At 56.0% G+C, this 58,228-nt stretch overlaps 2 protein-coding genes and 1 long non-coding RNA gene across 5 annotated transcripts; all 3 read left to right on the top strand.

Annotated features, from left to right (window-relative positions):
• Positions 1 to 4,169: 4,169 nt before the first annotated feature.
• LOC103306910 (leukocyte immunoglobulin-like receptor subfamily B member 3) lies at positions 4,170 to 28,438 on the top strand. The gene is made up of 11 exons (XM_065570963.1): positions 4,170 to 4,362; positions 5,118 to 5,402; positions 6,408 to 6,476; positions 7,142 to 7,264; positions 7,953 to 7,980; positions 8,501 to 8,550; positions 9,196 to 9,233; positions 12,805 to 12,930; positions 13,287 to 25,026; positions 25,646 to 26,684; positions 27,743 to 28,438. Exons 1-9 carry the CDS (start codon positions 4,170 to 4,172, stop codon positions 13,434 to 13,436), a joined length of 1,062 nt encoding a protein of 353 aa, XP_065427035.1. The 3' UTR covers positions 13,437 to 25,026; positions 25,646 to 26,684; positions 27,743 to 28,438.
• A 1,565-nt stretch (positions 28,439 to 30,003) lies between these two features.
• On the top strand, positions 30,004 to 33,948 carry LOC122173398 (uncharacterized). Of its 2 annotated transcripts, none has more exons than XR_006173873.2 (3): positions 30,004 to 30,484; positions 30,669 to 30,704; positions 32,426 to 33,948. It is a non-coding gene; the product is annotated as an uncharacterized LOC122173398 (long non-coding RNA). The 2 variants fall into 2 exon arrangements; XR_010593525.1 differs by having other exon boundaries at positions 31,965 to 33,948.
• Positions 33,949 to 35,375: 1,427 nt separating this feature from the next.
• On the top strand, positions 35,376 to 52,678 carry LOC101946999 (leukocyte immunoglobulin-like receptor subfamily B member 3). Of its 2 annotated transcripts, XM_065571715.1 has the most exons (6): positions 35,376 to 35,725; positions 35,876 to 35,911; positions 43,528 to 43,818; positions 50,291 to 50,419; positions 50,814 to 50,851; positions 51,146 to 52,678. In XM_065571715.1, exons 1-6 carry the CDS (start codon positions 35,695 to 35,697, stop codon positions 51,239 to 51,241), a joined length of 621 nt encoding a protein of 206 aa, XP_065427787.1. In that variant the 5' UTR covers positions 35,376 to 35,694; the 3' UTR covers positions 51,242 to 52,678. The 2 variants fall into 2 exon arrangements, with proteins under 2 accessions (XP_065427787.1, XP_065427786.1); XM_065571714.1 differs by lacking the exons at positions 50,291 to 50,419; positions 50,814 to 50,851; positions 51,146 to 52,678 and adding an exon at positions 46,105 to 47,061.
• Positions 52,679 to 58,228: the final 5,550 nt, after the last annotated feature.

Genomic DNA, 58,228 nt, shown 5'->3' with positions numbered 1-58,228 from the left:
TCAGTCTCCTGCCCCACACCTCCCTGTGGCCCACATTCCCTGCCCCATAATGACCCCCCCATGCCTCAGCATCCCCTCCCTTCTTCCTCGTCTCCACCCCTCTAGATACTCCTGCCCCCCCCACATTCCCAGCCCCCTAGTGTCCTTTCCTGACCCCCTTCTCTGCTCCCCACACTTTGCCATGTAGCCCCCCCACCCTCAATGGGTCTGAGGTGAGAGGGGGGCAGGATTGTTTCCTGCTCAAACCCCTGATGAGCTGGGTGGGGGCAGGGAGAGGGGGCGGGGGCAGGTTCATCCTGAAACATACACGGGGGGACCCCAAATCCCCCCTCCTCTGTCACTGTCCTGCCTGAGGCTCCCCTCCGCTTCTGCCCTCTCAGTCTCAGCCCCCTTCTCTCCCCCCACATTCTTCTTCCCTCCCTCAGCCCCACATGCTGCCTGGTCTTTAATAGCCCACACATCCTCTCAGCCTCCCTGACGGGGAACAGGCCGGGCGGAAGATGGGGGCTTTGCGGGAGATGGGCTGATGGGGGGGTGAGCATGGGGGGGGCTGGCCGGGGGGCTCTTTCCCATGTAGCTGCCCCCACACAGCAAAGTGGGGAGCGAGGATTGCTGAGATGGGGCAGTTGTGTGAGGGGATAGGGGATGGGGGCAGAAAGGGGGAGGGGACGTGGGGCATGCTGGGACACAACATTGGGTGAAGGGACGGGATGCGGGACAGAACTGGGGGAATGGGAACCTGAATGGGGGGAGGGGGGACGTGAGGGAACTCAGGCTCGGGGGACAGAATGGGGGAGGGGATACCGGCCAGGGGGCAGAACTGGGAGCTGAGGGGCCCAATGTGTGAACATCGGGGGTGGGGGGTGAAGAGCAAACGAGCTGGAGAGCCAGAGCTGGGGCATCTGCCGCGGGGGGGTTGTCTTGAGCTCTGTCCCCATGTTCTTGTCGTCCCCACCCGCCACCCTGAGTGTCCCTTTCGCAGCATCCTGGGGTCGGAGAGGGAAGCTCGGCTCAGCCGTCGGCCCCTGTGAGCTCTGCCCCGGGCCCTGAGCTGCGCAGACCCATGGCCCCGGGGATGGGCTGGGGAAGGGACACGGGGCCTTTCACCTCTAGGGGGCTGGCTCTGATCTGTGTCCTTTTCTCTAAGCACCAGACCCCACCTCCAACCAGTCCCCCACCCCCCAATCACTAGACCCCACTCCCCTCCCAGTGCCGGGGTATATTACAAGGTAGCTGCCGGGGCATCAGGTTTATGCCGAGTTTCACTAAATGTGTTAGTCTCTAAAGTGCCACAAGGACTCCTCATTGTTGTTTTTTGGTACCAGAAACAGGAAGCGAGCGCCGGCTCTGGGCAGACTTCCCCTTTTCACAGATTTACCGGTTCCTCCTTTAACAACTCAGGGTCTAAATTTACCCCTACGTCCACCCCTTCACAGGTGCCGGAAACCACAACCCTTCCCAGCCCCCCACCTTTCTGTCCTGTCTCTGTGCAACATAACTCGGCTAAGACCCACATCTGCAGCGACACTACCTGAGAAGGAGGTTGGCCAGGCCCCTCCACCCTCATGCTCCAGGACGGATATTGGCCCCAGCCGGGTCAGGAAGGAATCTTTTCCCCACTCCATGGGGGGCAGTGTGTGTGTGTGGGGGGGAGCCCTCCTCTGCTCTGAGCTGGTGCTCCAGGGAGGCTAGACCGGCCTGTTGGAAGAGGTCAGGGCAGCTGGGTCATCTCTTGACACCTCCTGAGATTCCCCCTTTCCCAGCTGGTCCCCGAACTTGGCAGCTCCCATGTGGGGCTGGGCACCTGCACGAGAGGATGTTGTTTGCTGAGCATTGCAGGGAGCTGGCTTTGCTCTGACCATGGTAGATTTGGGCTGGAGATTGCAGAGAAACCATCTGATGGGAAGAAAGGGGCCGAGTGCATCACGGGCTTCCTGAGGCTGCAGCCCCCGACGCACTCGGGCCTCAGACTCGGTGGAGCTCGGTGGGTGTTGGTGGCAGCCCTGAGGGGCCCCCCACTGCCCTGTCATGACGTCTGCTCTCATTGTCCTCTTCCTCGGTGAGTAATGGAGACAGCCAGGCTGTGGGTCCGTGGCGGGGGAATCTCAGACCAGAGTGTGTGTCCATGGGGGGGTGGGGATCTGAGACCAGGGCATCTGTCCATGGGAGATGGATCTGAGACCGGGGCATGTGCCATGGGGGGATCTGAGACCAGGGTGTAGGATCCAGATGCTCTGGGATCTGATCACTAATGAGCCGTCTCCTCTCCAGACTGCTGGCTGGCCGGGCACAGCGGGGCGTGGGGAGGTGAGTATCAGTCTGTGGGGAGGATGGTAACATCAAGGATGGTGGAGGGGATGCATCGGGTGGGGGAAAGAGGAACTGAGCCCTGAACCTTCCCCAAAACTGAACCCAAACTCTGCCTGTGAGCTCAGACCTGGCCCCGTTCTTCTGTGCCACTGCCCCAAGCAATGGAGTAACTAGGAGCTGAATCTGGCTCCCAGGGTCTGACGAAGCAGATGGGAACCGTCCCCTGGTTCAATGTCCTGCCCCCCACAGGCTGTGAGGATCGGGGTGGGGGGTGGTGGCAGGTGGATTTATTTCAGCTCATACAAATGCTAACAGGTCCCATCCATGGGCTCTAGATCCCCTCAGGGAACCGAAACATTCATGGTCAATGCAGCCATGGGGGAGAACCCGCCAGATCCACCCCTGCCCCCAGATCTTCCCCCAGACCCAGATCCACCCTCCATCACCCTCCCCTGCACTCACAGCCCCCGTTCCCAAGGCCTGGGGAAACGTGGGTCTTCTGTGACTCCTGCGGGTCACAGATTCTACTTCCCAACCCCAGGGCGGGGGACAGAGCTGCAGGGGGCCCACCGGTCAGGCTCCATGGCTGGCCTCAGGCGGGGCGGGGGGGCAGGTGATCTCTCATGCAGCCGGGTCCTGAGCCACGTCTGGGTGAACCCCCTGCCCCCAAGCCCCATGGGCAGGCAGTGCCTACCCTGGCAGGGGACAGACTCCTAGAGAGGCCGAATGACGGATGGACTGAATTGGGGGAGCAGTGGTCAGCTGCAGCCGGTTCGCACCAGTTCGCGGGAAGCCCTTTTAGAACCGGTTGTCCCGTGCTTTTAAATGTAACAACCGGTAAAGCTCCGGCAGCTCTCCGCCCCGCCCCCGGCCCCGGACCCAGCTCACCTTTGCCTCCTCCCCTGAATGCTCCACCCCCTTCTCCTCCCCCTCCCCTGTCTCCTGCGAATCAGCTGTTAGCGCGGGAAGCCTGGGAGGGCGGAGAAGCAAGCAACCACTTCGCACAGGTGAGCTGGGGTGGAGGGGCACGAGGAGGGTTTCAGGGAGGCGCGGCCCAGCCGAGTGGCTCCAGCTCCGGCTCTGGTTCCGGCTCCGGCCCCAGCCCCGGCCCCCCGGATCTGGCCTAGGGGCCGACCTGCTCCGGCCGGGCCCCGCGGCTCCGGCCCAGCAGCTGACCTACTCCAGCCCGGCCCCGGCCCAGCGGCCGACCTGCTCCAGCTAGGCAGGTCTGGCCCCGGCCCCAGTCCCGGCCGAGCGGTGCGGCTGTAGTGCCGCCAGCCACCTCCTTGCAGGGAGCAGGAAGGGGGTGTTGGATAGAGGGCAGGGGAGTTCGGGGTGGTGGGGGGGTGGATAGGGGTCGGGGCGGTCAGAGGGCAGGGAACAGAGGGATTGAATGGGGGCAAGGGTCCTGGGGGGCAGTCAGGAAGGAGCAGGGGTTGGATGGGGCAGTGTGAGGCAGTTAGGGGCAAGGGTTCCAGGGGCAGTCAGGGGACAGAGAGAAGGTGGTTGGATGGGGCAGGGGTTCCGGGGGGCCATCAGGAATGAGAGGAGGGGTTGCATGGGGCGGTGGGGGGCAGTCAGAGACAGGGAAGGGGGGGTGGATGGGGCAGGTGTCCCGGGGGGCAGGGGCGGACCACGACTACCTCGTGAGGTGAGGAGGAAGGAACCGGTGGTTAAGATTTTGCCAGCTCATCACTGGGGGGGGAGGGAGGCAGGGGGCTGTGTCTCCCCTGTTTAACTCCTGTCTCTTGTTGAAAGCAGGGCGAGAATTTCTCAAACCCACCATCTCGGTGAGCCCCAGCAGGGTGGTGGCGCTCGGGGGAAACGTCACCATCCGCTGTGCGGGTCGGTACCCGGGCATGGAGTTCTTTCTGCGTAAAGCTGGACACCCGAACCTGCAGGTGCGGACGGTGCCTGATGGGACCGTGGCTGAATTTCCCATCGCCAGTGTCAGCCGGGAAGATGGAGGGAGCTACACCTGCGACTATCGCTCCATAACAGATCAGAGTCGCTCATCGCATCCCAGCGACCCCGTCGAGATCATTGTAGGAGGTGAGGGAGGGGCCCGGCTCAGTGCCCGGCTCCCAGCCCCACACCCAGCCAGATCCCCATGGGGTCTCTGCACCGATGGGATGCTCAGAGCCAGGCTGGGCAGTGGGGACTGGGCCCAGCAGAGGGGACGCCCGGCTGGGGAGTGGGGACGGAGTCACTGGAGGGTTCCCCAGCCAGGGGAGAGCAGCAGCCACAGGAGATTTGGGGCTGAGGGAGGGGGGATCCCTGCCCCCAGGGGGAGCTGCAGAGCAGGGGGGGCCTTTCCCAGACAACACATCAGTTACGGGGTGATGGGCGGAGCTGAAGGTTATAAACCTCAGTGTATAGTAGAGACTTGCACAGTCCCCTGCAAGTCAGTGGTGGTGCTGTGCACAGAACCCAGGAGTCCTGGCCCCCATCCTCCCTGCTCTCCCCACTAGCCCCCACTCCCCTCTCAGAGCCAGGGACAGAACCCAGGAGTCCTGGCTCCCAGCCCTCCCAGCATGGAAGCCAGGGACTGACTGGACCCTAGAGACTGGACTGCCCTGTCACCCGCTAGGGAGCAGAGCTCTGGGCCCCCAGGGGCTGGGGTTGCTCCGTGTTTCATGCTGTTAGCCCAGGGCTCAGAGGAAACTCTGGGCCCTGTGGAAAGGCATCCATGAGCCCATCCCCAGGGCTGCCAGGTCTGACCCATCACTGAGGCCGCGTGGTGAGGATGGGCCCCAGGACTGAGTGACGGGGCCTGCGTCTCACGGCCTGTCTGCTTCCCACTGCAGAGCGCAGCTACCCCAAACCCAGCATCTACCTGAGACCCGGCGGGGGGGTCTCCCTAGGGGGAGCTGTGACCGTCTGGTGTCGGGGGCAGCACCGGGGCGTGCGGTTCGTGCTGAATAAAGAAGGACGCCATTTCCCATCTGTGGATTCGGACGGGTTTGAGGTTGTGTTTCCCATCAGCAACGTGAGCCGGGAGGACGGGGGGAGCTACAGCTGTTCCTATCACAGCGGATCGGAGCCATTCGCCGTGTCATACCCTAGCAACCCCGTGAAGGTGTTGGTGAGAGGTGAGGGGCCTGGCTCGGCATCCCCATTCCCAGCCCAACCCCCAGCCAGACCCTCATGGGGGCTCGGTGCCAATGGGACGCTCAGAGCCAGGCTCTGCCCTGAGTCCTGACCCAGCAGAGGGGACGCCCGGTTGGGGAATGGGGACGGAATCAGTGGGGGGTTCCCCAGCCAGGGGGGAGCAGCAGCCCCTGGAGACTTGGGGCTGGGAGGTGACTTTAACGCTGCCCCTTGTGCGTAGGAACCATGAGTCGCTATTTAATCCCGTGATCCCCTCCCCTCTGTTCGCCAGGCCCTGCCCCAGGCAGTGCCCCAGCTGGAGATGAATGAGGCAGGGGCTGCAGGAGAAGTGGTGGCTTGGTGGACACGGCGCTGGGCTGGGACCCAGGAGATCTGGTGCGGCCACAGATTCTGTGCGGTGGGAGCACGTCGCGGTTTTCAAAGTGTCCTTCCTTGCGGGGGGGCCTCAATCTTGGGGGATCTCAGGCCGAGCGCCCACAAATCGAGACGCCCCGAGTTAGTGGAGAACTCTGCAAACGCTGGCCTCAATAGCGCTGGAGCCCTTGTGTTGGGGGAGCATGTAGGGGCCACGTCATGATCAGGGCCCCGTTGTGCCAGGCGCTGCATTAACACAGAGTGAAGAGAGTCCCTGCCCCAGGGAGCTCACTAAAGAAAGTGAATCTGTCTGTGCCTCAGTTTCCCCCCCATAGAATGGGGATAAGGATGCCTCACGGACTCCCTTCCTGAGAGCTCCCCCAGCCCTGAGACCACTGCAGGTAGTGAGACCTCCTCCCGTCCCGGGGCCACAGCGGTGGTCCTAGGGCTCAGGCTTCCCCTGCCCCCCCCCCACGCTTCTGCAGGGGATCAGGGTCGGGGTGCTGGGGCTTCTCCCGGCCTGCTCGTCTGGCGTCTGATCCACCACTGGTCGCAAAGGGTGGAGGGTGATATCTGAGTCGGTGTTTCAGCCCCTCCCTCCGCCCTGACAGACACTGGTTCTATTCCTGCAGGGGGAACCGACCTGGGCCACCCTGGAGCGGCACCGGCTCCCACCCACCCCCCGGGTAGCCCGGGACCAGGTACACGGCTGGGGCTGGGGAGAATCTATTGAGTCACAGATTATGGGGCAGCTTCCCCCAGTGGTTGCCCAGGGGGAGATGGAGGTTGTTCTCAGGGGCATTGACTCTCCCTGTCCCCCCACAGACGGATTTGGGAGGGGAGCGAAGCCTCCTGCTTGGACACGAACCCGCCACTAACGGGGCAGCCGGAGGCTTCCTCTGGGGGCAGCTGGGCCCATCAGTGGCCACGGAGCGGGGGCCTGGAGCTCCCTGCGAAGCAGCCAGGGGCAGCCAGCATGGGAGGCGGGATACTGGGCTAGATGGGCCCGTTGGCCTCAGCCAGTGTGGCCGTGAGGAAGGGGGTGAAATGCCTTAGAAATGACTGCCAGGCTGGATCAGACAGCGCCCCCTAGTGCCATGCTGGGGCAATGGGGCCAGCCCTGACTAATGGGGAGAATGCCCCTTATTGAGCCCCCCGGCCTGCAGCCCAGTGCCCCCCAGTGCTACAAATCCCACAAATCTTGCTGGCTCTGACCCCACTTGATGCCCTGGGGGCCCCCAACATCCTCCCCATAGAGTTTTCTGCTGCCTGCGCCCTGCGGTGTCCCAGCCCCTTGGGCGCCACCTGGGGTGGGAGGGGCTGGGGGGGAACGGACCAGCTGCTCACGGCTGCTGCTGTTTCCCAGGTGGATCGGAATCGCCGGCATCTCTGGGTCTGACCAGCTCCATCATCACCAGGGCGAGCGCGGCAGCCGCCGGCTTCCTCCTCCTCCTCGTGGCCTTCGTCTGCTTCAGAAAAACCCGAGCCAGTGAGTGCCCCGCCCAGCGAGGGAAGGGTTAAACCTGCCGCTAAGCAGGGCGGGATGGGGTCACGGCTGGGATGGGGGACTGTGCTGGGAAAACCAATTATGGCTGGGGTGGGGGCTCAGCAGGGAGTTCTGCTGCATGGGTTATCCCTGTACACACAGCTGTCCCGTCCCAGAGGGGCTGCATTTTACCAGTCCCCATGCCCCACCCCAGAGGTGGCCGCATCTCAGCACCGGGCGAGGGAGCCACCGGCCTGTGGATCAGGTTCATGCAGGGGTTCTCAAACTGGGGGTTGGACCCCTGTGGGGGTCACGAGGTGATTACCTGGGAGGTCACGAGCTGTCAGCCTCCACCCCAAACCCCGCTTTGCCTCCAGCATTTATAATGGTGTTAAATATATAAATATAAATATTTTAAAAAGCGTTTCATTCATAAGGGGATTGGCACTCAGAGGTTTGCTGTGTGAAAGGGGTCACCAGTAAAAAAATTTTTAGAGCCACTGAGCTATGGTGTTGTGCTGCCCCCTGGTGGTCTGGCCCAGCCCAGCAGAGATCCAGGCTCAGCACCAGCCGCAGAGGGGATCCCCCCAGACCCCCCATCCCTGCTGCCCTGTGGGGGTGAGTGGCCGGGCGCTGGGATCGGGGGATCCCGATTGGCTCATGGGGGATTCTGGTTTGTGTCCCTCTGCAGGAAAAGGAGCCGCACCGAGACCGAGCAGGTAGGAACCCGGCTCCTCCCCCTCCCGATCGACCTGCCGGGGTCACAGGGCTCCTGGGTTCTGTCCCTGGCTCTGGGAGGGGAGTGGGGTTGGGGGCCAGGACTCCTCCGAGATGACCTGGGCCTGCTGACAGTGGAGGGGCACAACCCCAGAACAGCTGGAGTCACACCACAGCCACCCCCCCTCCCGGAAAACAGTGACCCCCCCTGCAGCTCCCAGCTGGTCCTCGGCTTCTGCCTCTGCCTCTCCCTGTCCAGCGCAGCTCCCCAGCTGAGGGCCGGCTGCACCATGTGACCGAGGAATTGGGGGGGGCATGTGACCCTGTATGCCCCACCCATGTGTCGCCTTGGCTTGGGTTCTGTCCCCAGCTCTGGCAGGGGGGTGGGGTCTAGTGGTTGTGGCGGGGGGGTTAGGGAACAGGGTCAGTATGAGGCAGGATTGGGGGCTCTCTCGGTGTGTTGGGGAATCTCCCTGCGGGTGGGGGGATATGACATTTACAAGTGGATTTTCTCTCTTTTAGCACCAGCCCCTTGAGGGTGTTGAAGACCCCAACTATGCAAGACCCTGTCTGTGAGTAACACATCTAAGGGGGTACCTGGGTGGGGCAGGACCCCTGGGGAGGGGCGGGGCTTGTGGGGGCTTCACCCATACAGGGCAGGGTCTGATTTACAGCTGCTGCTGGGCGGGACTAAGGGGAGGGTCCCAGCGGTAGCTGGTGTCAGCTGAGCATCTTGCCTCCCTCCACACCAGGTGCCTGGAGGTCCCCCTCCCCTCCCCCTCTAGTTCAGGGTTTCCCTCTGTGTGCCCCCCCCATTCTCCCCCCCAGGCCTGGGGCTTTAGTGTCCCCCCTTCACTTCTCCATCAGACCTTCCCAGACAATAACCTGGGGAGAATCCCCATCCACTCCTGGCTCCCAAACCCCCACTCTAACCACTAGACCCCACTCCCCTCCCAGAGTGAGGGTGACAACCCAGGAGTCCTGACTCCCAGCCCCCCCACCCCACCATAACCCCCATGACTCTGCTGCCATCTCTGTGCCTCAGTTTTCCTCTCTGTCACACGGGGCTAATGACCCTGGCCCATGCTGTGGGGTGGGGGAGGAGTGGCTGTGCAGGTCTCTGAGCCCCCTGGCTGGACAGAGGGGTCGGAGCTGGGTGTGGGGTTCTGCTCTGGGCCGGCCGGGGGTGCAGCTCAGCAGGTGTCTCTGTTCTACAGACACCTCCATGGACGAAGGGAAAGAGACGCAGACCCTGGTAAGTGTCCCTTTCTGCCCACAGCCCCTGACCCCCAACCCTGATCCACATGGGCCCCACTCACCTTATCTGGCACACTCAGTTTTATGGGGTGGGAGTCAGGTTGCTGGGAGGGGCTTGTGGGATCGCCAGCTGGGATGGGAGGGGCTTATGGGCTCCTGGGGGTGAGAGGGGAGAGAGTGACTGGAGTGTGTGTGTGTCCCTGTCACCCCCTGCTGGAGGGGTGTCACGGAGTATTGGGGGACTCAGGGCCCTGCACCCCCGGCTTCCTGCGATTCACCATGACTCTCAGCCAGCCAGTAAAGCAGAAGGTTTATTTGGATGACAGGAATACAGTCCAAGACAGGTCTTGCAGGCACAGACAGCAGGACCCCCTCAGTTAAGTCCAGCTTGGGGTCCCAGGGCCTCCCAGCCCACCCCCCTTTGGGGGGGTCAGAGCCATCTCTGCCTCCCAGCCATCTCTCCAGCTCGCTTCCAGCACTCTCCCTTCAGCGACCCCTCCCACAGCCTTTGTTCAGTTTCCCGGGCTAAGGAGTCACCTGGCCTTCAACCCCTTCCTGGGTTCTCATGTTACACACTCAGGTATGCGCCCTCGGGCAGATCCCATCCTCCAATGCAGACTATCCCAGCCACACTCCCCTGTCAGCATTCACAGACCACAGTGAGAACAGGCCCAGTTCGTCACATCTCTCCCCCCTTCGAGACCGAACTGAGCAGGGTCACTTTAGCCAGTGACCCGGGGAAGTTCGAACCTACCCCCATTCCCATGGATGCCCCCGCATCCCTCCCATTCCTTGGTGAGAATTACACCAGGCCCCTCCAGTTTCACGCCCCCCTTAGGTCGGGGGTGCTTGATGGCACTCGTCGTTCGCATGTGGGAAGGTTTATGCGGCCTGTGCCCTTTCCCCACCCCCATACCTCTGGGGCTCCAACTGGGCTGTGGTCTTCTCCCAGCGCTCCAGTCTGGAGGTCTGTGCTTTGGGCTCTCTTGGTTTAGAGCCGCCCTTTTAACCTTGGCCACCCTCCGGAAAGGCTCCTCTATGCTGGGTAAGGGTCCTAAAGCTGTTTTCCCCTTGTCCCAGGCCTTCCTCCCCCTCTGACAGGGGTCACAGGATCCGCAGTACTGTCGGACAGTAACAAAGACCCCAGGCCAGTAAAAGCTCCGTAGCAGCCTCTGCTGGGTACGCCAGGTTCCCTGGTGCCCTGAGAGAGGAATGTCATGGGCCCGGCACAGCAGCTGGCGGCGATACTTCTGGGGTACCACCAGCTGCCTCCTGATCCCCCCTGACTCCATTTTCCCTGGGGGAGCCCATTCTCGGTACAGGAACCCCTTCTCCCACAGGAACCTTTTCCGGCCACCTCGTCCCATGGTCTGTACCGCATTGAGGTCGGCCAGGTCCCTTATCTTCCGCAAGGAGGGATCTCTCTGCAACTCGGCCTGGAACTCAGCAGCTGGGACAGGGATGGCCACCTGCTCTTTCTCGCCCGCTGGGCCTGAAGCTGCAGCCTCCCTGAGCCGTGTCCCTGGGCATTCCCTCCCCACCAGGTTAGGGTCCTGCGCCTCAGGCAAGGCACCCCCCCCAAGGCCAGGGCGCAGTGCCCCTCGCCGGCTCTGACTGCGGGTCACCACCAGTGCCCTTTGGGGGTTGCTGGGCCAGTTCTCCAGGTCCCCCCCCATCAATACCTCAGTGGGCAAATACGGGTGTACCCCCACATCCTTGGGGCCCTCCTTGGCCCCCCACTTCAGGTGTACCCTTGCCACGGGCACTTTGACTGGTGTTCCGCCCACCCCCGTCAGGGTCAGGTAGGTGTTGGGCACCACCTGATCTGGGGCCACCACCTCGGGCCGGGCCAGCGTCACCTCTGCGCCCGTATCCCAGTATCCACTGACCTTCCTCCCATCCACCTCCAGGGGAACAAGGTACTCTCTCCGGAGGGACAGCCCCGCGCCTACCGTATAAACCAAAAACCCTGAATCGGGAGCATCCAGCCCCCTAGAGGAGCTAGCCTGGAGCTCTCCTCCCTCCTTGCGTGGGGCCAGGATGCACTTATCAAAGCTCCGTGCAGTCCTGGGTCCCCCCTCACTCACCGCAGCCAGGGGTTCGCTGCCCTTCAATCTCGCCAGTTCCAGGTCATGCTGACGCTGTCTCTCATTCTCCTGTCTCTGTCTCTCATTCTCCTCCCCTTCATGCTGATGCTGTCTCTCTTCACGCTGATGCTGTCTCTCTTTCTCCTCCCGTTCATGCTGACGCTGTCTCTCTTCATGCTGTCTCTGTTGTTCACGATCCTCCAGCTCTCTCAGTTTTAGCTTTCTCCCATTCCAGCCAATTCCGCTCCACGGATGCCGAACGTCGCCGGGAGGATCCTCTGCTGGCCGGGGGGGGTCACGGCGCCTTCGGTATTTGCTGGGCTCCTCCCCACCCTTCCCCTAGGCATAGGAAGGAGGGGTCTCGGGAAGCCCTCAGCAGCCGGCTGACCACTCCCAGCTGGGACAGACACTGGTGCCTGCGCTGCATTTGCCAGGCTGCTTCCCTGAGACACAGGGATCAGTTCATTCGCGCAATCTTCCGCCTCCAGCCGGGCAATGAGCTGTGCTTTGGTGAGCCTCCCAATGCACAGCCCCCTCTGCTTGCACAGCTCCACCAGGTCGCTCTTAAGCCGCTTGGCATACATCTTCCTGCTGGCCACTCACCGGCCTGTGTGCTCACAGCTCCCCACAGTTCCCAGGGAGACCCCTAGTGTGCCAGCCTTTCTCGAGGTCACCACCTCTCTGCCAGGGTCGAGCTGCAGACTCCTCCGCCCCTGGGACCACTCGCTGCGATCCCCCCGGGGGACCCTGTTACTGCAAAAGTCCTTCTCGCTGGTCACACACTCCCAGGGGTAATAACCGTCTCTCTCTCACTCTTCAGCACGCCTGGTCCCCGTCAATCCCCCTTCGTTTTACTGCTCCCCAGTCACTTACTGCAGGAAGCGCCGTCCGCGGGGTGCAGTAGATCCCACAGCTGCCACCAGTTGTCACGGAGTATTGGGGGACTCAGGGCCCTGCATCCCCGGCTTCCTGTGATTCACCATGACTCTCAGCCAGCCAGTAAAGCAGAAGGTTTATTTGGATGACAGGAATACAGTCCAAGACAGGTCTTGCAGGCACAGACAGAAGGACCCCCTCAGTTAAGTCCAGCTTGGGGTCCCAGGGCCTCCCAGCCCACCCCCCTTTGGGGGGGTCAGAGCCATCTCTGCCTCCCAGCCATCTCTCCAGCTCGCTTCCAGCACTCTGCCTCTAGCGACCCCTCCCACAGCCTTTTTCCAGTTTCCCGGGCTAAGGAGTCACCTGGCCTTCAACCCCTTCCTGGGTTCTCATGTTACACACTCAGGTATGCGCCCTCGGGCAGATCCCATCCTCCAATGCAGACTATCCCAGCCACACTCCCCTGTCAGCATTCACAGACCACAGTGAGAACAGGCCCAGTTCGTCACAAGGGGACAAGCCCTGCTCTGTGTGAATGTGTGTGTGTGGTGGGGGTTGGTACACACACACACACACTCCAGTCACTCTCTTCCCTCCCACCCCCAGGAGCCCGACCCCGGTGCTGACGGACTCACCTACGCCGAGCTGGACCACCAGGTGCTGCAGGCCAAGTGGGGGGGCCCGGCCCCTGCCCCCGAGCCCGCCCAGTCCAGCGTGTACGCCGCGATCAACGTAAGCGGGGGGGCCCTGCAGTGAGAGCCTCCCCCAGCCATGGGGCGCCGGCCCCCAGCAAGACTTATTGACTCACAGACTTTAAGGCCAGAAGGTCCATCGTGATCATCTGGTCTGAAGGGGTGGGGGTGGGGTTGCTGGGAGGGGCTCATGGTATCACAGCTGGGATTGCAGCGGTGTGTGTGTGTGTGTGTGTGTGTGTGTGTGTGTGTGTGTGTGTGTGTCCCTGTCACCGCCTGCTGGAGGGAACAAGCACTGGTCTGTGTGAATGTGTGTATGTGGTGGGGGGGGTGCACACACACAGACACACACACACACACACTCCCCCCAGTGACTCTCTCCCTTCCCTCCCCCAGGAGCCTGACCCCGACGGACTCACCTACGCTGAACTGGACGGCCAGGCGCTGCAGGCCAAGTGGGGGGGTCCAACCCCTGCCCCTGCCCCTGAGCCTGCCCAGCCCAGCGTGTACGCCGTGATCAACGTGAGCCAGGGGACCCCACAGTGAGAGCCCCCCACAGCCATGGGGCGCCGCCCCAAGGGGGCGACAGACTCACAGACTTTAAGGCCAGAAGGTCCATTGCGATCATCTGGTCTGAGCTGCTGCACATCGCAGGCCACAGAGCCTCACCCACCCACTCCTGTAGCAGACCCCAGCCTCCGGCTGAGTCACTGACGGCCTCAAATCATGGGATAGAGACGTCAAACTACAGAGAATCCACCAGTGGCTCTAGTTTAAACCTGCCAGTGCCCCGAGCCACAGGCTGCAGACGAAGGTGAACCCCCCCCCCCAGGGTCTCTGCCAATCTGACCTGGTGTGGGGGGGAATTCCTTCCTCACCCCAGATACGGTGACCAGTTAGACCCTGAGCATGTGGGCAAGACCCACCTGCCAGACACCTGGGGACGGATTCTCTGTAGTAACTCAGAGCCCTCCCCAGCGAGTGTCCCGTCTGTGGCCATTGGAGAGATTTGCTGCTGTCAGTCGCGGACCCTGGCAGAATCTCCCCAAAGGATGAGTCGCTTTCCCTCAGGGAGCACAAACTCTGTCTGCTGCCAAACATCCTTGTCTCGGGAATCCTCCCTATCACTCCCGACCTGACAGCCGCACCCTGGACTCGAACCCACAGCCCCGCGAGCACCAGCCCCTGCGGCACCAGCTAGAGGAGCTCCCCTGCGCTGGGCACATTGGGCTCCCCTCGGAGCAGCCCCTGGAGGGCGCCGGGGTCCCACTCGCTGGCCCAGCTGGGCCAGTCCCTGCCTGCGTCTCTCAGTGGGGAGTGGGGGTGGGACCCGGCATGGGGGGGCACCACCTGTGTCTGTGGGAAGCCTGGGGCACTGGGGCTGGACGCTCGATAACTAATCCCTTCCCAGCCGGATTCCCAGCACCACCCGCTCTGCCTGCTCCCTTTCCTTAGGGCCGGGCACCCGGCATTTCACAGCCACGGTCACCCCACCCGCCTGCCACCTGCCACTTCGCAGCCAGCTCCAGCCTCGGGTCCCCATCGAGTCTAAACCAGCCGACCCGAGTTACAGCCTCCCCCTCACACACCCGCATCGTCCCCCATCCATCCAGGGCCACACTGGCAGGGTGCGTTTGGCCCTAGCACTTTCCAAACCGGCGTCTGGGTCGTTGAGCCCTTGTGTTCCTGGGGGATTTATCGCCCAGCCCCGAACTGCCCCCCACATCCTGTAGAATCCCAGCCCCCACCACACCCCAAGACAGCCCCCCATGGGGACACTGTGTCTGGCCCTGGCACTGTAATAACGGTGCTTACTGCTCCACCCCGGTGTCTGTCCCCCTCCTGTCTCTGCAGCGGGGTCCCCCAGCCCCTTTTCTCTCCCCCCTTTCTCCCTAGACTGCCCCCGCCCTTTTTTCTATTGTACAAACCCCCAGAGCTTCCTGCTCCCCTGCCCCCCAAATCTCCCCACTGCAGGGGGCGGCTGTGATACCGGAGCCTCCAAATGTCCCCTCGTGGGGCGTTCAGCCGACGAAGGTGAGTGAGAAGTTCAGGCAGTGTCACGAGAACCTGGACGAATGAACGTTGGGGGAAAGTTGGCGAGACAGAAAGACGGGATTAGTCCAACCCGACCGGCCGCCGGACAGAACCCACGGGCCGGGCTGGGGCCCACCTGGGACACGGGAGAAGTGGGGGAGCAGAAATCTGTGACCCAAAATTAGGGTGTTGGAAACAAGGCCTCATTGGTGGATAAAATATTGCGGGGATGGGCTGTGCCACCCACCATCCCTTTTAGGGGCTCTGTACTCACCACTACAGACCCAGCTCCATGGAAGTGTCCTGAGCAGAGCGGCCGGAGAGAGGGACCCCGACCCCATCGCCCCTCCCCCGGCTGAACCCCCAACCCAGGAGGAAATGGGGTCGGACTTTAACAGCAGCCGCAGCGACGCCGGCTCCACCCCAGCTCCGCTGGCTCCTCTGTCCCCCCAGGACAGTCGCTAGCATCTCCAGGGCCCAAACCCAGGGGATTTTCCGGCTAGAGACTCGCTCCAGCGAATGGGGCCGGGGCTGGAACAAACCCCTCATTTCACACGGTGCCTGCCACGGCTCCCCTGGTTCCTGCTCTGCTGTGTCTGTAACAGCCGGTCCCAGGGGTCACTGGGGGGGTTTGCCGTGGGGCTGAGCAGACTGCAAGCTCTGGACACCGCCCCCGGCCCGTGTTTAACCCTGTTCAGTGTGGGGCAGGGGCTGGGGAGATTGAGGGAAGTAGGTTGGGGATGTTGGGAGGCAGGTTGAGGGGAGAGGGTTCGGGATGGGGGACAGGAGTTTCAGGGCAGACAGGTTCCCCCAAAGGTCAGAGCCGGGGGGCAGGATTGTTTGGGCGTGTGAGGTGGTGAGGGGGCAGATGGTGCCCCCCAGGAGGGAGCTGCCATTTCCACTCCTTGGCAGCTTCCCCTCTCACTGCCCCCCTCCTACTCCTGCCCCCTCAGTCCTGAGTGTCCCACTTTTTTCCCATCAACCTCCTGCCCCCCCAATGCCCTACACCCCCCTCTGCCCCACATTCCCTGAGGGAGTTCAGGGGGTATGAGAGGATAGGGGATGGGGTGGGCAGAATGGGGGAGGGGACTGGGGCATGAGGGGACATAATGGGGGGGGTGAAGGGACATGGGACAGGGGCAGAATTGGGGGGAGAGGGACCTGATGGGGGGCATGTGAGGAAACTACAGAAAGGGAGAGGGGAGACAGGCCGGGAGCAAAAAGGGGGGACATGGGATGGGGGTGGGGGACGTGTATGGGGGGAGCAGACACAGGCCATGGGTTAGAACAGGGGAGATGGGGACGAGGGGATATGGGACGGGGGTGGTGTTAGGGGGACGTGATGGGGGGAGGAATGCAGGGCCAGGGGGCTGAGGAGCCAAATGCATGAACGTCGGGGGTGGGGGGTGAAGGGCAAATGAGCTGGGGCATCTGCTGGGGGGGGTTTCTCTTGAGCTCTGTCCCCATGTTCTTGCCCCCTCCCCTTTCTGGGGGGCTGGTCGGCTCCCCCCCGTGTCTCTTTCGCAGCCTCCTGAGGTCAGAGAGGGAAACTCGGCTCAGCCATCGGCCCCTGTGAGCTCTGCCCCGGGCCCTGAGCTGCACAGACCCACTGCCCCGGGGATGGGATGGGGAAGGGACATGGGGCCTTTCACCTCTAGGGGGCTGTCTCTGATCTGTGTCCTTTTCTCTAAGCACCAGACTCCACCCCTCAACCAGAGCCAAGGAGAGAACCCAGGAGTCCTGGCTCCCAGCCCCTCCTCTCCAATCACTAGACCCCACTCCCCTCCCACAGCTGGGGTATATAACAGGGTAGGTGCCAAGCATCAGGTTTACGCAGTTTCACTGGCAGTAGCAGAAACAGGACGCGAGCGCCGGCTCTGGGCAGACTTCTCCTTTCACGGTTTTATCGGCTGCTCCTTTATCAACTCAGAATCTACATTTATCCCTCCCTCCCCCACTGACGGGGGCTAGAAACCACAACCCCTCCTAGCCTCCCGTCCTGTCTCTGTGCCACATCACTCCGCTAAGATTAGCGTCGGCAGCTGTTATGCTTATGTACTAGTAGGATTTTATGTTTATATTTTACATAATTTAGAATAAAGAATAAAAAAGAATAATGTAGCATGTATTAAAAGCATTGGTGTGTGCTTTGATTATATCCTGCCAGCCATGCTTTTAAACTAGCAGAAAGGAATGGCCGTTTGGTAAAGTTGCATCAGAAAGAATCTGTGTCTGGACTGATTTCAAGGCAGTAACAGACCTTTTAAGGTCACCCCTTTGTTGTAGGTTTAGCATTTTAAAATCAGTAAAAGAACGCCAGGATTGTTTTCCTTTGCATTGCAACTTGATGTTCCTGTTCAAAATGTTCTGTGTAAATTAATTCTGTTTTGTGTGTGAATGAGGAATGTGTGTGTTAAGAGATAAGTGTGAAGGCCATCGCTGAACCAGATGTACAAGGGAGGAACCAGAGACAGACGCAGGGGCACCAGGAGGCTGCAACATGCCCCTATTGAAATGTCAAAGGAGAGCAAATTGACAACTATAAAGAGGAGACTGGCACCTATCAATGGGGACAAAATAGCTGTGATCAAAACCAGCCTCGGGTTTCTCTAAAAAACATAATAAAAAAAGAAAATAAAGATCAAGAAGGACAATTTAAGAAAACAAGCACTCGTCAAACAACAATTGATTACAGCATGATGGTGCAAAACACATTGGTCCCAATGAAGGAAAATCACTGTATAAACAGGGGTCCTTGCCAAGAAACTTTGGGTTCATCCTGCCAAGACTTCCCCAGAGCATCGTGTCGCGACCGACAGAACCCGGCTCCTCCCCTACCCGTGACCAACCTAGCTGGCCACTAGATTATTCTGAACTCTGGACTGGTAACTATAACATCGACTGGCGGGACTCTGTGCGTGTGTGTGTGTGGGGGGGTGTCATTGGATGCATATGATAATTATTATGAAGGATATAGGAGTGTGGGATATTGTTGTGATTTCACAATTTTTAAAAAAATGTTAAAGAAAAGAGACCAGGAAGGGTGGGGGCTAGTTGAGGAGCCCACCCTCCTTGCTAAATTGGTAGTGGAAGAAAGCCGGTGCCCATGGGAAGGGACGGTTCAGTAAGAAAAGCAGGATCAGGCCCAGACAGGCAACAGATCAACAGATTGGAAAACAGGTCGGGAGCCCTGAGGGGCATAGTGGCAGGAGTAAGGGAAGCCGTAAGTACAGGCAGGGGGATTTCAGATCCCTGGGACAATACTTGGAATGGTGAAATCTCGGCTGATGAACATGTCATTTTGGGAGATAAGCAAGTGATTTAAGGAAAGAGAGCGAGAAGTTAACCCTGCAGAGGCTGGAGGGAATTAAGCAGTTGAACGTTGTAACAGAGTTAGAGAAAAAGAGAATTCTTGGTTTCTTTGCAGCCATTCTGAAGGGAAAACGGGCCCTTTTCCAAAGGAATGTCTGTAAGTAATCCAGGCAAAGCGACAATCTGATTGAAATCATTTGACTATGGACAATGTAATCAAATTTGCTGAAAGAACATAAGGGAGTTCTATTGAAACTTAACTGCCCCCAAATGTATAGAAATGTAATCTATGTACAGCTGTGTATAAATAGATTGTGTACAGATGTGGAGTGTTTAGAACCTAAACCAACACTCCTGGTTTGTAAAACTGTTTTGCAGGTTTCAAATACATTTTTGTTTTGTTTTGTTTTTAAATAATACCACTAACGAATTCACCCTTTAACTCCCCTGTGTGGCCAGTGCTAAAGGCAGACAGCCAAAGAGGGATAGCTCAGTGGTTTGAGCATTGGCCTGCTAAACCCAGGGTTGTGAGTTCAATCCTTGAGGGGGCCACTTAGGGATCTGGGGCAAAATCAGTACTTGGTCCTGCTAGTGAAGGCAGGGGGCTGGACTTGATGACCTTCAAGGTCCCTTCCAGTTCTAGGAGATGGGATATCTCCATTAATTATAATCCTGGTGTTTAACCATTTCTTATAGAAGAATCAATAAGGGCACCATCCCTATGGTTCCTACTGTGGCTGATATGACACAGGTCATACAAACAGTGCCAGCCACATCCAAATATTTCTCAGTTGTTGATCTGGCCACGTGTGTCTTTGCCACCCCCTTACATCCGGACTCACGAGATCCGTTTGCCTTTACCATACAGGAGCAACAACGGACCTTTTGTCGGTTGCCCCAGGGATATCACAACAGCCCGGCTATTGCCCATCGGCATGTTGTGGATTTGCTAGACCAGTTGAGCCCACAGGAAAGGCCTTTTGTGTGTTCATCTCTAGATGACATTTTGATATTTGGGGAAACTGAGGCACAAACGCAAACACTAACGGAAAAAGTGTTGGCACAAATTCAGGAAACGGGGATCAAAGTAGCCTTAGACCAGGCTCAGCTGGTGCTATCTCAGATGACACACCTGGGCACAGTTATTGGACAAGAAGGGAGACAGGTAGATCAGGAAGGTGAGGCCGGCCCCTCCCGACGCCCACTCCTTAAGAGTAGAGCTAGGAGCATTCCATTTTCTTAGCTGGCACATTTATAAATATGCTGAAATAACTCACCCCTTGTAAAAACTGCTAAAAAAAAATCCAAATGAAATTGGGGAAAAGAGCAGAACTCCACCTTAACCCTGCCAAAGCCGAAGGCTCTCACAGCCCCAGCCCTGCATTTCCCTGATGAATCAGCCTCTTGGTATTCGTTTGGCGGCTAAAAAAGTGGAAGAAATTTTAAAAAGGCTAAAACAAGAAGCAAAATAAACATGTATGAAGAATAATGTTAAAACATGGGGGTGAAATTGTGAGCGGTGCTCTCAGGACAAGGCTTGTCCTCCGCACCAACCCAGGATGCACCACCGAAGGCTTGGGCCGTGGCACAGGGCTCAAATTGATTTTATTGATAAACAGCCAAGGAGTAAGGAAGGATTCCAGTATTTATTGGTGATAATCGATTCCTTTTCTGGATGGGTGGAGGCATTTCCCACTAAAGATAATAGCACCAGGGCAGTGGCCCAAAAGTTCTTTAATGAGGTGGTGTGTAGATACGGCACCCCCGAAATAATAGATTCTGACAATGGAGGAGCCTTTGTAAAAAAAAATCTTTACAACACTAATACAAGCCTTACAAACTAAACAAAAGCTCCATGTACCAGACCGGCCTCGGTCCTCAGGCCAAGTAGAGGGCATGAACCGCACTATTAAGGAAGTGCTCTGAAAGGCAGTAAATCACACAGGAAAGAAATGGCCAGATAAACTTCCTTTAATTTTGGCTGCCATCCACAGCAGTAATAAACGAAGGATAAAAATTCAGCCCTTTCAAATTCTGTTTGAACATCCAATGCGCCTAATGATTGATCCGAGTTACCCAGTACAGGGTGAAGAAGAGAGCTCTAATATAACCCAGCGTGATTATTTTCAATGGCTCAGTTACAAAAAAATAAAACCACCCTCCAGGATAGGGTTAATCAGGCCATCGAACACATGAACAACAAATTCCAACAAAGGCCCATAAAACAGCCCTGTGGGAAACAGGGGACCAAATCATGTACCTTAAAATAAAAAAGTCACTCACTAAAATCGAAATGAATAGGCCCTTACTCCATAGTGAACCGCCTTACCCATTGGTATACCGCATTGGAAAGAATAAAAAACTAAACTCAGTACATGGTTCACAAATTACATTGTTTACATAAATAATAATGTTTAAATTCTTCGCAGAAAAGAACATCCCAAAACCTGAGCACAAAGCGCTGCTTAACCACCACAATTGTAATTCACAAAAAATAAAACTCCAGTGTAAGGTTTGGCGTTACCTGCTTCCGGGAACTTTTAGTGCCAAATAATTAAAGCAATCGTGGGAAAAAATGCAGCCCTCCTCCTAAACCAATCTTTAAGGAATAATTCTCTCTCCGCCTAACAATCATGGATTCCTACCCGTAATCCGGTAATCCTCATGGAATGGTATCATAAAAACACTAGCCAAATCTTAAAACCTTTAAAAAATACCAATGTATATGCCTAAAAAAGTGGAACTTAAAGTTCACCTTATAAACACCACTAAAAATAAAAATAGAAGGCCCCTTTAAAAATACCACCTGGAGTTCCAGCTACCCACAATTACCATATCAGTAAAATAAGCCTGTTAAGACAGGAACAATACTAACAGTTATTGTGGGGTACTGTCCAATACCCTGTAATAAATTGAATCTATAGTTCCCACACACGCAGCAAAAACTATGCATTCAAAAAAGTACTCCAATTAAAATAAAAAAAAACAAAATTGTTTATAAGCCAAAGTAATCCAGTAAATTTTTTGTTAAATCCACTATTAATACAAATAAAAATTGGTAAAAATTAAACTCAGCTAAACGTGTCTAAATTAAAACCTAAATGTTCACCCTACTCCCTTCCTACTATAACAGCCTCAACAAAAACACATCAACACGCCAATGGCCAAGCAAAACAAAATATAGTAAACACCATATTTTAAAAAATGGTTTTAAAGCACAAATTATTAATACTATAAACCTAAAAGTAATTAAAAATATATTAAGTTCCTTGTCACAACTGCAAAATAGTCTTATTCACAAGGAGGCAAATACTGCTGTAAACTTAATACAAATAAATCTAAAAAAACCCTAAAGGCGACATAAAATATGTGGCGGTGGCTAAACACCACCTCCTGGCTGCTACATAAATAACAAATTAAATTAAAAAATAAAATTGCCTTGGCCATAGGATGCACAGAGATGCACATTCTTAGTTTAGCATAAGAACATAAGAACAGCCGTACCGGGTCAGACCAAAGGTCCATCTAGCCCAGTATCCTGTCTACTGACAGTGGCCAATGCCAGGTGCCCCAGAGGGAGTGAACCCAACAGGTAATGATCAAGTGATCTCCCTCCTGCCATCCATCTCCACCCTCTGACAAACAGAGGCTGGGGACACCATTCCTTACCCATCCTGGCTAATAGCCATTAATGGACTTAACCGCCATGAATTTATCTAGTTCTCTTTTAAACCCTGTTATAGTCCTAACCTTCACAACCTCCTCAGGCAAGGAGTTCCACAGGTTGACTGTGTGCTGTGTGAAGAAGAACTTCTTTTTATTTGTTTTAAACCTGCTGCCTATTAATTTCATTTGGTGGCCACAAGTTCTTATATTATGGGAATAAGTAAATAACTTTTCCTTATTCACTTTCTCCACATCACTCATGATTTTAAAATAATAAAAAAAATAAAAATATAATGGAGATATCCTATCTCCTAGAACTGGAAGGGACCTTGAAAGGTCATTGAGACCAGCCCCCTGCCTAGCAGGGCCAAGTACTGATTTTGCCCTAGATCCCTAAGTGGCCCCCTCAAGGATTGAACTCACAACCCTGGGTTTAGCAGGCCAATGCTCAAACCACTGAGCTATCCCTCCCCCTCTATCATATCCCCCTTAGTCTCCTCTTTTCCAAGCTGAAGAGTCCTAGCCTCTTTAATCTCTCCTCACAGGGGACCCGTTCCAAACCCTTAATCATTTGAATTGCCCTTCTCTGAACCTTTTCTAATGCCAGTATATCTTTTTTGAGATGAGGAGACCACATCTGTACGCAGTATTCAAGGTGCGGGCATACCATGGATTTATATAAGGGCAATAAAATATTCTCTGTCTTATTCTCTATCCCTTTTTTAATGATTCCTTACATCCCGTTTGCTTTTTTGACCGCCGCTGCACACTGCGTGGACATCTTCAGAGAACTATTCACGATGATTCCAAGGTCTTTTTCCTAATTAATTAATTATAGCTAAATTAGCCCCCATCATATTGTATGTATAGTTGGGGTTATTTTTTCCAATGTGCATTACTTTACATTTATCCACATTAAATTTCATTTGCCATTTTGTTGCCCAATCACTTAGTTTTGTGAAACTTTCCCACTTCACCGTTTACCCCTTTCTCCAGATCATTTATGAATAAGTTGAACAGGATTGGTCCTAGGACTGACCCTTGGGGAACACCACTAGTTACCCCTCTCCATTCTGAGAATTTACCATTAATTCCTACCCTTTGTTCCCTGTCTTTTAACCAGTTCTCAATCCATGAAAGGACCTTCCCTCTTATCCCATGACAACTTAATTTACATAAGAGCCTTTGGTGAGGGACCTTGTCAAAGGCTTTCTGGAAATCTAAGTACACTATATCCACTGGATCCCCTTGTCCACATGTTTGTTGACCCTTTCAAAGAACTCTAATAGATTAGTAAGACATGATTTCCCTTCAGTGGTTTAAGCATTGGCCGGCTAAACCCAGGGTTGTGAGTTCAATCCTTGAGGGGGCCACTTAGGGCAGGGGGAACTGTTAGGGACTGTACTTGGTCCTACTAGTGAAGGCAGGGGACTGGACTCAATGACCTTTTAAGGTCCCTTCCAGTTCTATGAGATAGGTATATCTCCATATATTATTTAAAGAAACCATGTTTACTTGTGCCCAACAAGTTATGTTCTTCTATGTGTCTGACAATTTTATTCTTTACTATTGTTTCAACTAATTTGCCCGGTACTGATGTTAGACTTGCCAGTGTGTAATTGCCGGGATCACCTCTAGAGCCCTTTTTAAATATTGGCATTACATTAGCTATCTTCCAGTCATTGGGTACAGAAGCTAATTTAAAGGACAGGTTGCAAACCATAGTTAATAGTTCGGCAATTTCACATTTGAGTTCTTTCCGTTAAACTTAAACACAAAATGTTTTGGGTAATATCTGGAAATGTTCAGGTATTAACGCATCTTTTCAAATAACAAAAAGGGTCCTTGTTCAATACCTACAAATATAAATAAATGCAATATGTTTCTAGCATGGTTAAGCCTAATTTATTAGTAAAATTATTGTTAAAATTGCTCATCAACAATCTGTAAAAACAAAAATATAAAAAGTAAGCCTGCTCCCAAAATTGACCATGGGATCCTGTTGGTTACCCAGGGTTATAGGTCAGTAAGTGAATAAAAAGAAAAGGGTGTATGGAATGAAGCCCTCAGAAATGGGTGTGCTTGTCCCTACCTGTCACCAAAAAAACATGTAGCAAAAACACATTATTAAAAATGTGTCTGAAATTAACTAAAAAATGTGACAAGTGTTTTGTAAAATGGACAACCTGTATGTAAAAACACAACAATATCCCACACGCCTATATCCTTCACAATAAGGTCTTACAGAAATCTATTTCTTATTTGCCCATGCTTGTGCTGGGACTTGCAAAACACAAAAAGTCTATACCCACTAAAAACTCTGCCTGACAGAGCAGGAGTGGGGAATGCTAAGCCCTACTTTTTGGGCTCGATCCTGCTACAACCGAAGGTATATTCACCTATGCAATTTTTCCCCAACAGATGGGTAGGAGAGAGGACTCTAATCCTCCCCTTATGAGCCGGCACCTCTACAACCTGGGGTGTGCACACCTGAATGATCGATCACTTTATACGTATGGGATACCTTTCAGCAGTATTTTCAACAATCACAGTGAACAGCGCACTACCTGAGAAGGAGATTGTCCAGGCCCCTCCACTCTCATGCTCCAGGGCGGATGCTGGGCCCTGCCAGGTCAGGAAGGAACCTCTACCCCACTCAATGGGAGAGGGTCGCTCCATGGGGGGAACTGTGGGGGGGGGGAGCCCTCTTCTCCTCTGAGCTGTTGCTCCAGGGAAGCTAGATGGGCCTGTTGGAATAGCTCAGGGCAGCCTGGGGACCTCTTGACGACTCCTGAGATTTTTCCCGTTCCCAGCTGGTCCCCGGACTGGGCAGCTCACATATGGGGCTGGGAGGTGATGGGGGAAGCAGGGGCTGGGCAGCTGCAGAAGGGGATGTGGTTTCCTGGGCATTGCAGGGAGCTGGCTTTGCTCTGCCGGTGGTAGATTTGGCCTGGAGATTGCAGAGAAATCATCTGATGGGGAAGAAAAGGGCCGAGCACATCACAGGTTTCCTGGGCCTGCAGCCCCCGGTGCAGTTCTTCATTCCACTCGCACTCGGACCTCAGGCTCTGAGGGGCCTCCCACTGCCCCATCATGGCGTCTGCTCTCACCGTCCTCCTCCATGGTGAGTATCGGAGACGGCCAGCGTGTGTGTCCATTGCGGGGGATCTGAGACCCGGGTGTCTGCCCATTGCAGGGAGGAGATCTGAGACCAGAGCTTGTGTCCATGATTGGGGGGGTGGGGGGGTCTGAGACCAGGGTGTAGGATCCAGTTGCTCTGGGATCTGGTCATTAACAAGCCATCTCCTCTCCAGGCTGCTGGCTGGCTGGACACAGCGGGGTGTGGGGAAGTGAGTGTAAGTCTGTAGGGGGGACGGTAACATCAAGGACGGGGGAGGGGATGCATGGGGTGGGGAAAAGAGGAACTGAGCCCTGAACCTTCCCCAAAATTCAACCCAAGCTCCCCCTGTGAGCTCAGACTCTGCCCCATTCTTCTCTACCCCCCTCCCCGACCCCATAGAGTAACCAGGAGCTGAATCTGGCTCCCGGGGTCTGACGAAGCAGCTGGGATTTCTATTGTCCACTGGTTCAAAGTCCTGCCCCCTCCCCCCAGGCTGTGAGCCTGTGAGGATCGGGGATGGGGGGTTTTAAGTTATCTCCGCTGCCGTCTGATTGCTCACTTCCAGTTCCAAATGAGGGGTGTGGTTGATTGGTCAGTTCGTAACTCTGAGGTTCTACTGTAGTGGTCAGTCAAAAATTGAAGACAAGACCCTGTGATCTCCTGGCTCCCAGCCCGATGCACCTTCTCCAATGCTGCAGGGTATGCTGAGGGTGACCTCTCCCCCCTCCCCACAGAGACATAGGCCTGGTCTACACTACGACTTTAATTCGGATTTAGCAGCCTTAATTCGAATTAACCCTGCACCCGTCCACACAACGACACCATTTAATTCGAAATAAAGGGCTCTTTAAATCGATTTCTGTACTCCACCCCGACAAGCGGAGTAGCGCCAAAATCGATTTTAGCAATTCGAATTAGGGTTAGTGTGGCCGCAATTCGATGGTATTGGCCTCCGGGAGCTATCCCACAGTGCATCATTGTGACCGCTCTGGACAGCAATCTAAACTCGGATGCACTGGCCAGGTAGACAGGAAAAGCCCCGCGAACATTTGAATTTCATTTCCTGTTTGCCCAGCGTGGAGAGCACAAGTGACCACAGATAGCTCATCAGCACAGGTAACCATGCAGGCCGATAATCGAAAAAGAGCACCAGCATGGACTGTACGGGAGGTACTGGATCTGATCGCTGTATGGGGAGAGGATTCAGTGCTAGCAGAACTTCGTTCTAAAAGACGAAATGCCAAAACTTTTGAAAAAAATCTCCAAGGGCATGATGGAGAGAGGCCACAATAGGGACTCAGATCAGTGCCGCCTGAAAGTCAAGGAGTTCAGACAAGCCTATCAAAAAACAAAGGAGGCAAATGGTCGCTCCGGGTCAGAGCCGTGGACATGCCGCTTCTACGCCAAGCTGCATGCAGTTCTAGGGGGCCGCCACCACTACCCCACCTCCGACCGTGGATTCCGGGTCGGGGATAGTCTCATCAGCTACACCTGAGGATTCTGCGGATGGGGAAGAGGAGGAGGAGGAGGACGAGCTTGCAGAGAGCACCCAGCACTCCATTCTCCCCAACAGCCAGGATCTTTTTCTCAGCCTGACTGAAGTACCCTCCCAACCCTCCCAAGCCAGTACCCAAGACCATGACCCCATGAAGGGACCTCAGGTGAGTTTACCTTTTAAAATATAAAACTTGTTTTAAAAGCGAGCGTTTTTTAATGATTACTTTGCCCTGAGGACTTGGAATGCATTCATGGCCAGTACAGCTACTGGAAAAGTCTGTTAACGTGTCTGGGGATGGAGCGGAAATCCTCCAGGGACATCTCCATGAAGCTCTCCTGGAGGTACCCCAAAAGCCTTGCCACAAGGTTTCTGGGCAGTGCAGCCTTATTCCGTCCTCCATGGTAGGACACTTGACGACGCCATGCTTGCAGCAAGTAATCTGGTATCATTGCCTGATAAAGCCTGGCAGCGTATGGTCCCGGTGTTTGCTGGCATTCAAGCAACATCCGTTCTTTATCTTGCTGTGTAATCCTCAGGAGAGTGATATCGCTCATGGTAACCTGGTTGAAATACGGGAACTTAATGAAGGGGACAGAGGTGGCCGTTCCTACTGGGCTGTTTGCCTGTGGCTGAAAAGAAGTCCTTCCCTGCAGTTAGCCAAGCGCAGGGGGGAAAATTGGCCTTGAGCTTTTCGCGTTTGGCTAGCAGGGATCTTCCCTGTTACCAGCCACGTGGTGGGGGGAGGGGTACAGCGATCATCCCAGAGAATTCATGGTGGGAGTTGGAGGGGGCGGGGGGGGGTTAGTTTGGTTGCTGTAGGGATCTTCCCTGTTACCAGCCACGCGGTGGGGGGAGGGATAAAGCGATCATCCAGAGAATTGGATGGGGGGGGGGGTTAGTTTGTTTTCTGCTGCTGCTGAATGTTAACAGGAAAACCGCAGCACTCAACGGGCTTTGCTTGGTATGTGGAAAAGGAGGGCGCAGAAGCCGAAAGACAATGGCTTACCATGGCCGCATGCAAGCCGAATTCTGTTGCCCGGACCTGTGATCTCTAGCAGCAAAGCCACAGGCACTCAGTATTAAGAGACAAAATGCGACCTTGCACAGAAATCACATGTGCTATGTAATGTGAATAGTGTTGGTCACCATGAAAGAGTATAAGCATTGTTCTGCAAAATGTATCTTTTTAAAAAATTCTCTCTTTTTTTCCCCTCCCTACAGCAGCTGCAAATTCTTCAAGCCTCCCTCCTCCGTCCCGAAGGCTATCACAGATAAGGCATCAGAGAAAGAAGACGCGAGACAAGATGTTCGCAGAAATCATGGAATCCACCCGCAGTGACAGAGCTCATCTGAATGAGTGGAAGGAAATGGTTTCAAAGTATAGGAAAGAAGCCAGTGAACGTAAGGACACGAGGGACCAACGTGAGGACACGAGGGACCAACGTGAGGACAGGAGGGACCAACGTGAGGAGAGGAGAGACGCTCGAGATGAGAGGTGGTGGCAGGAAGATCAGAGGAGGCAGGATGCAACGCTGGGGCTGCTGCGTGAGCAAACAGACATGTTCCAGCGTCTGGTGGAGCTTCAGGAACAGCTGCAGGAAAACAGAGTGCCGCTACAGCCCCTGTATAACCCTCCTTCCCCCTCCCCATGTTCCATGTCCTCCTCACCCAGACGTGTAAGAATGCGGGGGGGGGGAGGCTCTGTACACCTGCCCATTCCACCCCAGTGGACAGCCCAAGCAAAAGGCTGTCATTTTTTTAACCTTTTTTTAGTGGCCTTTTCCTTCCCTCCGATCCTCCTCCCAAACCCCACCCGGGTTCCCTCCCTCTTTTATAATCTATTAATAAAGAATAAATGATTTTTAAACGATAGTGACTTTATTTGGTTTGAAAGCAAGCTGGGGGAAGGGGGAGGGTGGGTTCCTTACAGAGAATGAGTCAGTAAAGGGGGCGGGTTTTCATGAAGGAGAAACAAACAGATATTTCACACTGTAGCCTGGCCAGTCATGAAACTGGTTTTCAAAGCTTCTCTGATGCACAGCGCTTCCTGGTGTGCTCTTCTAATCGCCCTGGTGTCTGGCTGCGCGTAATCAGCAGCCAGGCGATTTGCCTCAGCCTCCCACCCCGCCATAAAGGTCTCCCCCTTACTTTCACAGAGATTGTGGAGCACGCAGCAAGCAGAAATAACAATGGGGAGATTGGTTTGGCTGAGGTCTGAGCGAGTCAATAATGATCACCAGCGACCTTTTAAACGGCCAAATGCACATTCTACCACCATTCTGCACTTGCTCAGCCTGTAGTTGAACAGCTCCTGACTCCTGTCCAGGCTGCCTGTGTATGGCTTCATGAGCCATGGCATTAAGGGGTAGGCTGGGTACCCAAGAATAACTATTGCATTTCAACATCCCCAACGGTTATTTTCTGGTCCGGAAAGTAAGTCCCTTGCTGCAGCCCTTTAAACAGAGTAGTGTTCCTGAAGACGCGAGCGTCATGAACCCTTCCCGCCCAGCCCGCGTTGATGTTGGTGAAACGTCCCTTGTGATCCACAAGTGCTTGCAGCACCATTGAAAAGTACCCCTTGCGGTTTATGTACTCGGTGGCTTGGTGCTCCGGTGCCAAGATAGGGATATGGGTTCCATCTATCGCCCCACCACAGTTAGGGAATCCCATTGCAGCAAAGCCATCCACTATGACCTGCACATTTCCCAGAGTCACTACCTTTCGTAGCAGCACCTGAGTGATTGCTTTGGCTACTTGCATCACAGCAGCCCCCACAGTAGATTTGCCCACTCCAAATTGATTCCCGACTGACCGGTAGCTGTCTGGCGTTGCAAGCTTCCACAGGGCTATCGCCACGCGCTTCTCAACTGTGAGGGCTGCTCTCATCTTGGTATTCTGGCGTTTCAGGGCAGGGAGCAGCAAGTCACAAAGTTCCATGAAAGTGCCCTTACGCATGCGAAAGTTCCACAGCCACTGGGAATCATCCCAGACCTGCAACACTATGCGGTCCCACCAGTCTGTGCTTGTTTCCCTTGCCCAGAATCGGCGTTCCATGGATAGAACCTGCCCCGTTAACAACATGATCTCCAAAGCACCGGGGCCTGTGGTTTGACAGAATTCTGTGTCCGTGTCCGTGTCCATGTCCATGTCCTCATCACGCTTGTCGCTGCGCTGCCGCCGCCGCTGCCTCCTCGCCTCGTTTTTCTGGTCCTGGCTCAGCATAAACTCCACGAGAACGCGCGAGGTGTTTACAATGTTCATGACTGCTGTCTTGAGCTGAGCGGGCTCCATGCTTGCCGTGGTATGGAGTCTGCAGTGTTCACCCAGGAAAAAAGGCGTGAAATGGTTGTCTGCCGTCTGTTGCTTTCATGCAGGGAGGGAGGGAGGGGTGAGGCTGTAACCAGAACCACCTACGACAATGTTTTTTGTCCCATCAAGCACTGGGATCTCAACCCAGAATTCCAATGGGCGGGAGAGACTGCGGGAACTATGGGATAGCTATGGGATAACTACCCACAGTGCAACGCTCCAGAAATCAACGCTAGCCCCGGAACATGGACGCACACCGCGGAATTAATGTGCTTAGTGTGGCCGCATACATTCGACTTTATACAATCTGTTTCCCAAATTAGAATTATATAAATTCAGATTAATCCCGTAGTGTAGACATACCCATAGACAAGCTGGGATCTGCATGATGCTTGGCCAGGTTGATGGGCCCAGGGTTTCCTCGTTTTGCAGGGACCTCTGCTTGCTTTGGCTGCCCTAGATTTTGCCTGCAGATTAGAGACAACATGTGATGGACACAGGAAGACACGAGACATGATAGACTTCCTGTAGTTGGAGCAACCAGCTGAGTTCCTCATTTGGGACCCGGAGTTGGACTCCAGGGTGTTGGTGGCAGCGCTGAGGGGCCCCTCGCTGCCCCCATCATGGCATCTGCTCTCACTGTCCTCTTCCTCGGTGAGTATCGGATAAAGCCAGGGTGTGTGGCCATGGGGGGCAGATCTGAGACCAGGGCATGTGCCCAAGGGGAGTGGGGGAGATCTGAGACCAGGGCATGTGCCCTTGGGTGTGGGATCTGAGACCAGGGTGTAGGATCCAGTTGCTTTGGGATCTGGTCACTAACGAGCCGTCTCCTCTCCAGGCTGCTGGCTGGCCGGGCACAGCGGGGTGTGGGGAGGTGAGTATCAGTCTGTGGGGAGGATGGTAACATCAGGGATGGGGGAGGGGATGCATGGGGTGGGGAAAAGAGGAACTGAGCCCTGAACCTTCCCCAAAACTCAACCCAAACTCCCCCTGTGAGCTCAGACCCAGCCCCGTTCTTCTCTGCCCCCCACCCCCTGCCATGGAGTAACTAGGAGCTGAATCTGGCTCCCAGGGTCCGGCGAAGCAGACGGGAACCATCCCCTGGTTCAATGTCCTGCCCCCAACAGTCTGAGAATCAGGGCGGGGGGGGCGGGCACGGGACGTGGATTTATTTCAGCTCATGCAAACGCTAACAGGGCCTGTCTGTGGGCTCTAGATCCCCTCGGGGAACCGAAACGTTCACGGTCAGTGCAGCCATGGGGGAGAACCCCCCAGATCCACCCCAACAGCCCCCTCCCCTGCACTCACAGCCCCCACATTCCCAAGGCCTGGGTAAAGGTGGGTCTCGCGTGACTCCCGCCAGTCACAGACTCTATTTCTGACCCTGGGCAGGGGGAGGGGTCAGAGCTGCAGGGGGCCCACAGCTCAGGCTCCCTGTCTGGTCTGAGCTGGGTCTGTGGAGGGCCAGGGGATCCCTCATGCAGTCGGGTCCTAAGCTACATATGCGTGAATCCCTGGCAGGGGACAGACTCCTAGAGAGGCTGAAAGAGGAATAGACTTAATTGGGGTGGGGGGAGGCAGGGGGCTGTGTCTCCCCTGTTTAATCCCTGTCTTTTTTTGAAAGCAAGGAGAGAATACCCCAAACCCCCTGTCACGGACTCACAGGTTATGCCCACTTTGGCTGGTGCAGTCCCTGAGGGGAACCCCCTTCAGTGAGACAGCCCTTCTCGGGGGTCCACTTTCTCTTGGGGGTTAAGCCCCTCCACCTCCTGGAACCGCACCTCTGAGACTTAGCACGTCTGTCTCTCGCTGTGGGCCCCCTCAGGGAGTCCCCTCGCTCTGGGCCCCCTGGGCCTCTACCCCCAGAGGAAATAATGCTGTCCTGATCTCTAGCCCGGAGCGACTCTCAGCCAGTGTAAAACAGGAGGGTTTATTGAGCATCTGAACCCAGCACAGGAAACTCTCAGGGCCCTCAGGCCTGGCCTCCCTCAGCCCAGCACATCCAAGTCTCCCCTGCATCCAGGTGGGCTCTGCCTGCTCCCCCTCTCCAGTCCCAAGACCCCGCTGCTTCCCAGCTGGGCATCTGAGATCACCGGCCCCAAAGCCCCACCTCTGTCCATTGTCTTCTCTTCAGGTAAACAGGGTCCTCTGGCCCTCTCTGGCTGGAACCAGCTGGTCAGGTCACTGGGGCCTCTCTCTACATCCCATTGTCCTCCCACTGGCCAGAACCCACTGTGACTGCTAAGCTGGGCTTCCAGGTCACCAGGTCACCGGTCGCTGGGGTATCCATTCTCCAGGCCATTGGCTGGGGTCCCAAGTTCCATCGCCCGCCGGTCCTCTGTACCAACAAACTCCCTCTCCCATCACCTCGTTAAACCAGCAACACCCAGGGAAACTGAGTCCCACCCTCTCTGCATGCAAACTATTGGAAAAACCAAGGAAAAACCAAGGAAACCCCTCCACTTCATCACACCCCCTATCTCGGTGAGCCCCAGCAGGGTGGTGGCGCTCAGGGGAAGCGTCACCATCCACTGTGCGGGTTGGTACCGATCCATGAAGTTCTTTCTGCATAAAGCTGGACACCTGAACCTGCAGGTGCGGATGGTGCCTGATGGGTCAGTGGCTGAATTTCCCATCCCCAGTGTCGGCCGGGAAGATGGAGGGAGCTACACCTGCGACTATCACTCCAAAACAGAACAGAATTGCACATCGCATCCCAGCGACCCCATCGAGATCATTGGAGCAGGTGAGGGACGAGCCTGGCTCCTCTTAATGTGTTTACAGGAGTGATACAAGCTTATATCTTATTCTCCTAACTCCAGATATAGAAATAATACATGCAAACAAATAAGATGAACACACTTAACAGATTACAAACTTTCTAATGACACAGAACAAGGGGTATTTAGCGTAAAGCATATTCCAGTTACATTATATTACACTCATAAGCATATGAAGTGCAACATCACAGAATAATCTCTCAGCCACTCAGGTACCATCAATAGGGAGGCTCCAGTCAATGCCCTCCAGCTTCCCAGCCTTGCACCCCACACCGGTACTGTCCTGCACTGGTCAGAAGCCAGTTCATTAAGTTTGCCCCTCCCTCAGTGTGGACTGGACATGCACTAGCCTTTGTAAACTGAGCTGAGATTTCCTAAGCACTTCAACCAAAACACACTGTTTTAGCTCAAATATAAAACAGATTTATTAACTCCAGAAGGAGAGATTTGAAGTGGTTAGAAGGAGCAGGCGCAGAGATCAGAGTTGGCTACTTAAGAAATAAAAATAAATTTGCAGTCTAAGTTCTACAAACGAAACACGATTTGAATCAGACAGTTTCTCCCCCGATGTTACAAGCAGGTTAAAGATCTTCAATACACAGACTGGACTCCATCCCAGCCTGGGACCAGCCTTCCCCGGTTCAAAGTCTTTGTCCTCCAGATGTTCCTCCAGATGTTGAGTTGTGGGGAAGAGAAGCCCAGGGATTATGTCCCTTCCCCTCTTTTATATTTTCTGTCAGTTTGCTGGAAAGATCTTTGCTGTGACCCGGGGATCAGGCAGTCCCCATTGGTCCAGCAATCTCCATTGTACACAGTCTCAGAGATAATGGATTCTTTCCTTGAGGGGTGTTGATGAGCGATTAACATTGTCTGCCTGATCCTTTGTTGCAGTTGAAAGATTGGCTGTGGGCATCTGCCAGCCTCACAAAATATTTCAGTAGCACACACAGCAATGCTTCAGAACTTCCCATACAAGGATCACACATACCATGCAACAGGACATGAATGTTCAAGATATCAAGACTTTTAAAATGATGCCTCACAAGGCAACTTTGTACCCAACCGATCATAGTTCTATCGTAGTGGTGAATACGGGGGATCCAGGGTGCTATTTTGAGATACAGATTGTCACACTGTGGTATCACCCTGGCGTGACCAGGGCCTGGGAAAGAGATGTGGAACATGTAAGAAACAGACTGTGAACTTCCTTTCCCTTGCAGAGATGGCTGTTTGCAGTGTCCCTGTGCCCACAGGGCGGGGTGACTTGTTTCCTGTAACCTTCCCCATTTTTACTTATTTTTTATGAGTTGCTGTTTAATAAATTGTACGTGCTCTGAACTCTATGTAATGATCAGCGGATCAGGGAAGCATCCGGTGCAAAGAGAGTGCCTGGAGTGGGGACAACCTCACCCCTGTCCTAAGTGATCACGACAAGACAGGGGGTCGAGCCCCCAAGGATCTGGGGCCCAAGCTAGCTGGGGTTATGAGGACTCTGCCGCACGGGAGGGAGGGAGGAAGGGGAGCCCTCAAGGGCAGGGAGGCCTCTGGGTAAAGGGAGTGGGAGCGAGGACTCAGATCCTTTCGCTAGCCAATCCCACCGGGGCGGGTATAAGCCAGGAAAGTTCCCCACGATAGCAGGACCATTCCCCTGCTTACACTAGGAGCAGGGTCAGCGGCCGCCCTGCCCGTCCGGAGAGTGAAATGAACCGGTTCCTCCCTGTAAGTGTGTGTGGGCCTATCCCTGCGGCACCTCCTGCTGGTCTCTTCTGGGAATTAGCTCATCGACCCAGGAGCGCCCTCTGCAGGCTGGTGAGCCACCTTACCGCTGGCCCCCCGTGTTCTTCCCAGACCCCTGGGACAGAATTTCTCTTCCTCTGATTTTCTTTTGAACCGGGTTGATTTAATTCACACGCTGAGAAAAGCCCCTTAGAACCAGGCGTTACAGTGTAAACCCAGCATCACCGCTCAGCTATGGTGCCAGGGGCAGCAAACCCAGGGGTCCCCCATCGCGCTGCTCCTCACACGGTGCCACGGAGAATGGGGGGCCACAAGGCCCTGCACCCCCGGCTTCCTGCGATTCACCATGACTCTCAGCCAGCCAGTAAAGCAGAAGGTTTATTTAGACGACAGGAACACAGTCCAAGACAGGTCTTGCAGGCACAGACAACAGGACCCCCTCAGTTAGGTCCATCTTGGGGTCCCCGGGCATCCCAGCCCCCTTGGGAGGTCAGAGCCCTGTCTGCCTCCCAGCCATATCACCAGCCAGCTCTGAAACTCTCCATCTAGCCTTTGTTTAGTTTCCCGGGCAGAGGTGTCACCTGGCCTCTAACCCCTTCCTAGGTTCTCATGTTACATGCTCAGGTATTCTCCATCGGGCAGACTCCCATCCCCCAATGCAGACTATCCTAGCCACATTCCCCTGTCAGCATTCACAGACCACAGTAGGAACAGTCCCAGTTCATCACACACGGCTTGTGTCACAGGTGGGGAGGTTGGCAGGCTGAGAGGGAAGGCTGCAGAGTCAAAGCCTCCAGCACCAAGAAATGCAATAGTTTCCTGAACGACCTTAACTCTGCCCCATCATGCAGGTCCATTACGACGCCAGCCTTTAATTGCATGATCATGTATTAATTTTACCTACATGGGTCATCAGCCGCTTGAACCCAGAATGAAAAGGGGATGGAATTGTCATGGAAATCGTGGTCAGCAGAAGATTGAAGATGAGACCCCGTGGTCACCTGGCTCTCAGCCTGATGCACCTTTCACAAGGCTGCAGGGTACATTGAGGGTGACTTGTCCCCACACCCCACAGAGACACAGACAAGCTGGGAGCTGCATGATGCTTAGCCAGGCTAACAGTCCCTGGGTTTCTTTCATTTTCAAAGACCTCTCTTACTTTGACCGCACTAGATTTCACCAGCAGATAACAGACAATGTTTGATGGACACAGGAAAAGATGAGACATCTTTTGACTTTTGACTTCCTGTAGCTGCAGCCAGCAGCGGAGTTCCTTATTTGGGGCTCGGTGGAGCTGGAGACCGGGGTGTTGGTGGCAGCAGTGAGGGGCCCCTCGCTGACCCCGTCATGGCGTCTGCTCTCACCATCCTCTTCCTCGGTGAGTATCGGACACAGCCAGGGTGTGTGTCCATGAGGTGGAGGGATCTGAGACCAGGACATGTGCCCATGGAGTGGGGGGGATCTGAGACCATGGTGTAGGATCCAGTTGCTCTGGGATCTGGTCCTTAACGGCCTATCTCCTTTCCAGGCTGGTGGCTGGCCGGGCGGAGCGGGGTGTCCGGACGTGAGTATCTGTGGGGAATAGGGCAGCTGGGGGAATTTCCACATTAAGGACGAGGGACGTGGGTGGGGGATGAGGGGTGCAGATCGCCCAAAAGGATGATCCTGTCAGACCTCTGCTCCCTCCCACACCCAGAAGTGGGGACTGAGACCTCGCCCCACTCATTACAGGGATGGGCACCACACAGGGTGAATTCGCCTGCTCTCAAAGCTCTGCCCCCCAGACTCAGGGCACCAGCCACCCCACACCGCCCTCGAACTGTGCCCAGGGAGCTGGCAAGAGGCCAGGGAACGGGTCAGGCAGAGCAGGGCTGTAAGACGTGGACACACAGAGGGACTGGAGCAAGGCACCGTTGTGTCTCACCCTCGGCTTGCTGCACACGCGCGTGTCACTGCTTTGCTCGTGGGTCAGGCTCAGCCCGGCCCGGCGTTCGGAACGTCCCCTGAACAGCTTTGAAATATCCCATCCCCAGAGGGGCCGCCGGCACCATGCAGAGCGGAGCTAAATCCCCAGCGACTGGGAGTGGTTCGGGGAAGAGCAGAGCCAGAGATTGAGCCCCGGGGGGTGGGCAGAAAACTGTCAGAACAACCGGGGGATTTTGCAAATGTGGTTTTCGGAGGCCTTCGCTCAAAGGACTCAGATTTCTCCCACGAACCCCCCCCCCCCCCTCCCCGCACTCCTGTGCATACAGCACATTGCCGGACAATCGGAGTAAATGTGGTTTTTAGAATATTTTAAAGACTAATCCACGTTCAGCCCAACTCCAGCAGAGCATTTAGGCAAACTAGGCAGCTAGTTCCATATCCACGTGATGCTCGGGCACCAGCTATATTCAGAGCCAGAGGCCCAGCTCCAGCAATACTTGGGGCCGTGTGTCCACCCCGGCCCCACCTGCGGCCCCCCGCTTGCCTTTCACAGCGCCCCCCCCCCGCAGCAGAGAGTCTCTGTCCTGGAGCAGAGCCTGTCTGTCTTTGTCTGCAGCAACTGCTGCCGCAGGGTCCTAGTGCCCCCCCTCTCCAGTGCCAGGGCAGACTGACTCTGAGCCTGCCCTTCCCCCTCAGACCCTTCCCTTTTCCAATGGGACCCTCCAGCAGCACAATGACAGGGGACCCCCCTGCCCGCAGTCACCGCTCCTGCCCCATGCTGGGCAAGGAGGGACCCCCATCCCTCACCCCCAGTGGGGCTACAGTCAGGGGCAACAGCAGGGGAGGAGGCACATGCAGCAACCCCCGGCACCCACCATGGGGGAGGCGAGGGAGATTCCAGGACATGAGAGGGACCCTAGGAGCACATGCAGTGACAGTGGTGGGGGTGAGTGTGCTGCTGGGGGGGCAGAAAAGGGGGGCTCCTCCCCCAGAGCTTGCTGCTGCCAGCAGGGAAAGGGCTGGGGGGAGTCCTCCTCTCTGGCCCCTGTCCCAGACCAGCCTGTCTGTACCCCAAACTCATCCCCAGGTCTGCCCCACCCCAGAGCCCACACCCCCAGCCAGAGCTTTCACCTCCCCACCACACCCTCAACCCTCTGCCCAAGCCCTGAGCCTCTCCAGCACCCCAAACACCTTATCCTCAGTCCCAGCCAGAGCCCTCATCCCCCCACACCCTGACCTTCTGCCCCAGCCCTGAGCCCCTCCAGCACCCCAAACACCTTATCCCCAGCCCCAGCCAGAGCCCTCATCCCCCCACACCCTGACCCTCTGCCCCAGCCCTGAGCCCCTCCAGCACCCCAAACACCTTATCCCCAGTCCCAGCCAGAGCCCTCATCCCCCCACACCCTGACCCTCTGCCCCAGCCCTGAGCCCCTCCAGCACCCCAAACACCTTATTGCCAGTCCCAGCCAGAGCCCTCACCCCCCCACACCCCAACCCTCTGCCCCAGCCCTGAGCCTCTCCCACACCCCAAACACCTTATCCCCAGTCCCAGCCAGAGCCCTCATCCCCCCACACCCTGACCCTCTGCCCCAGCCCTGAGCCCCTCCAGCACCCCAAACACCTTATCCCCAGCCCCAGCCAGAGCCCTCATCCCCCCACACCCTGACCCTCTGCCCCAGCCCTGAGCCCCTCCAGCACCCCAAACACCTTATTGCCAGTCCCAGCCAGAGCCCTCACACCCCCACACCCCAACCCTCTGCCCCAGCCCTGAGCCTCTCCCACACCCCAAACACCTTATCCCCAGTCGCAGTCAGAACCCTCACCCCCACACTCCTACTCTCGCCCTGAGCCCCTCCCACACTCCAAACCCCTCATCTGCAGCCACAGCCGTCACCCCTGCACCCCATCCCTCTGCACCCCTCCCACCCCAAAATTCCCTCCCAGAGCCTGCACCCTTCACCCCAATCTGCTCCCCTAACCTAAGGCCTGCACCCCAGACCTCCTCCCTCACCCAAACTCCCTTCCAGAGCCTTGGGCAGGTGCGGGGCAGAGTTTGGGCGGGGGCAGGTTCTGGGCACCACCAAAATTTCTACAAACATACCATCCCTGTGACAGGTGGAGTGAAGGTGACCTGGGGCTGGGGGGCACGGGGAGGGATGCCCAGAGTAACGGGGGTGGGACGCATAGGGGAACCGCTCCCCACCCCAGATCACCTCCACACTGCCTCCTCTGCTGAGCACACAGCCCCTGCTCTAAGTCTCCTCCAATCGGCGTTGCAAGCCTGGGAGGGGAGGAGAATTAGAGCGGTGCTGGTGTGCTCAGCGGAGGAGAGAGAGCCGAGGTGAGCTGGGGTTAGCTACCGTGGGGGGGGGGCTCCCCAGGCGAGGTTAGCTGGCACGGGGGGAGAGTCTCCCCAGGCGAGGTTAGCTGCCGCAGAGGGGGGGCTCCCCGAGCGGGGTTAGCTGCCGCAATGGGGGGGATCTCCCTGGGTCGGGTTAGCTGCGGGGGGGGTAGCTGATGCGGGGGGTCCTCTCTGGGTGGGGGGCTGGTTAGGTGCCATGGGGGGCGGGGTTAGCTGGGTGAGAGTGGGGTGCAAGGTGGAAGCTTCACCTAGGGCACGAAACTTCCTTGCACCGGCCCTGCACACACGTGTCACTGCTTTGCTCGTGGGTCCGGCTCAGCCCGGCACGGCATTTGGAACGTCCCCTGAACACCTTTGGGAATATCCCGTCCCCAGAGGGGCCGCCAGCACCGTGCAGAGCGGAGCTAAATCCCCAGCGGCTCAGAGCAGTTTGGGGCAGAGCAGAGCCAGAGATTGAGCCCTGGGGGTGGGCAGGAAAATGTTCAAACAACCGGGGGATTTTGCAAACGTCTTTCTCGGAGCCTTTGCTCAAAGTACTCAGATTTGTCCCACGATCCCCCTTCCCCCCGCACTCCTGTGCATACAGCACATTGCCAGAGAATTGGGGAAACTGTATTTTTTTGAATATTTTAAAGAATAATCCACGTTCAGCTCAACTCCAGCAGAGCTGCATGTCACGGAGTGTGGGGGGACACAAGGCCCTGCACCCCCGGCTTCCTGCGATTCACCATGACTCTCAGCCAGCCAGTAAAGCAGAAGGTTTATTTAGATGACAGGGACACAGTCCAAGACAAGGAGTACTTGTGGCACCTTAGAGACTAACAAATTTATTAGAGCATAAGCTTTCGTGGACTACAGCCCACTTCTTCGGATGCATATAGAATGGAACATATATTGAGGAGATATATATACACACATACAGAGAGCATAAACAGGTGGGAGTTGTCTTACCAACTCTGAGAGGCCAATTAATTAAGAGAAAAAAAACTTTTGAAGTGATAATCAAGCTAGCCGAGTACAGACAGTTTGATAATAAGTGTGAGAGTACTTACAAGGGGAGATAGTCAATGTCTGTAATGGCTCAGCCATTCCCAGTCCTTATTCAAACCGGAGTTGATTGTGTCTAGTTTGCATATCAATTCTAGCTCACCAGTCTCTCTTTGGAGTCTGTTTTTGAAGTTTTTCTGTTGTAATATAGCCACCCGCAGGTCTGTCATTGAATGACCAGACAGGTTAAAGTGTTCTCCCACTGGTTTTTGAGTATTTTGATTCCTGATGTCAGATTTGTGTCCATTAATTCTTTTGCATAGAGACTGTCCGGTTTGGCCAATGTACATGGCAGAGGGGCATTGCTGGCACATGATGGCATATATCACATTGGTAGATGTGCAGGTGAACGAGCCCCTGATGGTATGGCTGATGTGATTAGGTCCTATGATGATGTCACTTGAATAGATATGTGGACAGAGTTGGCATCGGGGTTTGTTACAAGGATAGGTTCCTGGGTTAGTGGTTTTGTTCAGTGATGTGTGGTTGCTGGTGAGTATTTGCTTTAGGTTGGGGGGTTGTCTGTAAGCGAGGACAGGTCTGTCTCCCAAGATCTGTGAGAGTAAAGGATCATCTTTCAGGATAGGTTGTAGATCTCTGATGATGCGCTGGAGAGGTTTTAGTTGGGGGCTGAAGGTGACAGCTAGTGGTGTTCTGTTATTTTCTTTGTTGGGCCTGTCTTGTAGGAGGTGACTTCTGGGTACTCGTCTGGCTCTGTCAATCTGTTTTTTCACTTCAGCAGGTGGGTATTGTAGTTTTAAGAATGCTTGATAGAGATCTTGTAGGTGCTTGTCTCTATCCGAGGGATTGGAGCAAATGCGGTTATATCTTAGAGCTTGGCTGTAGACAATGGATCGTGTGGTGTGTCCTGGATGGAAGCTAGAGGCATGTAGGTAAGTATAGCGGTCAGTAGGTTTCCGGTATAGGGTGGTATTGATGTGACCATCGCTTATTAGCACAGTAGTGTCCAGGAAATGGACCGCTTGTGTGGATTGATCTAGGCTGAGGTTGATGGTGGGATGGAAATTATTGAAATCATGGTGAAATTCCTCAAGGGCTTCTTTTCCATGGGTCCAGATGATGAAGATGTCATCAATGTAGCGCAAGTAGAGTAGGGGCGTTAGGGGACGAGAGCTAAGGGAGCGTTGTTCTAAGTCAGCCATAAAAATGTTGGCATATTGTGGGGCCATGCGGTCCATTTCCTGGACACTACTGTGCTAATAAGCGATGGTCACATCAATACCACCCTATACCGGAAACCTACTGACCGCTACACTTACCTACATGCCTCCAGCTTCCATCCAGGACACACCACACGATCCATTGTCTACAGCCAAGCTCTAAGATATAACCGCATTTGCTCCAATCCCTCGGATAGAGACAAGCACCTACAAGATCTCTATCAAGCATTCTTAAAACTACAATACCCACCTGCTGAAGTGAAAAAACAGATTGACAGAGCCAGACGAGTACCCAGAAGTCACCTCCTACAAGACAGGCCCAACAAAGAAAATAACAGAACACCACTAGCTGTCACCTTCAGCCCCCAACTAAAACCTCTCCAGCGCATCATCAGAGATCTACAACCTATCCTGAAAGATGATCCTTTACTCTCACAGATCTTGGGAGACAGACCTGTCCTCGCTTACAGACAACCCCCCAACCTAAAGCAAATACTCACCAGCAACCACACATCACTGAACAAAACCACTAACCCAGGAACCTATCCTTGTAACAAACCCCGATGCCAACTCTGTCCACATATCTATTCAAGTGACATCATCATAGGACCTAATCACATCAGCCATACCATCAGGGGCTCGTTCACCTGCACATCTACCAATGTGATATATGCCATCATGTGCCAGCAATGCCCCTCTGCCATGTACATTGGCCAAACCGGACAGTCTCTACGCAAAAGAATTAATGGACACAAATCTGACATCAGGAATCAAAATACTCAAAAACCAGTGGGAGAACACTTTAACCTGTCTGGTCATTCAGTGACAGACCTGCGGGTGGCTATATTACAACAGAAAAACTTCAAAAACAGACTCCAAAGAGAGACTGGTGAGCTAGAATTGATATGCAAACTAGACACAATCAACTCCGGTTTGAATAAGGACTGGGAATGGCTGAGCCATTACAGACATTGACTATCTCCCCTTGTAAGTACTCTCACACTTATTATCAAACTGTCTGTACTCGGCTAGCTTGATTATCACTTCAAAAGTTTTTTTTTTCTCTTAATTAATTGGCCTCTCAGAGTTGGTAAGACAACTCCCACCTGTTTATGCTCTCTGTATGTGTGTATATATATCTCCTCAATATATGTTCCATTCTATATGCATCCGAAGAAGTGGGCTGTAGTCCACGAAAGCTTATGCTCTAATAAATTTGTTAGTCTCTAAGGTGCCACAAGTACTCCTGTTCTTCTTTTTGCGGATACAGACTAACACGGCTGTTACTCTGAAAACAGTCCAAGACAGATCTTGTAGGCACAGACCACAGGACCCCCTCAGTTAGGTCCATCTTGGGGTCATGTTACATGCTCAGGTATTCTCCGTCGGTCAGTCTCCCATCCCCCAATGCAGACTATCCTAGCCACACTCCCCTGTCAGCATTCACAGACCACAGTAAGAACAATCCCAGTTCGTCACATCTCTCCCCCCTTCAAGACTGAACTGAGCAGGGTCACTTTAGCCAGTGACCCGGGGAAGTTCGAATCTACCCCCGTTCCCATGGATGCCCCCGCATCCCTCCCATTCCTTGGTGAGAATTACACCAGGCCCCTCCAGTTTCACGCCCCCCCTTAGGTCGGGGTGCTCGGTGGCACTCGTAGTTCGCATGTGGGAAGGTTTATGCAGCCTGTGCCCTTTTCCCACCCTAATACCCCTGGGGTTCCAACTGGGCTGTGGTCTTCTCCCAGCGCTCCAGTCTGGAGGTCGGTGATTCGGGCTCTCTTGGTTCAGAGCCCCCCTTTTTACCTTGGTCACCCTCTGGAAAGACTCCTCTGTGCTGGGCAAGGGTCCTAAAGCCGTTTTCCTCTTGTCCCAGGCCTTCCTCCCCCTCTGACAGGGTCACAGGATCCGCAGTACTGTCAGACAGTAACAAAGACCCCAGGCCAGTAAAAGCTCCGTAGCAGCCTCTGCTGGGTACGCCAGGTTCCCTGGTGCCCTGAGAGGGGAATGTCATGGGCCCGGCACAGCAGCTGGCGGTGATACTTCTGGGGTACCACCAGCTGCTCCATTTTGGGGTCCCAGGGCGCCCCAGCCCCCTTGCGAGGTCACAGCCCCGTCTGCCTCCCAGCCAGCTCCTGAAACTCTGCCTTCAGTGACCCCTCCCACAGCCTTTGTTCAGTTTCCCGGGCTAAGGTGTCACCTGGACTCTAACCCCTTCCAGGGTTCTCAGGTTACATGCTCAGGTATTCTCCCTCGGTCAGTCTCCCATCGCCCAATGCAGACTATCCTAGCCACACTCCCCTGTCAGCATTCAAAGCCCACAGTAAGAACAGTCCCAGTTCGTCACACTGCAGCTCTGCTACAGTGTTAGAAAAACAGAAGCGGGTGACTCTGATTTCAGCCCCCCAGGGTCAATCCAGAGTCACCCCTGACTGCAGCGGGGGCAGGGCTGAATTGACCCTGGAGAACTGAAGGAATCTGAGACTAGAAATCTCCTTTCCCCCGTCCTCTGTCTCTCTCCCCATCTGTGATCCACGGGGCCGGGCCTGCACCCCAGGGACAGGCAGGGAGTAAAACGCTGGAGCGACAGATGGGCAGAGGATTGAGTCAGACGGATGCGGTTTGTGTCACCCCCACTTACTGCCTGTTTGTTTGTGCATACAGAGGGGCCCTACCCCAAACCCTCCATCTCCGTCAGCCCTGGTGGGGTGATCCCCGTGGGGGGAAACGTCACCATCCGGTGTCGGAATCAGCACCTGGGGATGAAGTTCCTCCTCTACAAGGCTGGAGTTGGGAACTATCTGACTTACACAGACCCTGCTGGCTCTGAGGCTGAATTTCCCATCACCAGCGCCAGACGGGAACAGAGCGGAAACTACACCTGTCGTTATAGCCACAGAACAGGACCAGCTGCCTACTCGGAGCCCAGCGACCCTGTGCAGATCATTGTAGCAGGTGAGGGGCCCAGCCCAGCAGCTCCTGCCCCACACCCAGCTAGATCCCGGGGGGGGTTCACCCCGATGGGCCACTCAGAGCCAGGCTCTGCTCTGATCCCTGGGCGCAGCAGAGGGGACGCCCGGCTAGGCAGCAGGGACGGAGTCACTGGGGTGGTCCCAGCCAGGGGGGAGCAGCCTTCTACACTGCACATGGTCTGACACTGCCCTGGTCACCGCGGTGTCGGGCGCCTGCCAGTCGAGCATTAAGCAATGTGATCCCGTCTGTCACGGACGGGTCGTTGTCTCTTGTCCTCTCCCGGGGGAGCTCTGTGCCCACCACGGAGGGTCTGGTCTGGGGCACTTTCGGGGGTCAATGGCTGCGCTGCCCTGGGTCGATAACGGAGCAGGCTGGCCGGGGCAGGGCGCTGGCCTTGGAGCCGGAGGTGGGGAGGTTTGGGGTGACCTTGGCAGGTGGGGGAGCTCGTTCTGCAGCCTGGGCCCGGCCTCAGAGGAAGTTCTGTCCCCTGCCCAGACAAGCATGACCCTGATTGTGGCCGGGACGGAGGCAGGGAGCCGTCACCCCGGGGTCCCCCCAGAGCTGTGGGCTGTTGTCGGGTGTCTGCCCTGCAGCTGGGGGCCGGCGTGCGGCACCCGGGCTAGCTCTGATGGAGCTTAAAATAGCAATGGAGCCATGGCCGGGCAGGACTAGCCGCTCGCGTGTGCACCCGGCGCCTTGGGAGACTTGTCCTCAAGTGGCCAGTCCGGGCCCACGCACCCGGCACTCGCAGCACCCTGCAGCCGGAGCCGGGAAAATGCTGGGCTCAGCCCTCGAGCACCTCAGAGATCAGGGCAGAGACCTCGGACTTGACTCTGTCTGCGGGAAGCTGATGCCAGGAGCGGGGGCCAAACGTGGTGCCCTCGCAGCAGCCTGTGCTGAGGAGGAGCCGCGCTGCAGCGTCTGGGGCAGGTGGAGTCTGCGAAGGGCTGATGGCTTCCTGCCCAGCTCTATCACAGCGCGGTCCAGCCAATGGGTGCCGACGGCGTGACCTGAGGTCAGGTCATTGCCACCAGGATGGGACAGCGTCTCCTAGCCCAGCGCAGCTGGGGGAAAGCGCTGCTCATGGACGCTGCTACGTGAGAGCTCAGCGGCCACAGGGAATCCAGGAGCTCCCCAGACTGCAGCGTAAACAGCCCTGTCGCTCCGTGTTCAGGGTAGGCCAGACGCAGTGAATGAGGCAGGGGACACACACGGCATATGAGGACCGAAGAACTAGGGAGCTGCGGCTCGGTGTCTGTGGGGCTGGGAGCCCAGCTCGCAGGGCTGGGATTGTGGGTGGGGGGAACTCTGGGATCTGGGAGGGAATATCTGCCTGCGGTCCCCTGGATCTGCCCGTGGCTGTGGCTGGCTGTGGAGGCCGGGGCTGGATGGGTGCCCGGGTCTGGCTCTCACAGCCTGTCTCCTGTGCGCAGATCCCAGCTTACCCAGACCCTCCATCTCTCTGAGCCCCACTGGGGTCACCGCCCCAGGGGCAGACGTCACCATCCGGTGTCAGGGGCAGCGCGAGGACATGAGTCACTGAGGGGTTCCTCAGCCATGGGGCAGGAGCAGCCGCTGGAGATTCGGGGCTGAGGGTGTGCAGATCTCTGCCCCTAAGTTCCCTGTAACCTGCTGCCGTCAGGGAGAGGAATTTCTCCCCTGGCCCTGGGCTGCTGCAGCGAGAGAGGGCTGGGGGAAGTCCTCTCTCCCTGCCACAGCTCTGGGGCAGCCTGAACCCCAAATCCCTCATCCCCAGCCCCACCCCAGAGCCCCCACACCCCAACCCTCGGCCCCAGCCCTGAGCCCCCTCCCGCACTCAGAACCCCTCGGCCCCACCCCTGCTGCCACACATCACCTCTCTGTGCACATAACAAAACTGATTCCGTACATGGATGTAAAAAATTAGTGGGAACATGGCCCTGCCCCCAGGGGGAGCTGCAGAGCAGGGGCCTGTCCCAGGAGATGCTCCCCCAGTTGCCCCAGGTCTGGTGACACACAGAGGAGTCGGGGCCCAGGGGCTGCCCAGCCGGCCCCGCCCCCAGCCTGTGACTGCATTCCCTCGCAGGCTGTGTGAGGCCCACCTAGGGTGACCAGATGTCCCGATTTTATAAGGACAATCCCGATATTTGAGGCTTTTTCTTACATAGGCTCCTATTACCCCCCACCCCATCACGATTTTTCACACTTGCTGTCTGATCACCCTAGGCCCCCACCAGTGCGGTGACTGTGCCGGGGTCTGTCTCACAGCCTGTCCCCTTCTCAATGCAGAGCTCAGCTACCCCAAACCCTCCATCTCCCTGCGCCCCAGCGGGGGGGTCGCCCCAGGGGGAGCCGTGACCATCCGGTGTCGGGGTTCACACCAGAACGTGAGGTTCCATCTGTACAAAGATGGGAACCCAAACGCGCTGCAGGACATGGAGCCGGCTGGGGACGTGACTGAGTTTCCCATTCACAGCGTGAGCTGGAGAGACGCAGGGAGCTACAGCTGCTATTATCACAAGAAATCAAACAGGTTCATCTGGTCACATCCCAGTGACCCCGTGGAGCTGGTGGTAGCAGGTGAGGGGCCCGGCTCAGTATCCCCGCTCCCAGCCCCACCCCCAGCCAGACCCTCAGGAGCAGGGCCATGTGCAAGGGGGAAGCAGGCACAGGGCCCCCCCGAATCAATGGGGCTGGAGCACAGAACTCCTCCGGGGAGCAGAGCCAGCTCCTCTGGCTGCGGGGGGCACACAAAGTGCCCCTCCAAAAGCGGCCACATTTTTATTCCTGTTCATGCCCCTGATCAGGGGGTCTCTGCACCAATGGGGCACTTAGAGCCAGGCTCTGCCCTGAGCCCTGGGCACAGCAGAGGAGACGCCTGGCTCGGGGGCAGGGACAGAATCACTGGTGGGTTCCCCAGCAAGGGACAGCAGCAGCTGCTCGTGTTTCGGGGCAGAGGGAGGGGGGATCCCTGCCCCAGGGGGAGTTGCAGAGCAAGGGGATTTCCAAGGGGGATGCTCCCCTGGTTTCCCTGGCTCTGCTGACATACAGAGGAGTCGGGGCCCAGGGGCTGCCCAGCCGGCCCCGCCCCCAGCCTGTGACTGCATTCCAGGGCTGGCTGTGTGATGCCCACCTGGGCTGGGGGCTGTCAGGTTCAAGAGCTGTGGGAGCTGCACAAAGTGGCAGCTCACAGCTGTGGGGAGACCCCCAAGGATTCCCGGGCAGCAGAAGTGGGGGGAGCTCGAGCCTGGGGCGGGATTTTTTTGTGATGGGGAGAGATAGAAAACAGCGAGGGACAGCAGCCAGCAGCTCCTCCCCCCGCCCCCAAGGCTCCTGGTGGAAACAGCTGGTAGAGTTTGGAGCAAGGGCCGGCTCCAGGCACCAGCTAAAGAAGCAGGTGCTTGGGGCGGCACGACCGGATCTTCGGAGGCAGGTCCCTCAGTCCCTCTCGGAGTGAAGGACCTGCCCTCGAAGAGTGGAGCGGTGCGATCGCACTGCTGCAGTTTTTTTTTGTTTCTTTTTTGCCGCTTGGGGCAGCAGAAAACCTGGAGCCGGCCCTGGTTTGGAGGGAGGCTGCCCAGTGAATCATAGAATATCAGGGTTGGAAGGGACCTCAGGAGGTTCTAGTCCAACCCCCTGCTCAAAACAGGGCCAATCCCCAGACAGATTTATACCCTAGTTCCCTAAATGGCCCTCAAGGATTGAACTCACCACTCTGGATTTAGCAGGCCACTGCTCAAACCACTGAGCTACCCCTTCCTCCCAGTGCTGGGAGAGAGACACCAGCAGCCAGTGAGGTACCAACCGGCACCAGAAATGCAGGACCCAGCGAGCGGGGAACCAGTGGAAAGGGACCCGGGGCCGAGCTGTGTCATCAAAGGACGCCAGGTACAGAGCTGTCAGGGAGAAAGTCCCGTTGAGAAGGGACAGAGATGGCAGGAACAGGAGGAGGCAGACAGAGGAAAGACAGAGGCATGAGGGGGAAAGTTAGAGGAAGAACCAGGCTGTGAAACACAAAGAAAAAAGAGTCTCTACGTTACCAAAGAAATTGTTAGAAAACCGCAGGAGAAGTAAAGCACGAATGAAATGTGACAGAAACCAGCTGTAAGCAAAGAGAAACGGGCTGAAGAAATGAGGAGGAAGTGAGCTGTAGCGAAAGTAAAGCAAATAGTACAGACAAAACGTCCACTCAGCACCTTCAGGGGCAGCGCCAGGAAGGGAAAAATTGCCAGAGAGCGAAGGGACTCTAGATAAAGCAGCGGAGGGACAGTTGTTTGCTTGAGAAGCCGACCCATCGCCTGGAGAGAGAGCTGCAGGTATCTGAGCTGGAACTCAGAGCAGCAAACAGAGACGGCGCAAGGGGATGGCTCCAGACACAACAAACCAGCCTAAGAACAGAGAAGCCGCGAAGGGACCGTAGAGCGGTGGGTTCTGGCCTAGTGCCTTGGACGTTCTAACGCCAGATCCTGGTGCTCCAGGAATGTAAATTGTTGCCCAGGAAGTGGGTTGAATTCAGCCAATGGCAGTTACTGTCCAGGCGAGCTCAGCAATAGTTCCCAGTGTGACCCTACCCAGCAGTTCCTGCTACACCAGCGAACTCTGATTCACTTGTGATCATTCCCCGCTCAACTGATTTCTCCTTCCCCAGCTGATGGAGATAAAACGCAATTGGCCTCTAGGTCGCCTCGGCCTCTCCTTGCCCTGCCCCCGCCACCCCTCCATAGGATCCTGGCAGATGGATCCACGTGTTGCCCTGCTGAGGGGTGGGGACCCTGTGCCTCTTGTGTCGCTAGCCCAGCTCTCTCGGTCCTGGATTTGGGGGAGAAACATCCAGGAGACTCTCCCTGCAAGCCCCTGTATTGGCCTCGTCACTGGGGCTGGGCTGTGGGGACGGGGCACAGTGACCGTGTCGGGGTCTGCGTCTCACGGTCTGTCTCCTCCTGCCCCGTGGAGCTGGTGATAGCAGGTGAGGGGCCTGGCTCAGCGTGCTTGCTCCCAGCCCCACACCCAACTCGGCGCTCAGGAGGTCTCAGAGCAAGTCTGGGCTGTCGGTATTATCACCCCCTGGTTTGATTCAGCCCCGTTTGGCAGACAAGCTCCCCTGTAGCTCTATAGACACAGGGACGTTCCTCCCCCGAAATAGGGACAGCCGCACCCAGACCTGCTCCGCAGTGACTCCAGGTGTGAATGGCACCGGGCTGGGGCAGGGACCGTCTCTGTGTCGTGTGTCTGTACAGCTCCGAGCACACGGGGGAGCTGGCCCACGACAGGGGCTCCTGGTAATTAATACTAGTCAGTAATGATTTTGGTTCTGGTTTCCGTGGAGCCAGGCAGGGGCTGTATCTGCGCTCAGGGTCTCACTGGGCCGATCCTCCCCGTTCTGGGATCCCCGGGGCGCTGAGCCGGCCCGAATCCCTGGATCCCGTCCTCTCCCCAGGGACGCCGGCTCAGCCCGGGGAAGAGCCGCCATTGCCGGTTGGGGGAGGAGAGATTCCCTGTATAAGTAACCACAGACACCAGGGCTCCAGCTTTCTCAGCCCTGCACCACACCCCTGAGAGATGCTGGTTCTATTCCCGCAGGGGGAATGGACCCGACTCAGTCAGGAACGATGCCGGCTTCCACCCGCCCCGGCAGCGCAGGGCCAGGTTCCGGGGCTGGTGGTGGGGAATCACCATCAAACCAGCTGTGGAAAAATCCCCACCTGGGGCCACCACAAACTGGGTTTCTTTGCTGTCCACCGGCACCACAAAGCCACCCCTATGGGGCACAGGTCGGTGCATATCTCCATGGGAGAACAGTGCCGGGGATAATGACCCCATGTATCTTGTCTGTCTGCCTGAGTCTACAGACAGCCGAGTGGAACGGCTCAGAAGCAGGTCTCACCTTTCGCTGGGGTGCTGCCCAGTGTGGTATTAACCCTGGAACCTCTCAGTCCAGATAGACATGGTGTTAACACTTGAACCCACTGATTCAGAGTGACATATAATTGACTCTGGAACCTAATGACAGCTGTTGCAATGACAGCACCGTTACGTCTTCCTCTGCTGATCACTTCAGCAGGGCATGGTTCTCCCAATGATCTCAAAGCTCCCTCCTCGGACACAAGCCCCGTCCCACTGCCATCCCCCACCCATATGATTCCTACGCAGAAGTGAGATGAAGCTGCTCTGAGAAATTCCCAGGACAGGGGCCTGGTGGGTGGGTGCTGCAGGATCCAGGCCCAGCTGGCTTCACAAGCAAGGGGCCTGAGGTACAGCCCCCCACTTCACACCCTGCCCCCACCCCAGTACAGCCCTCTGCCACTGGGAGTGAACCCTCTGACCACCAATACCCAGAACACCCTCTGTTCCTGCCGCCCCACTAGCCCCATAGAATGTTCTGCTGTGGGTCCCTGGGTCCTCGCGGGGGACGGGCTGGGGCAGCAGGTAACAAACCAGCCACTCACGGTGCTCACGGCCTGTTGCTGCTTCCCAGGTGGACCTGTATCAAGCGCAGCACCGGTTCTGACCCGCACCATCATCGCCGGGGTGAGTGCGGCGGCCACCGGCCTCCTCCTCCTGCTCCTCCTCCTGGCCTTCGTCTGCTACAGAAGAACCCGAAGAAGTGAGTTCCCCTCCCAGCGAGGGAAGGGTTAAACCCGCTGCTAAGCCGGGCTGGGAAGGGGTCATGGTTGGGATGGGAGATAGGGAAGGAAACCCAGGGGATGGGGCAGGAGGCCAGCAGGGGGCGCTCTCCTCTGGCAGTGAGAGCTGGCCCCAAAGCCCCTGGGCAGCACTAGGGAGTGCTGGGCTGCAGGAGGAGGGGACCTGTTTCTAGGGTATCCAGGCTCAGCAGCTGGAGGGGGTGGGGCTCCTCCTGGCAGAGCAGTGGGGGGACGACTCCCCTATAGGGCTGAGGGGCAGGGCTGGTACAGCTGGACAGAGGGGTCAGAGCTGGGTGTGGGGTTCTGCTCTGGGCCAGCCGGGGGTGCAGCTCAGCGGGTGTCTCTGTTCTGCAGAATCCTCCATTGACAAAGGGAAACAGAAGCAGACCCTGGTAAGTGTCCCCTGTTACCCCATGGGGTCTGACCCCAACCTTGACCTGCCCTTGTAGTCCCCGCCCATCCCCGCCTTTCCTGGCACACTCAGTGGTTTGGGGTCGGGCTGCTGGGATGGGGATGGGCTTATGGGAACGCCAGATGGGATTGCAGGGGGTGGGTGGGTGAGTGTGTCCCCCTGTCACCCCCTGCTGGAGGGAATGGGCCCTGCTCTGTGTGTGTGTCAGGGGGGGTGTTTGGTGCATGCGCGCACACACACACACACGAGTGACTCTCTCCCCTCCCACCCCAAGGAGCCTGACCCCGGCACCTACGCCGAGCTGGACCTCCAGACGCTGCAGCCCAGTGTGTACGATGCGATCAACGTGAGCCGGGGAGCCCCGCAGTGAGAGCCCCCCGCAGCCACTGGGCGCCATCCACTTGGGGGCAACAGACTCACCCCCCTACAGCCCCAGTCCCAGAGAACTCTGCTTCTAGGGAAGATTTAGGGGGGACGCTGTGCTCTCCCCGCTGCAGCCTCATGTCATCAAGCTGCTGTCCTCCTGCCCTGCCCAGACCCACATATGGGGGGTAGGGGAAACTCAGAATCGGTAGGGGGAGGGGACACATCAAGGCAGCTTTGATGTTATTTTGCATGCTGTTAACCTCCAGATTTGTAATAAATACAGAACCATAAACCAGCCCCCATGGGCAGCTCCCAGCCCCCCTGTCGTGGAGCCAGGAGAGTGTGTCGCACCTGGGGGAGATGAGATTGCTGTGCGGAGGGGAGGGGTGCATAGGTGCTGTCAGGGTTCTCTCCCCACTCTGAACTCTGGGGTACAGATGTGGGGACCCACATGAAAGACCCCCTGAGTTTATTTCTACCAGTTTAGGATTAAAACTTCCCCAAGGCACAAATTCCTTTCCTTGTCCTTGGACGGTATTTCTGCCACCACCACGTGATTTGAACAAACATTCAGGGAGGGGCCACTTGGAGCCCTGTCCCCCCAAAATATCCCCCCAAGCCCCTTCACCCCATTTCCTGGGGGGGAGGTTTGAGAATAATATACCAACCGATAGGTTAACAAAGTGAGCACAGACCAGATCCTTGGGTTTTTAGGACACTAAAAACCAATCGGGTTCTTAAAAGAACTTTATTATAAAGAAAAATAAAATAAAACGTAAAAGAAGCACCGCTGTAAAATCGGGATGGAAGGTAAATTTACAGGGTAGTAAAAAGATATAAAACACAGAGGATTCCCCTCTAGGCTCAACTTCAAAGTTACGAAACAGGAATAAACCTCCCTCTTGGCATAGGGAAAATTCACAAGTAAAACAGAAGATAATCTAATGAATTTCCTTGCCTTTACTTACAATTTCTGTAATTTTAGATGTACCATTTCAGTAGGAGCTGGGTTACCTGCTTGGTCCCACTCTTTGTCTCAAGAGCGAGCACACACACAAGAGAAGAAACAAAGCCTCCCCTCCCCCCCCATTTGAAAGTATCTTCCTTCCCTATCCGTCCTTCTGGTCAGGTGCCGACTAGATTAATTGAACTGATTAACCCCTTACAGGTAAGTGATTCTGTACCGCTGGCCAAGAGGGATCTTGTATTACTGCATACATAAAGGCTGTTACCCTTCCCTTTATATTTATGACAGGCGCCGACTCCGTGCGGAAAAATTAGTGGGGACTCTGCACCCACCAGCAACCAAGCTCCCTGCCCCGTCCCAGCTCCTCCTCCTCCCCCCTCTCCTGAGTGCGCCATGTCTCAGCTCCTCCGCCTACCTCCCCAGTGCTTGCTGCCACCAAACAGCTGTAGCAAGCTCCCAGAGGGAGGGGGAGGAGCGGGAATGTGACATCCTCAGGGGAGGAGGCAGGGAAGAGGCGGGGCCAGGTGGGGATTTCGGGAAGGAGTCAGAATAGGGGCAGAGAGGGGATGGAGTTGGGGCAGGGACTTTGGGGAAGGGGTTGAAATGGGGGCGGGGCACGGGCGGAGTCAGGGTGGAGCTGGGGGCAGACGGGGGTCGAGCACCCACCAGCACCAGTAGAAGTCAGTGCCTATGGTGGGAAAGGCCCTCCTGCTCTAACCACTAGACCCCACTCCCATACCAAAACCAGGGTATATTACAGGGTCGCTGCTGTGGAGTCAGGTTTACGCTGCGTTTCCCAGGCAGTAGCAGAAACAGCAAGCGAGTGCCGGCTCTGGACACACTTCCCTTTTTCACGGATTTTTCGGCTGCTGCTTTAGCAACTTAGAATCTAAATTTATCCCTCCCCTGTCCGATTGCGGGGGCCGGAAACCACAACCTCCCACCCCTCTGTTCAGTCTCTGTCTCACGCTACTTGGCTATGAACAGCATCTACAGCGACACTCCCTGAGAAGGAGGTTGGCCAGGTCCCTCCTCATGCTCCAGGATGAGTGCTGGGCCCTGCCGGGTCAGAAAGGAATCTCTGCCCTGCTCCATGGGAGAGGGTCGCTCTGTGGTGGGCACTGTGTGTGTGGGGGGGTGCCCTCCTCTGCTCTGAGCTGCTAGACGGAGGCTAGGTGGGCCTGTTGGAAAAGGTCAGGGTGGCCTGGACACCTCTTGACATCTCCTGAGATTCCCCCTTTCCCAGCTGGACCCCAGACTGGGCAGCTCCCATGTGGGGCTGGGAGGTGATGGGAGGGGGGCTGAGCAGCTGCCGGAGGGGATGTGGTTTGAAGGGCATTGCAGGGAGCTGGCTTTGCTCTGACCGCGGTAGATTTGGCTTGAGATTGCAGAGAAACCATCTGATGGGAAGAAAGGGGCCGAGTGCATCACGGGCTTCCTGGGGCTGCAGCCCCCGGCACAGTTCCTCATTCAGCTCACACTCGGGCCTCAAGCTCGGTGGAGCTTAGCATCGGGGTGTTTTACCTCCAGGGGGTGCTGTGATGAAGTGAGGAGAGTTCTTTTTTTTTCTTGTTTTTTTCAATGGTTTGCATGCAGAGGGGATGGGACTCAGTTTCCCTGGGTGTTACTAGTTTAACGAGGTGGTTAATATTGGTTAGTTAAATTTCAGTAAAATGATTGGTTAAGGTATAGCTGAGAATATTACTATATAAACTGGGGTCAAACAGGAAATAGGAAGGGAAACTGGAATCACGTTTGCTAACAGGGAGGGGGCAGGAACAGGAACAGAATATAGGGAACGGGGTACAGGGACACAGGCACGGCTCTGCGATGTCAGAGCTGGGAAAGGGGACGCAGGGTAAATGCTCTGCGGAATCAGAGCCGGGAAGGGGACACTGGGGAACAGACACTATCGGTGTATGGAGATAAGCCCGACTGGTGTGAAGGGCTTGGAAACTAACCCCAATAAACATCACATTGTCTGTGCTTCGGACGTCTGGTCTTTTGCTGCTCGCTGTCTGCGTGACAAGAACCAGGGAAGTGGGAGGGTTGAGGGTTCTAACAGATACCCCAGTGACGGGTGACCAGAAAGCCCAGCTCAGGAGTCACAGCCGGTTCTGGCCAGTGGGAGGACAATGGGCTGCAGAGAGAGGACCCCGGTGACCTGACCAGCCAGTTCCAGCCCAAGGGGGCCAGAGGACAGAAGAGAGGAGAGGAGGCCCAGGTGACCTGTTTACCTGGGACGGAAGACAAAGGACAGGGGAGGAGCTGTTGGGACCAGTGATATCAGATGCCCAGCTGGGAGGAGGGGTTCTGGCTGGCAGGGGAGAGCAGGCAGAGCCCACCTGGATCCAGGGAGATTTAGATGTCCTGTGCTGAGGACGTGCTGAAGGCTCAGAGAGATGCGGTTCCAGGTGGCGGAGGAGCCTATGGCTTAACCCCCAGGAGAGAGTGGACCCCAGAGAAGGGCTGTCGCTCTGAAGGGGGTTCCTCCCAGGGACCGTACGGAGCTGAGAGAGAGCACGAGTCCTGTGAGTCTGAAACACCCCCCAGTGCCACATCATGGCATCTGCTCTCACCGTCCTCTTCCTCGGTGAGTATCGGATACAGCCTGTGCCCAGGGGCAGGGGGATCTGAGCCCAGGGCGTAGGATCCAGTTGCTCTGGGATCTGGTCCCTAAAGACCCATCTGCTTTCCAGGCTGCTGGTTGGCCGGGCGGAGCGGGGTGTTGGGATGTGAGTATCTGTGTGGAATGGGGCAGCTGGGGGAATTTCCACATTAAGGACGAGGACGTGGGTCAGGGGTGAGGGGAGCAGATCCCCCAAAGGGATGATCCTGTCAAACCCCTGCTCCCTCGTACACGCAGATGTGGGGACTGAGACCTCGCCCCACTCATTACAGGGATGGGCACCACACAGGGTGAATTCACCTGCACTCAAAGCTCTGCCCCTCAGGAAATACAGAGTGAAGACACCAGGCACCCCACAGCGTCCCCGAACTGTGCCTGGGGAGCTGGCAGGAGCCCGGGGAACGGGTCAGGCAGAGCAGGGCTGTAAGACGTGGACACGCAGAGGGACTGGAGCAAGGCACCGTTGTGTCTCACCCTCGGCTTGCTGCACACGCGCGTGTCACTGCTTTGCTCGTGGGTCCGGCTCAGCCCGACCCAGCGTTCGGAACGTCCCCTGAACAGCTTTGAAATATCCCGTCCCCAAAGGGGCCTCCGGCACTGTGCAGAGCGGAGCTAAATCCCCAGCGGCTGGGAGCAGATTGGGGCAGGAAATTGTGAGAACAACCGGGGGATTTTGTAAACATGTTTCTTGGGGGGCCTGTCCTGGGAGCCGCTTGCTCAGAGGGTCAGATTTGTCCCACAAACCCCTCCAGGGTAGATCCCAATTCACCCCCAACTGCAGTGGGTCCAGGGCCGGGTTCTGATCTCAGCCCCCAGGGTCAATCTGGAGTCACCCCTGACTGCAATAGGGGCAGGAATGAATTGATGCTGGAGAACTGAAGGAATCCTTTCCCCCGTCCTGTGTCTCTCCCTGGCTGGGAGCCGCGGGGCCGGGCCGCACCCCAGGGACGGGCGGGAGGTAAAACGCTGGAGCGACAGATGGGCAGAGGATTGAATGAGACGGACGCCGTTTGTCACCCCCACTTACTGCCTGTTTGTTTGTGAATCCAGAGGAGTCCTACCCCAAACCCTCCATCTCCGTCAGCCCCGGTGGGGTGATCCCCATGGGGGGAAATGTCACCATCCGGTATCGGCATCAATGCCTGGGCATGAGGTTCCTCCTCTACAAGGCTGGAGATGGGAACTATCTGACTTACACAGACCCTGCTGGCTCTGAGGCTGAATTTCCCATCACCAGCGCCAGACGGGAACACGGTGGCAGCTACACCTGTCGCTATAGCAACAGAACAGTACGAGCTGCCTACTCGGAACCCAGCGACCCTGTGCAGATCATTGTAGCAGGTGAGGGGCCCAGCCCGGCATCTCGGCTCCCAGCCCCACACCCAGCCAGGCCCCAGGGGGGCTCCGTGACCTCTGGTACTCAGTAGATGGGACGTCCAGCCAGTGAAGGTTTTGTGTGTGGAAGAGTTCTCAGCCCCCTGGTGATGGGAACAGAGACAGGGGAGATCTCGGATGGTGCCCTGGATCCCTGACCCTGTCTCTGCCCCATTGCAGTGATAGGAACTCTGGCCAATGGGAGTTGCGGAGCCGGCACTCTGAGCAGGGGCAGCAGCACAGGAGCCAGCAAACAGAGCTGTAAACAGGGGAGTTTGAGTGGGAGTTTGTAGGGGGAGTTTGGGGGAAGACTAACAGAGGCAGGCAGAAGAACACACAGGCTAGTGAAGGGAGTGTGTGGTGTTCTAGCAGTGTTGTGGTGCTTGTTGGAGGTTTGTTTTGCTGTGGGTGGTGGTGTTTTGGTTTGGTTTATGTTTCCCGGATTTACAGGATTTAGGTGGGAAGGCTATGACCGATACAGAGGCAGCAGTGGAAGACACAATGAGGATGACTGGATGTGGAAGCTGTGGCATGTACATGATCCTGGAGGGGGTACCTGATAAGAGTTTCGTCTGCATGAAGCGCCACCTGATAGAGTTGATGGAAGAAAAGATCCGAGGATTGGAGATGCAGGTGGAAACTCTGGTTGAGTTTAGAAGAGGGTTTGAGCAGATGATGGAGCAAAGACATGAGGAGGCTGAAGGGAAAAGCTCAGATTTGCAGATGGAAGCAGGACCAAAGAACTCTGAGGGGAGACTGCTGTGTGAGGAAAGTGGATGGTGGAATCATGTCACTAAGAGAACCAGGCAGAGGAAAAGTCGGGCCAGTGAAGAAGAAATAGAGCTCAGGAACAGGTCTGCAGAGTTGGAAAATGAAGAAGGGGCACAGCAGCAGTGCTGCCCAGAGCGGGGACAAGTGGGGCAATTTGCCCCAGCCACCGCAGGGACCCCCACAAGAGTTTTCGGTGGGTCTTCGGCAGCAGGTCCTTCAGTGCTGCTGAACACACCTGGAGCGAAGACCCGGAGCTTCTTCCACTCCGGGTCTTCGGCGGCAATTCAGCGGCGGGTCCTTCACTTGCTCCAGGACCCGCCGCCGAAGTGCCCCAAAGACCCAGAGCGGAAGGACCCCTGATGCCGGAGACCCCAGGCCCCCTGAATCCTCTGGGCAGCCCTGCACAGCAGGTGGTCGCTGAAGGTGAGAGGGTGAAGAAGAAGAGAAGAGCAGCCAGTCCTATAGGAAGAGGGGAAGAGTCAACGGAGATAACAACACCAAACATGAGCCCCAGGAGGATACGGGATGGGTTGCGGAGGATTGCAAGGGAGAATAGGAATCGAGAGGACTTGCAGCCAGAGGGAGCAGGGGATAGACCGGAGACTCGCACCATCACCAGGAAAAGGCAGGTCTACGTGATTGGGGACTCCTTACTGAGAAGAGTAGACAGGCCTGTAACTAGAGCTGATCCAGAGAACAGAAGGGTGAGCTGTCTGCCGGGTGCTAAGATACAGGATGTGGACCTGAGGCTGAAGAGGATCCTAACGGGAGCGGGAAAGAATCCCCTGATTGTCCTTCATGTGGGAATGAATGATACAGCTAGATTCTTGCTGGAACATATCTAGGGAGACTATACCAGGTTGGAGAAGACACTTAAGGAAATCGAGGCTCAGGTGATCTTCAGTGGGATTCTGCCTGTTCCTAGAGAAGGGCAACAAAGGTGTGACAAGATTATGACGATCAACATATGGCTCAGACAGTGGTGCTATAAGGAGGACTTTCAGATGTATGGCCACTGGGAGACATTCATGGACAGAGGACTGTTCTCCTGGGATGAACTTCACCTGAGTAATGAGGGAAATAGATTTCTAGGATGGAGGCTGGCACAACTGATTAAGAGACCTTTAAACTAGGAATTTGGGGGAGATGTCCAGGTAATCTCCATGCCGGATTTTAACATTCAGAGGGAAGAAAACGAAGGAAAAAGGATACAGCCGTGGGTAGGAGAATGGACATACAGAGGAAGGGTA

This window comes from Chrysemys picta, chromosome 17 (assembly GCF_011386835.1).
Source record: "Chrysemys picta bellii isolate R12L10 chromosome 17, ASM1138683v2, whole genome shotgun sequence".
Taxonomy (NCBI): Eukaryota; Metazoa; Chordata; order Testudines; family Emydidae; genus Chrysemys; species Chrysemys picta.
This window is presented reverse-complemented; position numbering and strand designations above follow the sequence as displayed.

Excerpts from the sequence above, each read along its gene's own strand:
- LOC101946999 (XM_065571714.1), top strand. The coding sequence starts at position 35,695 with ATGGCGTCTGCTCTCACCATCCTCTTCCTCG. Across the intron at positions 35,912-43,527 it reads GCGGAGCGGGGTGTCCGGAC|AGGGGCCCTACCCCAAACCC; the intron begins GTGAGTATCTGT and ends TTGTGCATACAG. Across the intron at positions 43,819-46,104 it reads TGTGCAGATCATTGTAGCAG|AGCTCAGCTACCCCAAACCC; the intron begins GTGAGGGGCCCA and ends TTCTCAATGCAG.
- LOC103306910 (XM_065570963.1), top strand. The coding sequence starts at position 4,170 with ATGGAGTTCTTTCTGCGTAAAGCTGGACACCCGAACCTGCAGGTGCGG. Across the intron at positions 5,403-6,407 it reads CGTGAAGGTGTTGGTGAGAG|GGGGAACCGACCTGGGCCAC; the intron begins GTGAGGGGCCTG and ends CTATTCCTGCAG. Across the intron at positions 7,981-8,500 it reads GCCGCACCGAGACCGAGCAG|CACCAGCCCCTTGAGGGTGT; the intron begins GTAGGAACCCGG and ends TCTCTCTTTTAG.